Here is a 72089-nt window from a genome sequence, read left to right on the forward strand (position 1 = left end):
TTCATTCAGTTCAGATAGTGGCACATTAGAGACAGTAGCATGTCTTGTCCTGCCAAGACACCAAGACGCATGCCTGTCCAATGGAGCATCCTATCTGTGTCCTCGCTGTCCTCGCATTGCAACAAAAATACATACGGACGGTAGCAACAAAACTGAAACTGGGAAACTTGGACCGGTGCGTGGATACCCATTTTCTTGCTGCCGATATGCATGCAAGCCAGCCATGGAGGAGTGGAGTTTGCACCACGTACATAATCATGAGGAATATGTTCTCTTGGATGATAGTATCTCCTGACAGATTTGCGCATGTGCATCCGGTTCAGAGCCATGGTCAGTAATTTAACGCAGCAACGCAAGCAGCTCGTGGGCTGTTCCATTATTTAACTGCAAGGCTGGAGGGAGGACACAAGGAGATGAATTCCAGGGCCCCAAACGTACGGATTCAGTAAAAAAACTTTCAAGCCCCAAAAACTTGCTTTAGTTTGTTTCCATAACATGATTATGACACAGTGTTAACTGCCAAGCCACTGCTAATCCACGCATGTACTCCCTCCGTTTCTAAATGTAAGTCTTTGTAGAGATTTCACTATAAACCGCATACGAATGTATATAGATGCATTTTAAGTTTAGATTCATTCATTTTGCTCCGTATGTAGTCCACCTAGTGGAATCTCTACAAAGATTTATATTTAGGAACGGAGGAAGTAAGAAAGAGTAGTTAGGAGGTTAGCTCATTAAGTTGGTGGGTTAATTGGCTCACCGTGCATGATCATGATCCAGCAGTCCCGGACCACCAGCACATGGAGATCATGCAGCATGGATGGTGATGGACGTGGCACTCTCACTGGTCACTGGATATTCTAGCTATACATGTCATGGTCAGAGTTAAGGAGTGTTCGGTTCCTCTCCGCTCCTCTAACTCCGCTCCCCGAGCATACCAGACTTCAGCTCACTTTGACAGAGCTGCCAGATCCGAGCTCCACAACTCCGCAGAGTGGATAGATTCCGAACAGGGCCTTAATCAAGCGTAGGATTATTTGCGGAGAAGTGCCACTTTTAGTGTTATGACGCCGTGCAGTGTGGGCAGCTGGCGCCCGGATCAACAACTTGTTATGGGAGTCAGCAACGGCCAGAACATCGTACATGGTTTGAACTTGAACAAAGTAAGGAGGAAGCTGTGTGCAGTGTGGTGTAAAAGTTTATGCTTCACTCGATGTGTAGTGTACCAAGGGTTTCGGTTCCTGCTCGAGAAATTCGGTCATCGGGCGATAACAGCAGACCTCGGTGCCCCACTAGAAATCATCTTACCAAGCAAAATATCCTGGATTTTTGAATTAAAATGAATGTTACTGAATTTTTGACGAATTTTATCTGGACTAAAAATTCATTCAAAAATATAGTTCGATAACCGATCGGTATTTGTAGGTTACAGTGGTAACTTATCAGTGCCCCATGATTTTTTTCCTCACTTCTCCGACCCAAAACCTTGAGATTACCAGAAGTAGTGGTACAATGCATATAGTATTGTTGGGCTTACTGTATTTTGCGTAATCGATGGAGTGATGCTTTGTTCCTTTTGAGATGGAATGGACGGCATGAATGCATGCATACCACGTGCTCCTGTATCCTTTTGTAAATGTTGCACGCACTGAAATCCACAGCAAAGAAATACTACAAGTAAATTGCAAGTTTCATATACTACTACATATGTAGCTAGTCTACTTGCTCCAATCCATCGAACCAAAGCGCATGCATAATGCATAGGAAGGAGGAAAAGGGAAAGGTAAAGCCGTCCACAGTAGCAGGAAACTTCACTAGTTGCCCTGGCCATGAAGAAGAAGAAAGGTAAAGAATCACAAAAGCCCATGGAACACAAGTCATCACTGATGAGTGCGTGCATTTCTGCTGCAGGGTTCACCACTCAAAAGTAAGTAATCTTGGTCCCTGTAAGCTGCTGAATGCAAAAGGCATATGGCGTGGATTCAGATCAAGGTTCCCTTCCAACTCTCACAAGTCCCGCTGCTGCTGCTGGGCTACCACCGAGAAGCCAAGGTTTTTTTTCTCTCTGCACGGTGAAGCCACGCGGCTGTTTGGTTTCTAACCACACTTTGCCACGTGATGCGACACCTAAAGTTATTCCATTTTTCTTCCCATGTTCATTTGTTTTTCTTTCCCGTATAGTCTCTTCCTTATCCCTTTCACCCCGCAACGTCTCTCTCATGCATCTCTCTCCTGGCACATCTCCTACCTTCAAATCGCCACCGTTCCCACCTCCTTCGTCGCCATTTTCTTCTCATACCCCGCCTTGAAGAAGAAGAAAGGTCACCATTGAAAGCCCATGAAACACAACTCATCACTGATGAGTGCGTGCATTTCTCTGCTGCAGAGGTCACCACTGAAAAGTAAGTCATCTTCGCCCCTGTAAGATGCTGATGCAGATTAAGAATGCAAAAGGCATATGCCGTGGATTCAGATCAAAGTTCCCTGCCAACTCTCTCAAGTCCTGCTGCTGGGCTACCACCGAGAAGCCGAGGGGCTTTTATTTTTCTTTGCGGACTAAAGCCACAGGGATGTTTGGTTCCTAGCCACACTTCGCCACGTAATGCGACACCTAAAGTTATTCCCCTTTTCTTCCCCTATCAATTTGTTTTTCTTTCTCGAATAGTCTCTTCCTTATCCCTTCAACCCTGCAATGTCTCTCTCATGCATCTCTCTCCCAGTTTCCCAGCACACCTCCTACCTTCAAATCGCCACCGTTCCCACCTCCCTCGTCGCCATTTTCTTCTCACCGGGGAGGGGCGGGGGGGGGGGGGGGGGGGGGGGGGGGGGGCTTGTGCTCCGAGCAGCTGGCTACCGGTGCCTTGAGCTGGCGTTGCTAGAGGAAGCATTGCAGAGGGGAAGACGGGGGCATGACAATGAGCTGCAACTGGCAATGCGGTGAGCTATGGTGGCAGAATGGCGAGATGCAACTGACATGATGAGAAAGCTGCAATCGGCAATGGGGCAAGCTGCGGTGGCTCAACGGCGGGATGCAACTGACATGATGAGAAAGCTGCAACTGACAGCGCGGTGAGCTGTGATGACTCAACGGAAGATGCAAACTGGAATCATTGGAAAGCTATAACTGGCAGCGCAGCGATCTACGATGGCTCAATGGCGAGATGCAGCGAACATGCTGGGAAAGCTGCAACTGGCATCAAGGCTAGCTGCAGCTGGCACTTTTCACATGTTTGGATGGGCACGCTAGCGAGTCGCAACCAGCACCGGGGTGAGCAGCAAACGGCAACGAGGTTGTTGCGATGGGCCGACGACGAGCTGCAACCAGTATGAGGAGAGCTGCAATCGGCACTGGCGAGTGTTGGGATTGCGGTGAGCTGGGATGGCACGTGTGAGCTGCAACGGGCCGCGCAAATAACTATAATAGGTGGCTGTTTTGGTTCCAAGTGATTATCTGACCAGCACGGCGGGAGCGGCAATGACTTTACCTTCAGCGAGATGCAACGGCGGTGAGGGCGAGCTGCAGCAATGACGGCGATCTGCAACGGTAGGCAAGGGTGGTAAGAGCAGAGGAGGACTGAGACTACATGAATGGGGCACGGCGTACGAAGGCGATGGACTCGTGCACATGGGAACTGATTTGGGGAAGAAATGAATTGTGGAAATTTTTTATCAAATGTTTCAGGCTGACTCAATTTGACGGTGCGGGAGGCCACGTATCCGAATCTCGCACCTACCACCAGGCATTTTTGCGAAAAGGACCAGATCTATTATAAAAATTCACTGAAATACAAAGCATCACGAGCGTAATAAAACTACATCGAGATTCCAAGACCACCGAACGATCACTTCTACCACCAGTCGAGCCGCCGCTGACCGTCGGGAAGTCTTTGTGCACGTGCCCCTAAGGACCAGCGTCGTGGTGCTGTAGTCATCGCAATTGAATCCTTGCATAGATCTGAAGCACCTGACACCAAAGCTCACCACATGACCAGAAACCTTAACCTCAACACCCCAAGGATACGGCAGGAATCCATGTCAGAGCTTCGTTGGCTACGTCCAAACAGACGAACTCATGGAGGATTGGAGCCCGAAAGACAAACCCAAAGAAAAAGTGTCGTCCTCCACGGTGGCAGCGACGGGAGGACCAGCAAGGCCCTGACCCCCTAACATCATCCATTTGCTACTAATTTGATATGAACAATGTCACTATTTGCTACTAAAATCCATTTTTCAACAGCTTGGCCCTCCCAGTCTGTTTTAGCAACACATGGCCCTCCTCATACATGCTCCGCCACTGGTCCTCGCCCGAGTGCCACACCTGCGAGGACTAATAATCCCTAACCTAAACTACTAACTGGAGCGGAGGCACCAGGATTCCCCTCCCCACCATCGAGCGCCGGAGCGGCATGTAGAGGGGAGACGTATTCACGGGCTCATCGGTGAAGCCTAGGGGGAGAGCTCAGGCGAGTGCCCAACATGTTCTGAGATAAAGGAGAACCGACTAGGTAACCGGCGATGGCCTTCCTGGGACCCAAGTGGCGGCGGCCTCCTGTGTTCTACTTCTGCTCAATGATGGCGGTGGGCACAGATATGCGGGCCACCACCTCGTCCACATCCATGCAGCTGGATTCTTTCTCTGCGTGCATGGCGTGGCTACGCACGCATCGACGACGGATGGCGCAGCCACACGCACTGGGTGCGGTGATGCTCGTGCCACGCGTGCCGATGTGGGGCAACTCTTCCCTCCTCATCGAGTTGGCCTGGAGCGGCGAGTTGCTGAACCACGCGGCTGCTTGGCGCGACAACTTGTTTTGTCGGGTTAGGCACGAGAGGTGGACCAGCGAGCTGGCTCGCTCGTATCCGGCAGGCTCGACTGGCCACCCAGGCGGCTTGTATGCCGAAGAACTACTCTTCGGAAGCCATCGGAAGAGTAGATAAAATGATGGAGGAGGAGATGGGGGAGAGGCGGAGGGCTGTGGTTCTTGCCCGGCGTCTGGTCTCGTTTAATTAGTGGACGGACGAGAGGAGCTCGACTGGCGTTGCATTTAATGCCGGCCCGCTCATGAGCGAACGTGTGGCCAGAGTAGGTTTCTTGGCTTTCACGCGGGTTTAAGGAAGGCATATAAATGCGGCGAGGAGGCGTGTTCAGCCGAGCGTGCAGCGGGCGGCACACTCGGCCGGCGTGTAGCTCCAATGGCTAGGGCAGTGAGAGGTCGCGTCCGCCCTAAGCCGCCTTTAATGTTGAGCGGCGCGCTCTATAGCAGCATGAACGTGGGCAGCTGTCGCCGGGCGGGAAGCGCGCGCGGGAGGGGGGGAGGGATTTTTGATGGGTCAGGACGGTCACAAGCAAGCTTGGGATCGGTCCGGACTCCCGCCAAGCTCCCCCACTTTTGTCTCCGGTTTATGGAAGAAAACACGTACGAACAGCGCCGCGGACCGATACAGGCCCACATTAGACGGCTTCCGCGGTCAGGATGTGGGTGGTTTGTGGGTCCGCCTCGAAGATTTCCTAATTCCATTCCAAGGAGAAGCACGCCCCCATTCTCTCACTGTCCTCTTAGGGCATCTCCAGCCGTTGGCCCCCCCAGGACGCATACAAATCGCCCCCTGTGGGCGAGCCGGCGATACACTCGGCGCTGGGGGGCGGTTTTGCGCCCAGTCGTCGCCCCCAGCTCGCCACCAGGCGCCGAAATTGGCCCACTTTGCAGCCCAATTTCGGCGAATAAACGGCCATATGGGCGAGAATAGGCCCATATTCAGCGTGGTTTCGCCGTGTCTCGGCGTTCAATTATCAACACAATTATTCCTTATCACATATTTCATCACAGAAAAATCAAATACTTCAACAAAATACTACAACAACAAATAGTTCAATACAAATTATACAGTTCAACAAATAAAAACTCGTATTTCATCACGCGGCGTCCCCCTTGAGCCTCCATAGGTGCTCAATTAGATCTTTCTGCAGTTGATGATGCACCTGTGGGTCTCGGATCTCCTAACGCATACTGAGATAGGCAGTCCAAGTTGCCGGTAGCTGGTGATCAACTTCGGCTAGAGGACCCTGCCTGTAGTATGGTTTAGTGTCAAACATTGGGTCTTCTTGCTCGCTCTCGATGATCATGTTGTGCAAGATGACACAGCAAGTCATGATCTCCCACATTTGATCTTTCGACCAGGTCTGAGCGGGGTACCGAACAACAGCGAATCGAGATTGGAGCACACCAAATGCCCGCTCGACATCCTTCCTGCAAGCCTCCTGAAGCTTCGCAAACCAGGCGTTCTTGCCTCCTGCCACAGGGTTTGAGATCGTCTTCACAAATGTCGACCATCTCGGATAGATGCCATCAGCTAGATAGTACCCCTTGTTGTATTGGTGCCCATTGATCTCGAAATTCACCGGAGGAGAATGGCCCTCAACGAGCTTGGCAAAAACAGGAGAGCACTGCAGCACGTTGATGTCATTGTGTGTTCCTGGCATACCAAAGAAGGAGTGCCAAATCCAGAGGTCCTGTGTGGCTACCGCCTCAAGCACCACACTTCAACCGCCTTTGGCGCCTTTGTACATCCCCTGCCAACCAAATGGGCAGTTCTTCCATTTCCAATGCATGCAGTCGATGCTTTCAAGCATCCCAGGAAATCCTCTTGCTGCATTCTGGGCTAGGATCCGAGCAGTGTCTTCCGCATTGGGTGTTCTCAAGTATTGTGGCCCAAACACTGCCACCACTGCCCGACAAAACTTGTAGAAACACTCTATGCTGGTGGACTCGGCCATGCGCCCATAGTCGTCGAGTGAATCACTGGGAGCTCCATATGCAAGCATCCTCATCGTTGTCGTGCACTTCTGGATGAAGGTGAATTCAAGAGCGCCAGTGCAATCCATCTTGCACTTGAAGTAGTTGTCGAACTCCCGGATGGAATTCACAATCCTGAGGAAGAGCTTTCGGCTCATCCGATAACGGCGCGAAATGTTCTCTCGCCATGAAGTGGAGCATCGGCGAAGTAGTCGGAGTAGAGCTTGCAGTAGCCTTGAAGACGATGTCGGTTCTTTGCTTTCACCCGCCCCGGCGCCGAGCCACCTCGACGCAGCTTTTCATTGCTCGCCAGCAGCTGGGCGAGGGCGGCGAGCACCATCAGATGCTCTTCTTCCTGGACGTCGGCCGCGGCTTCCTCCTCGAGCAGCGCGGCGAGCTCTTCCTCCTCATCCGATTCCATCGCCGAGACAGTCAAAATGCCGAACACCTTGCGCTCGGTGGGCGTGTACCCGCCGTTAAACCGCGCCTCCGCGGCCGGAAACGGCGGTCGGAAACGCCCAGCTGCTGCGGGAGGGGCTGCCGCGGCGAAGCGCTGCTATTTTCCGGCGGGGAATGGCTATCTAGCGGAGTAGGCCGGCGGCCGTCGCCGGGATATAGCTAGTGGTGGCCGAGGGCGCGGGGGGTGCGAGGCGAGTCGGGGGAAGAAAACCTTGATTTTTCTCCTGTCGGTGTGGGCCAGGCGTGCTTTTCCCTAGCGCCGGTGCCCCCAACGGCTCCCCAGCGCGTCGGGTTCAGCCTGTGACCGCCGGGCGGAAAAAAAGGTCCGAACCGGCGATTTTCGGCGTCCGGGGGGCGCGACTGGGCCTTTTTTTTAGCGCGTGCGCCGAAAAAGTGGCCTGGGGGGGCCTGTTGGGGACGCGGCTGGAGATGCCCTTATTATCTCAAAACCCCACCTGCACTGCATCAAGCAAGACTTACAAGAGCAACACAATGCAATGGCGCCCACACCACACACACACTGACCCACCTCGTAACGTACATGCAAGCCCATAACCCGCAGGCCACACTCACACACAGCCATAGAAACGCTCTCTGTCTGTTATCCATTTATCCTTTGCAGATTCATGGACATGCACGCATGATGCAGGCCGGCTAGCTCTGCAACAAACTGCCATGGCCACTACCCTCTCCTCGATCTCGTCCTGCCCTGCTCCTCGCTAGTGCACCACCTCCAGCACTGCCACTAGATGCACAATCTATCAACCAGTCAGCCAATATGCTACTAGTACATTCAGACAGTACACAGTAGCATGTAGTATGTCAGTATGTCGACCTACGTGTTGCCTAACAAGAAAATACATACGGAAGGTAGTACCAAGACTGCTAGTAGTAGTCCCTAAGCCATGAGAAGTTGGAATCTGGAGTCGTCACCACCCATGGAGGAGTTGTAGCACTTAGCACCACGTACATACATAATCATGAGGAATATATATGTTCTCTGCTTGGATGATGATACTAGTATCTTGTGCAGATTGGCACATGTGCATCCGGTTCAGAGCCATGGCCAGTAATCTAAACCAGAAACACCAGGCAGCAGCACGCTCGTGGGCTGTTCCATTCTTTAACTGCAAGGCTCGAGGGAGGAGATGAATTCCAGGTCCCAAACGTACGGATCCAGTAAACAAATTCCCAAGCCCCAAGCCCGCTTTAATTCATATTCCTAAACACGATTATGACGCAATGCCATGCTACAGACCAGATAAGCCTTCTAACTGGGTTTAAGCATGATTATGTAATACTACTGTATGATACAGTGCCATGACATTGGTAATCTACACATGTAAGAAAGAGTAATTAAAAAGTTAAGTTATAATTGGCTCACCGTCCGGCCCCTAGCTGGCCCCTGCTCCTTTCTTCCTCCTCCCTCCCTCCCCCACAAAGCATAAAGCACGAGCAGCAGCCGGCCACTTAGGCCAGCCATCAGAGCTACTACTGAGCTAGCTAGCACTAGCAGCCATCATCCATCCCATCCCAGCACCATCATATCACTCTGCTCACACTCACACTCACGTTCACACCTGAATCTGATCTGCCTACACAACGAATCCAAGCTAGCAACAAGATTACCAGCTTCTGTCTCAAAGAGCTCACTTCATTCAGAGGGCGGCAAGGAAATGGTGGAACCGAACAGATCGGCCGGTTCCAAGAGCTCCACCACCACCACCACCGTGAGGAAGAAGAAGCTGGCGGCGACATCACCGGCCACCCCCAAGCCGGACAAGGAGAAGCTTCCAGATGGCGGCAAGAAGCACCAGAGCAGCCATGGCAGCTCTGCAACTGCTGCTGCTGCCGACAGCCCGTCCTACAGGCTGGCTCTCAGGAGCCTCTTCTCCTGCCGGAACAGCCACGCGGCACAGCACCAGCACAACCAGCGCGCCGCCCCGCCGCAGCCGGCACCGGCGCCGGCAGACGACGCCTCCAGCAGGAGGTGCAAGAAGAAGTCCAAGAAGCAGACGCAGCTCGGCTGCTCCGCCTCCATCTGCAAGCTCCGGGACGCCAGCCCGCGCAGGGTCACGCTGCACCGCCCGCCCGCCGAGGAGGAGCCGCCCTCCGGCGCCGCAACGGGAGCTGGCGAGCCGTGCAAGCGCCGGGCGTCGGTGAGCGGGGGCGGCGAGCGGCGGGTGAAGAAGCCCCTGCAGCAGCCGCAGCATGGGCAGGGGAACGAGGCGGCAGCGGCGGGCGCCGTGGTGGTGGGCTCGTCGTCCAGGCACTGGGGTTCGTCCACGGCGTCCTCGTCCTCCTCGACGGCGGGCGGCGGCGGCGGGTCGTCGTTCAGGCTGCGCAGGCTGTCCGGGTGCTACGAGTGCCACATGGTGGTGGACCCCGCCGGCGGCGGCTCGTCCATGCGCGCCGCCATCTTCCCCTGCCCCGACTGCGGCGACGTCTTCGTCCGCGCCGAGAGCCTCCACCTCCACCAGTCCACACGCCACGCAGGTACACATCACTCGCTCTCACTCACGGCATGCCGCCGCCATTGCAGTACGCTTGAGCCTTCCTTCTGCCCCCTTATCCAGATTCTTCAGCTACACTACTGTCAGAAGGAACACTGTATCTCCATACTGTCATTTTAGAAACAAAATTAGTGCATTTCTAATGGCACAAAGATTAGTTACATCCAATCAAATGCTAGTGGCACTGCTGTGCTTAGCTGAAACTTTATTTTTCTAGATTTGCCTAGCTGAAACCTTAGGAGTGATGAGACTGGTGAAAGTGAGCCTGGCTCTGGCATGCATGATGCATGATGAATGATGTGTGCTTTAATTATTCCTGCTGCTTTTCATGATGGTGGTCTGGTCTCTAATCACTGTGCACAGTGTCCCTGCAACAGTCATCTAGGATTATCTTATGCACTAACCCACTGTAGAGTGTTGACACACTACTCGCATGAGAAGATTGATTGTTCCTGTCACCATGACATGACCAGTGCACAACATTTTTTTTCTCTTTTCCAAGTACAATTTGACCAGCCAGAGGACCAGATCATTAGTCCACTGTAGACACACATATAAGATTGTTCCTGCCATCATCACATCACATGAATGACATGACCAGTGCTTAACAGTTTATTTCCCAAGTACAATTTGACCAGATTATATAATGTAATTATGTTTTTTACACTTCACTGTAATAATGTTTTACACAACTGATTGGTTTAGCGGAGCTGACATAGGTGAAAAAAATGGTTCTTTTTTCTAACAGTGTCGGAGCTGGGGCCGGAGGACACGAGCCGGAACATCATCGAGATAATCTTCCAGTCGAGCTGGCTCAAGAAGCAGACCCCGGTGTGCGCCGTGGACCGCATCCTCAAGGTGCACAACGCGCCCGCCACCCTCGCCCGCTTCGAGGCCTACCGCGACGCCGTCAAGGCCAGGGCGCGCGGGGGACGGCCGGGCGCGGGGCGATGCACCGCCGACGGCAACGAGCTGCTCCGCTTCCACTGCGCCGCGCTCGCATGCTCCCTGGGCGCCGGCGGCGCCACCCATCTCTGCGACGCGGCCGGCTCGTCCTGTGCGGCGTGTGGGATTGTTCGGGATGGGTTCAAGTTCAGGGCGCCCGGGGTCCGGACCATGGCCACCAGCGGCCGCGCGCACGATGATGCGGTGGGTGGGGAGGAGGGGGAGGGTGGTGGTGAGCGGCGCAGGGCCATGCTCGTTTGCCGGGTCATCGCCGGCCGGGTGAAGCGCCGCTGCGAGGGCACGGCGGACAAGGAGGAGGCGGAAGCGTCGCCGTCGGCAGAGGAGGAAGCGGAGGAGGAGTACGACTCGGTTGCGGGGACGGCGGGGGTGTACTCGAGCCTGGACGAGCTGGAGGTGTTCAACCCCACCGCCATTCTACCCTGCTTCGTCGTCGTCTACAAGGCTTGACTCATAACTGACGATTATTTCCTAGCTACTCCTGTGCCTAGGGAATTAACTAATCAATTCCTTTCACGTCGACCTAATTACTTTGTTGCCTTTTCAGTTTAGTGGTAGTCATGTTGCATAGTATCTTAATTAGTTTGTATGATCAGCAGCACTAGTGTCAATTCATCTTTGTATGATCAATGGCAATGATCAGATGCTACTTCAGCCTGAATTATATTTTCCGACATTTGCCGATATTGAGAATGCTCCAACGAATAGACTTCAGTTTAGCCAACAATCTCCACTTCAACTTGAGTATACGTATACAAGAAAAGTCTCTAGAATTGCTTGAAACTTTTCGGATCTCTTTCCGAAGTAACCGGAGAGACTGAGACTGGGACATGAAGAACTTTGTGAGTGCAGCTTAAGGCCCCGCTTGGATGGCCGTTTTTGCTTTCCGCGTGTTTTAGGATACAGCTGTATCTTACCGGTCACCAACGAAATCTCCTTGAAAAAAATACGGACCTCTAGAGACGCTAATCTCTGACGGGTGTATTATGGGTGTAAACGATGAAACGATCGTTTCAGGTTGTGCCTAAACGACCAACCAAGTGCGCTTTTTCAGCCGGAGGGGAAAAATGACTCGGAGCCGTATTTTACGCCGGTTTTGCCCTCAAACACGGCCATCCAAGCGGGGCCTAAGGGGTTCCATGCAGTCAAGTGACAATGTTTCTGACAGCACCATGTTCTTCAGCTTAATTCATGCTAAGGGTTCACGGCGCATTTCCTCCCCTGCATATCATCATCATACACAAGGTTAGACATCAGTTTTGTGCTAATCTCATGTCAATCTCATATCATCATCAGTGCTCTGATTCTCTTAACTCACATGTAAAAAGAGGGGTAAAAGGAAGCATGTAAAATTTGCCACTGTCTAGGAGTAGCACACAACAACAGTGCATCCACGGGATATCCCGTGGATGGTAGATAATGCATTACAGCAATCCAGTCATCAAGTCTGCGACTTGTCTTTAATTTGCATATGACTACACTTACATACAATGGATTAGCCCCTAAGTAACCTGCGGAACCAACCCTTCTTCTCCTCCTCCTTAGGATGGAATGGTTGCCTCGAGAACTCCCGCACGCCCCTCTTAAACCAGGTGTCGTTGCAGTACCGGAGATTGAACATGGCAGTGGACAGAAGCCAGACGACGGTAATGAACTCGCCGCCACTGTTGAGCTGCCTGGCGTGGGAATCCCTACTGCAGTGGTGGGCCGCATAGCACAGCATCTCCACCCACACCCCAAGTAGCACCTGCCGCACCTCTGCCTCGCCCTGCGCCTCCGCCTCTAGCAGCCAAACAGCAAGCGCCGCTCCACGGAATAAGGAAGGTGGAGGTATGGAATGCAGCTCCTCCAGCTTTTTCATCTCCTCAAACCTCGTTCTGTTCAGCTCCTGATTCAGCTCCTCCCTTCTTCTGTCTAGCACCTCCAGCTTCACCCTTCTACTGCCCACCTTTAACCTTACAATGTCCAGCTCGTCCCAACTTCCGTCCAGCTCCTCCCTTTTTCTGTCCAGATCCTCCCTTATTACGTCCAGATCCTCCCTTATTATGTCCAGCCTATCCCTTACTCTGTACAACTCGTCCCCGTCCGTTCTTGTGTCCAGATCCCAAATTCTTCTTCTTCTGTCCAGCTCCCCCCTTGTGCTGATGTGTTTCATGTCAAAAAAGTCAAGCTCCGCACATGCTGCTTCAGTATTGGCATACAATCCGGGGCGAACAGGGCTAGGCAACATGTAGGGGCGTTCAGCAAGGAGGAATATCATATAGTTAGATACTGCCCTGATTGCCTCCACAACATAATCTCGCTCTTCCGCATGAGACGACCGTGAGAAGAACATTTTGGTGGCAAAGTACCAGGAAACGATTTTGTCATCAAAATTAATGCCAACGTGCGAGGTGGGATCCTTGAAGAATCCGCTCCATGGATTCAGTGCGCACTGACCACTGTAACTCCTCATCATATCTTCTTTGCCTTCGCATGCCTCCACCATTCTTCGTACCTCTTCCAACACCAACTTCTTAGTACCATCTGAAACGACAGGTAAGGAGTTGTGCAGTTTCTTCCACAAATCTTTGCATCCCATGCACTCCACGCAACCTCCAGTGCCCTGGGCCGAGTTAAGCAATTCAGGCTGTCCAATGGAACCTGACCATCTTCTATTTCTCTCCGCGGCCTTGACACGCCGCCGGAAAGATACAACTATGTTGTGAAGCCGATGCCATCCTCTAGCATGCAACGATGCGCATGTCCATGTTGACCCCATTGCCTTCAACAATGTTGTAATCTCTAGGAGGACAGCCCCAGCTATTAAGATGTATGTGACAATTGCATCGACTCTGTTGAAGTCATTTTTGCCAATGCTTGATTGAAATAGGAACAAAGTGGTGATGCTGGCAACTGATGAAATGACACGGATGAAGCATCCATGCCATGTGAAGGCCACCGCGGCCTTGGTATATAGGAAATCATACATCAAGGAGAGCTGCATCTCAACCAACTCAAACATTTGCCCCCCTCTATCAAATAGCTTGACGGCTTTACTCTGGAATGGGGATGGCCAAAACTTATAGTCCACAAACTGAGCCATGCAAATGGGGGGCAGGTCATGAGCTCCCTGAAGAACCTCTTCATGATGCAACGTCTCCCCTTGGCCCCACTGTGCACGCTGTTCTCGTTTAGCCTCAGCCAACTTCCTGCTGTCGAGGAACTTACTCATGTTGTCCAGGCTGGAGGACTTGAGCGCCCATACTCTCTCCCCATACTTGAGAAAACCGCTGCAAAATATCAGCGCCGCGGCTGTGACCAAGGTCCAGCTACCAGCGACATACTTGTAGAAGACATATGCCACTCCCACCGTCTGCACGACAAAAGAGAGCAGGTGACGTGGCCAGAGCTGGCTGTCTTCTATGGAGTAGGCAGTGATGTTGTCCTGGCCACCGAGATGCACCAGCAAGAATGGCGCCCAGAATGCCATGAGCTGTTGGCGCCCGTGGGGCTTGCCACAGAAAGACATGTGGCCGAGGATGTATATCGCTATGGAGTCTGCCAGCAAGTATGCTAGCCAGAGGAGGGTTCTTGGGACGATGGAGATGTTCCTCCGTCGCATCCTGGCGAACATGAGCAGGAAAACTTGCAGCATGAAGCTAACAAGCACTAGGATTTGGACCTCCCAATCATTCCATAGGTGCACCACTCTAGCCATCAGTGACCACTGAATGCACACAAGAATCATCATATTACAAACAAATTAGAGCACAAACGTATATTTCGTTCAAAAGAAGTACACACGCAACCATGAAGACAATATTACAGCCAACATGACAGTCGAATTGAACTAGTAAATTGCCCATATACTTAACCAACCTAATGACACATTCAACATAATCTGCACTATTTCAATCTCGACCTGCAAAACAAACCGTCTAGACAATTTCTTATTGATATTTTAAATCTCTATTTAAGGCAGGTGCAAATGACGACACATCAGAGAGCTCCATATAACCTACTACATATTTCTTAGGAACAATAGAACTAATCATGTGAATCACTTGTGCTCGACTGATGTGCTAAGCTAGTAATTCTCCTACAATGCTTCAACCGAATATTTCGGCCCTGTTCAGCAATCCACCGACTCCCGGAATCTGCGGAGCAAGGAAACTGCAGCTCCGCCCGCTCCGGGAGTGGAGTTGTGGAGCGGCGCGATTCCGAACAGGGCGTTCATGTTGATAAGGGCCCTACTTATAATACATCTTCTCAAGAAGATATGGGGCATTTCCCTTATGCTGTACAATTCTGTATTATTTGAAGATGCAGAAAATACTCTACTACTGTAATTCAGCATATTTTTGATCCAAAACAAAGGGAACATGTACAGTTTGCTGTTTTGTGGAGCACCTAATTTGCAATTAATGTAGATCTTGAATAAACATGTAAGAGAGATTCACCTCAATGACAGAAGAAGACACAAGGGAGGCTTATTGCAGAAGAGCAGCAGGACTCCCAATCGTAATTAGCTCGCTAAGTATCCATCAGACAAATTGATCACCTGTGGTTGTGGTTGATCAGTAAATTGATCACTTGTGCCCCTGGTACCATTATATCAGAGGCTGTTGAAGAGTCGTCCTTCTGGCCGAGCGCATTAGCCTCTTGTAAGCTCTTCCTCTCGGAAGGAAAAGGCACTGGCCGGCCTTGCTTTACCGGTGATTAGTTAATTAATCGCTAGATTATCTGCCAAGCAAAGTACTAAAGCTCAGCGAGAAGAAAAACTAGTCCTTTGCTTCTGCAGAATTCAGAATCTTGGGAAGACAACCCATTCTGTTCGAAGCAAGGCATAATTTTTAGTTTGGAGCACGAAAGGTATATCATTAATTCCCCTATAATAACAAAAAAAAGCAGGGTATAATTAGCAGATGGCATTACAACCGAGTTGGCAGGACCCAGCTTATACCTTGCGGACTCGTCTCCTCCGGCCACTGGTGGAAACGTGGACGCCGTGAGCTCCATCGGCTGACAACGCTTGGCCCCCTCCGATTCGCCGGTAAAGGAGGATCCGGCCGTGCGCCGTTTGGGGCCCGGCGCGATAAGGGGGAGAGACGGGCGAGCGGGGGCGGTGGAGACCACATGGGGGACGGCGCACGGCGTTGGTAGAAGCGGCGGCGGCACTGCGGTGCGCTGCGGGAGGGGAAAGGCGGAAACCGTGCTCTGTTTGGGGAAGACAGAGGCAAGAGCCACTGGCCGCTGAATGGCACCTGTAGGATCTGCATATATTTTGTCGTTTAGAACTTAAATCCTGTATATTTTGGAACTTAACAGAAATTTCTTTCATATGTAACGAGACATTCTGCTTCATACAATTTTTTTTACCATGAAATTTAATTTTGTAAAATTACTTATCAAAATCTAGAATACGAATCAATGCCATCAAATTCATCGTGGCATATATTTTTGCACGATGCATATTTGGTGAGGTAGATATACATAATTTTATTTATAAACTTGTTCAAAGTTTGTCAAGTTGAATGCATACTGCTAGATACTGCCAAGGCAGTCTTCGGTTTTGTTTCGCCAACGAAATTAAGCCGAAGTCATATCACTATAATTTTAAAAAAAGTTTATTGCATATCACAGTGATTGCCTGCGTGGACGCCCGACGCAACGATTCTTCTTTGAGCGGCAATGGTTGATGCAGCCAGGTTTTATGGAGACGGTTCGCCAAATTTTGGCAGTCGGGCAGAGGGCGTCTGCCACATCATACGGTCCGCTTTGTGATGGAATGGATGTGTGGTAGCATTGCATTAGGTGGCTTCACCATCGCCTTAGGGATGGGGAGCAAACGTTCCCAGCAAGGTTATCAAAATCGTGATTTTGTTATATGATTCTACGATCTTATGATCCAAAATGACCCCTCTGATTCTGCAAGTATAGTTCATGGAATCTACATTTCTACGATCTTGATAGCTAAGATTCTTTTATCTGCGATCGTACCATCGAAGCTCCAATCCGATTCGAAATAATGGTTCTGGCAACCTTGGTTGGCAGTGACCTGAAAGTGAGAAAGGAAAAACTTTCAACAGAGGTGGGGACGCTAGAATACTTATATAAAAAAAATCAATTTCAGTCATTTCAAAAAACGAATTCCCCTCATTTCAAAAAACTCGAGTCACTCATCTAAAAAAAACTGATTTTACTGCATTCAGAAAACTGATCTCACTCATTCAAAAATTTTGAGTTCAGACATCTAAAAATCCGATTTCACTTCAATAAAAAAACTAATCCACTCATTTAAAAAACCAAGTTCATTCATATAAAAAAATGATTTCACTTCATTCAAAAATAATAATTCCAGACATTTATAAAAAAAATCACTCATTTCAATTAATTGAAAATAGGAGTGCTACATAGGCATATGCTAAAGAGGGAGTAATCCATTTATTATTTATTTCTTAGCCTGGGCCCAACTATGTATAGAAATCTATCTATTATTGCCTGCATCGACAACAAAGTAAACTAATGATTGAAATACTGAAATTTAGACTGATTTGAAATGTATCCGAGATTCATCTTGTTCTAAAGGTCTCGTCGCCAGGAATTCAAATATATAAGACATTTCAAAAACATAATTTCAGTTTCAAAGATATGAATGTTCTAAAATATCAATAGGAAATTAAAGTGTATGGACTTGGCGTGGGGATAGATCACATGCACACGTACTATTATTTCATTGCATGGGGACAAAAAGTAGTGTTGTGAGGCTGCCGACAAGATAAGCCGAATTGACATACGGGAGGAAAAAAATACGGACACATCTCGAAGCATTCTTTTTGGGTCAGTCGTTTTGTGGCTGTCCGATTCTGCTTTGAGATGTGTGTTGTTTTCCTTTTTCTGTGTCATTTTGGTGGTGAGTTGGGCTGCGTGGAACCGATTGAGCCCTTTTTTGGGTCGGTCGAATTGCTACTTAGGCTCGTTTTTGCTCTTCTGTGTTGCGATTTTCATTTTTCAAGACTTGACCAACATCTGAGTGTGTTCGTGGCCCAGGGCCGTAATGCTTGTTGATGTGGGGCCCTATGTAAGGTCCAAGATATATGTCTCATGACCCTATCCGTTGTAGGCGACCCAGACAGTTGTCCACGGTGTAATTGTCGCATAGGTATGATGTATTCCGATAGAACCTACATAGAAATGGACAGTTCTCGGTGGAGTTTATGTATAGAGCGTTAATCTAGTCTGATGTGCCAGTTAATAATAAGAAGATATGGAAGATGAAAGTACCTCTTAAAAATAAATATTGCATGGTAGTTTCGTTGATGAGTCATTCTTACTAAAGATAACCTCATTAAAAGGAATTGTCATGAAAGTACGCAATGTGTCTTTTGTCAACATGATGATACTCTAAAACATTTATTCTTCCAATGCAAATTGGCTCATTCTATATGGCCAGTCATCCAAATAGCTTCTGGCTTGTATCCTCCTTGTAGTCTTGCTAATGTATTTGGCAACTGGCTACATGGGATTGATCACTGGTTTAGAATTCTTCTCAGGATGGGAGCGCTTGCCGTTATTTGGTCGCTTTGTCTATGTAGAAATGATAAGATTTTTGACGATGTATCGGGATTCTTCGTTTATGGTCCTCTCTACAACGCATACAGAATCGAGACCTGTTTATCGAGGTGTGTACACGATTGTAGGTTGCGGTGAGGGATACGTTTACCCAACATGGCAACATGATCTTAGGATTGACCCCCCTCCGATTTAGGCTTTATACGGACTCTGCATGTTTCTTTCTATTTCGCATTTTTATTTTTTGTTTAAGTGAGAGGACATTGTTTGGTTGTGTACATCTTAATTATGTAAAGGCTGGGTATAATGCTTAAATCTTTTAAGTATTCAATCGGCCATTTTTGAAAAAAAAATCTCACAACAAAGAATTACAATAAAATCTCTTGAATACATTTTCTTCACGGTATCAATTATGAAATTCCACCAAGACTTCATAAAAAGACTACAATTTGACTCGAACGGTGACCATCCAATTTGGGCTTACTAGCACACATGCCTGTGCATTGCAACGGGAGAAATAATTAACGTTTCCGCTGATCCGCCAACATGGCCCAACAACATCTGAATTGTGCCCAGCCATGACAGAGAGGCGCACACTAAGGTTTAGCAGAAATTATGCGTGCTCCTCCCACGTCTCCCGGTATTAATTCCTTTTTATTATTGCATTGCATGTATGCCACATCCTTGGTATTAATACCAACTCCTTTGTGTTATTTTCTCCTTCATTTTTCTGAATCTCCCATTCTGTTTTTGGTAGATTTAATTAGGCCTCTATCTTCTAATGGCCGGGAACTAATTAAGGAGAGCAACCAATCAGCAAGGGCTCCTTCGGTTCACTTTTCGTGGGCTGGGAGCACGTCACTTGGCGCGCTCTCAGCTGTCGCCAGGTGTCGCGCTTTGGACGCTCCCTCCAATTTTTTTTACCCATTTGCAGCTTTTAGATAAAAAATGGTTTTTTCTACTTTCGTAGTTTCCTCCGGGTTTTCTTAGGTTTTGGAACTTTTTTTGTGAAAAGACTTTTTTTCCTTCCGCGAGAGGCACGAATTTATTTTTCGTGGAGGCGCGAGAAGCATAGTTGTGTCTCTCCAAAATTGAAAAAAAATTGTTTTTGTTTTTTTATTCTATGTGAGGCACAGACTTACTTCTCGTTGATGCATAGATTGGCTTCCGCGAGAGCCACACTCCAAAAAGGGAAAATGTTGGGGAACGTAGTAATTTAAAAAAAAAATCCTACGCACACGCAAGATTATGGTGATGCATAGCAACGAGAGGGGTGAGTGTTGTCTACGTACCCTCGTACACCGTAAGCGGAAGCGTTATGACAACGCGGTTGATCTAGTCGTACGTCTTCACGATCGACCGATCCTAGCACCGAAGGTACGACACCTCCGCGGACTGCACACGTTTAGCTCGGCGACGTCCCACGAACTCACGATCCAGTAGAGCTTCGCGGGAGAGTTCCGTCAGCACGACGGCGTGATGACGGTGATGATGATGCTACCGATGCAGGGCTTCGCCTAAGCACCACTACGATATTACCAAGGTGGATTATGGTGGAAGGGGGCACCGGACACGGCTAAAAGATCAACTGATCAACTTGTGTGTCTATGGGGTGCCCCCTCCCCCGTATATAAAGGAGTGGAGGAGGGGGAGGGCCGGCCCTCTCTATGGCGCGCCCTAGGGGAGTCCTACTCCCACCGGGAGTAGGATTCCCCCCCCCCCCCCTTCCAAGTTGGAGTAGGAGAGGGAAGGAAAGGGAAGGAGGGAGGAAGGAAAGGGGGGCCGACCCCCCTCCCAATTCGGATTGGGCTTGGTGGGGCGCCCCCTCCTTTGCTCCTTTCCCCTCGTTTCCACTAAGGCCCAATAAGGCCCATATATCCCCCGGGGGGTTCCGATAACCTCCCGGTGCTTCGATATATTCCAGATCTCACCCGAAACCATTCTGATGTCCAAATATAGTCGTCCAATATATAGATCTTTATATCTCGACCATTTCGAGACTCCTCGTCATGCCTGTGATCATATCCGGGACTCCGAACTACCTTCGGTACATCAAAACACATAAAGTCATAATACCGAACGTTAAGCGTGCGGACCCTACGGGTTCGAGAACTATGTAGACATGACCGAGACACGTCTCCGGTCAATAACCAATAACGGAACCTAGATGCTCATATTGGTTCCTACATATTCTACGAAGATCTTTATCGGTCAAACCGCATAACAACATACGTTGTTCCCTTTGTCATCGGTATGTTACTTACCCGAGATTCGATCGTCGGTATCTCAATACCTAGCTCAATCTCGTTACCGGCAAGTCTCTTTACTCGTTCTATAATGCATCATCCCGCAACTAACTCATTAGTAACATTGCTTGCAAGGCTTATAGTGATGTGCATTACCGAGAGGGCCCAGAGATACCTCTCCGACAATCGGAGTGACAAATCCTAATCTCGATCTATGCCAACTCAACAAGTACCATCGGAGACACCTGTAGAGCACCTTTATAATCACCCAGTTATGTTGTGACGTTTGGTAGCACACAAAGTGTTCCTCCGGTAATCGGGAGTTTAATAATCTCATAGTCATAGGAACATGTATAAGTCATGAAAAAAGCAATAGCAGTAAACTAAAACGATCAAGTGCTAAGCTAACGGAATGGGTCAAGTCAATCACATCATTCTCCTAATGATGTGATCCCTTTCATCAAATGACAACTCATGTCTACGGCTAGGAAACTTAACCATCTTTGATCAACGATCTAGTCAAATAGAGGCATACTAGTGACATTCTGTTTTGTCTATGTATTCTCACATGTATTATGTTTCCGGTTAATACAATTCTAGCATGAATAATAAATATTTATCATGAAATAAGAAAATAAATAATAACTTTATTATTGCCTCTAGGGCATATTTCCTTCAGAAAAGCCTGTTTCTTTTACCTTCGCGAGAGGCATGAATTTACTTCTCGTGGAGTCACAGATTTGCGTTCATAAGAGGCACGACCATTCCTCTAAAAAAACATGTTTTTTTCTTCCACGAGGCACAATTTATTTTGCGTGGATGCGCAGGTTTGCTTTCGCGAGAGGCACAGTCGTGTCTCTCCAAAAAGGGAAAAACACATTTTGTTTCCTTCCACGAGAGGTACAGATTTATTTTTGATGGAGGCACGTATTTGCTTCCACGAGAGGCACATGTGTGCCTCTTCGAAAAGGAAAACTCAGGCTCCCGGTCTATGCTTTTCCCATCCGTTTTTTTGTTGAAAAAGAAGTTCATCAAAACCTATCAACATAGGATCTAATTTTGAAGATCTCAACGCGAGAAATGTAACGGTGAAAATGGTTCGAGATTTGAACCCACGGTTCAAGTTTAAGGGATAAAACGTTTTGAAGCTAATTATGGTTAAACAAATTACTAGTATCAATTTTTTTAGGGTTATTTTTTTGGGAGAAACACCTGTAACTTTATTCATGCTCATAACAATTACAGGTATAGTGATTTGGACCTAAGATCCAAGAAAATACAAAGTAACTCCTATGACTAAGAATTACAACCAAATCTCTTAAAAACACCCTTCTTCACGGCATCAATCTCTACTTGAAAAACTATTCCAAATACTTCGGTAAAAAGGCTGCAATTGGACTGAAGCAACGATGTCTTCGCTCTTTCACCCGCACGAACATTACCAATAATGATTTTTGAAAGCGCCCTGAGTCGCCCATCCAAAGAGATGGGAAGCCTTGATCGATGCACGTGATTGGGCCGGGTTTGATCCCCTAGAAGTGCATGCCATCGAATCACTATATCTTCACCATGTTGTCGATGAAAGATTTCACCTCCACAAAGAATCAAACCAAAAAAAAGGCTTGACACAGCAACACAAACTCATCAGATCTGAATAATCGGATCTAAGAGGACAGAAAACTCTCTAATCCCATAGCATCGCCAAAAGAACGAGAGAAAAAATTATTCTCACAAATTATGATGATCTTAGACGATGGCGAAGAACATAGAAGTCTTGAAGATCCAAGGTCCCCCATCTCTCAGCACCAAGATGGCAGCTGGAGGCGAGGGCCTAAATTTCTCAGTGGACGGCGCGCGAGAAACTCTACCTCCGCTCTGCATGATGTATCTGTGCTAGCTAGTCATGGCTAGCATATTATTGGGGGAGACCCGTCGAGGGCTGGCCTCTGCTCCGTCTGGATTATTGGTGGAGGCCCATCGAGGGAGGGGATATGCCTCTGCTCGCTCCCTCCGTGTTCGTTCCCTCCGTCTCTGCATGTATACGAGAAGCAATAGTACGAAGCCGAGCATGGCAAGGCAATCAACTCCGTCCCTCCTCTCTCTCGAGATGGAATGTGACCGGAAGAATTCCCGCACGCCCTTCTTAAACCAATCCTCATCACAATACCGGCGATTGAACATGGCAGTGGACAGAAGCCAGACAACGGTAATGAATTCACCGCCACCGTTAAGCTGCCTTGCGTGGGAATCCCTAGTGCAGTGGTGGGAAGCATAGCACAACATCTCCACCCACACCCCAAGTAGCACCCGCCACACCTCGTGCGTGCACTGCATCTCTGCCTCTAGTAGCCAAACAGCCAGCTCCGCTCCACGGACCAAGGAAGGTGGAGATCTGAAATGCAGCTCCTCACTTCTTCTGTCTAGCTCCTCCAGTTTTTTCATTGTTCTATTCAGCTCCTCCGTGTCCACGTCCAGGTTCTCCTCCCTTCTACCGTCAACCTCAGACCTTCTTCTGTCTAGCTGCTCTAGATCTTTTATTGTTCTGTTCAGCTCCTCCAGCCTTCTCCATGGGGGGAGGCCTAAGGAAGGTGGAGATCCCAAATACAGCTCCTCGCTTCCTCTGTCCAGCTTCTCCCTTTTTTTGTCCAGCTCCTCCCTTCTTTTGTCCAACACCACAAGCTTGTCCCTTTTATGGCCGACCACTAATCTTAAATCATCCAACTCCTCCCATATCCTCTTCAGCTCCTCCCAACTTATGTCCAACTCCTCTGACCTTTCGTGCCGAGCCTTCCTTCCATCTAGATTCTCCCTTATTATGTCCAGATCCTCCCTTATTATGTCAAGCTTCCCCCTTGCTTTGTGCAGCTTGTCCACATCCATTCTTGTGTCCAGATCCGACATTCTTCTTCTTTTATTTAGCCCCAACTTTCTACTGATCTGCTCCCTCTCAGAAAAATCAAGCCCCACATATGCTTCTTTATTCCTGGCATACAATCCGGGCCGAACAGGGCTAGGCAGCATGTAGGGATGTTCAGTAAGGAGAAATATCATGTAGTTAGACACTGTCGTGGTTGCCTCAACATAACCATGCTCTTCCACACGAGACGACCATGAGAAGAATATTTTGGTGGCAAAGTACCAGGAAATGATTTTGTCATCAAAATCAATGCCAGTGTGCGAGGTAGGATCTTTGAAGAGCCCGTGCCATGGATTCAGCGCGCACTGACCAGTATAACTCCTCATCATATCCTCTTTTCCTTCGCATGCCTCCACCATTCTCCGTACCTCTTCCAACACCAATTTTTTAGTAGCATCTGAAATGACAGGTAGGGAGTGGTGTAGCTTCTTCCACAAATCTTTGCATCGCAGGCTCTGTGCGCAGCATCCACTGCCATGAGACAAGTTCAGCAACTCAGGGTGTCCAATGGAACCTGACCATCTTCTATTTCTTTCTGCAGCCTTGACACCCCGCCGGATAGATAAGACTATGTTGTGAAGCCGATGCCATCCTCTCGCATGCAACAATGTGCATGTCCATGTTGATCCCACTGCCTTCAACAATGCTGTCATCTCTAGGAGGACAGCGCCAGATATTAAGATGTATGTGACAATGGCATCAACTCTATTGAAGTCATTTTGCCCAATGCTTGATTGAAATAGGAAGAAAGTGGTGATGCTGGCAATTGATGAAATGGCACGGATGAAGCATCCATGCCATGTGAAGACCACTGCTGCCTTGGTATATAGGAAATCATACATCAATGATAGCTGCATCTCAACCAACTCAAATATTTGGCCCTTGTTATCGAATAGCGCTATTGCTTTACTCTGGAATTCGGATGGCCAGAACTTATAGTCCACAAACTGAGCCATGCAAATTGGTAGCAGGTCATGAGCCCCCTGGAGGTCCCTTTCAGGATCAAAATTCCCCCCTTGGTCCAACTGTGCATATTGTCCTTGTTTAGCCTCAGTCAACTTCCTGCTATCAAGGAATTTACTCATATTCTCTAGGCTGGAGGACTTAAGCGCCCATACTCTCTCCCCATACTTGAAAACACCACTGACAAATATCAGCAGTGCTGCTATGACCAAGGGCCAGCTGCCAGCGATATAATTGTAGAGGACATAAGCCACTCCCACCGTCTGCACAATAAAAGAGAGCAGGTGGCGTGGCCAGAGCTGGTTGTCTTCTATGGAGTAGGCGGTGATGTTGTCCTGGCCACCAAGATGCACTAGCAAGAACGGCGCCCAGAATGCCATGAGTTGTTGGTGCCCGTGGGACTTGCCATAGAAGGACATGTGGCCAAGGATGTATATCGCTATGGCGTCCGCCAGCAGGTATGCAAGCCAGAGGAGGGTCCTTGGAACGATGGATATGTTCCGACGTCGCATCCTGGCAAACATGAGCAGGAACACTTGCAGCATGAAGCTAATAAGCACTAGGATTTGGACCTCCCAATCACTCCATAGACTCACCATCCCAGCCATCAGTGACCACTGAATGTACACGAAAATCATCATATTAAAAACAAATTAGTTGAAGTGCATACATGTATTTACTTCGTAAGAAGTACACAAGCAACCATGGAGAAAGTATTACAGCCAGCATAACAGTTGAATTAAACTAGTAAATTGATGATATGCTATGGGAATCTACATACATATAGGAGTTGTTACCGTGATTGTCGCTAGGAAACCTATTTAGAAATAAGAACCAACTAGTAGGGAAAAATTGTTCCAGACTTCCAGTTAATTAGTTACTGGTGTACATTCTTCCCGGTTCATAAGTTTTCCTATATCTACATTGTTCATATAAAGCCAACTTGTTTATAATAAGAAAAAAAATACATTTTACCTATACAGAATTAAAAGTTTTTTTAAAAAAATCATACATTAAAATATGTTAGAATATGTATGCTTGTGCTCATAATTTATGTAAATATTTGTAGCAAAACCAAAGATGGCACTCTCTCTTCCGCTTAAAGTGTACATATCACTAGATTTTTTGTGGAAATGCTTGCAGATGTACATAATCTGACATGTCCTATCAGGATAAAGTTTTGAGAATTCTACAGGATCGGATCTAAAGGCTTAAACATCAATTATATCGCTTAAATCCTCTCCTACTGTTTTGGGGTCAAAAAACTATATCGCTCATATAGAAGTGTAACATTTATTTATCACATGCATTACACTTGATAGTAGTTTCTAAAGATGGAGTCCTTTTTTTCGTATATCCTACTCCATGCATAAGATGACTACATACACAAACCATTTACTGCAATACCTTTTCATGATGTTCTCCTTGGGAGTATCTTACAATAACTACTAAGGCATATATGAAGTGATAAAACTAGCATGTCACCTACTTTTGATGAGATCGTTCTAATTTCTAGTCAGCTTCCTAAAGATTTGGCACTGGATATTATCATTATGAGTTGCTGGAGTATTTGGTCAGTAAGAAATGACAAGATCTTTCGGTCTGCACCACCGGCTATTGATTCATGGAAATTTCACCTGTCGGAAGGGCTTTGGGCTGTGCAACTCCGAGCCAAAGAGGATAAAGCTATCAGGGTCAAGGAATGGACAGATTTAAATCTTTAATGGGTTTACCTATGATTCCTAGAGCAGGGATTGGCTGAGGTCATTTGTTCCCTGCTACTTATTTGTATTATAACTTGTACCATTTTTGTAACTTGATTTTATTAATGAAAATACCGTCGAACGATTGTTCTACAGTCAAGGCTCAAAAAAAAATTCTAGGAGTAATGCTGGGTGCAGGTACACCCTGTGTTGTATCTCATATCATAGGTAGCATAGTGTGCAAAGGAGGGCATGCACATAATCCGTAAGTATAAAGGATCACCCAAGCGGCATATGTACTATCTTAAATTTGGTATGTGCAGTTGTTTAGATATACTCCTTTCTAAGTGGTGCAAGCATGAGGACATAAACAGACCATGCAAAAAACTATGGGCTTGCTTGCAACTTCTTTATGTAGCCCACAATGTAGCATATTTTAATTAGTAGAGAGTATACTCTCAGTTTATGAAATCCATCTCCAAAAATATAATGTATTTCTTATATAATTGCAATGGTTCTATGGTAATCTAGTGTTCTACACCAACCTAGTGACACATTCAAGATAACTAGCTCATTGCATGTGCCCGTTCGTTGCAACGAGGGCATACATATTCTAGTGGTTCAAACATGGGAAACGTTTATGATCGGTGTGCCGGCGGAACTTTCGGCCGGTCTGCTTCACGCTCGCCCACGCGTCCCGGTCCCACGTCTACCGCTCGTCCTTATCCGCAGGCAACAACACTACTCGTCCACACAATCTCCATCTCCATAGCTTTTTCTTCATCTCCCTTCTCTTTTCCCCTCCAGAGCTCGTCTGCCTGCCCTCGTCTATCACCCGCACCACCGCATCTTTAGCTCCGGCGAGCCTCGCCACCATCGGACTCCCCTAAACTACTTTTTTCTCCCTCCCCTTCCTACTCCCCAACACCTCTCTCATCAATGGAGCTACTACCAGCCATCACCGGGTGTTACCATGATGACTAGATACAACGCACTTACGGCGGACCTGCAACCGGCGCCCTGTTTTACTGGGAGCATGCTGCAACCAGCGCTCGCCGCCATGGCCGCCCGCAGCTGGTTGCGCTCCTCTCCATGACCGCCGCAACAAGATTTTTGCTACAACCATGTTTTTTTGCTGGAACCAACCCAATTTTTTGCTACCACCCACTCACCTCAAATCTGCTACCATGGTGATTTTTTGCTGGAACCAGTGAACCATTTTGCTACAACCGTTTTGGGTTTTGTTACTACTGGTGTTTTGTGAATTTTTGCTACATTCATCTTCATGACATCGCCTGTTTTTTCTAGTCGACTTTGCTACAACCATGCTTTGATTTTGCTGGAAATAAAGACAATTTTTGCTACAATCATATTTTGATTTTGCTGGAACCGAAGATAATTTTTGCTACATCCACCAACAGCAGTGTTGGTCGACGGCGGCGATGGCTTTCTTTTTTGCTGCAACGGTCTCGGATTTTTGCTACTACAGGAGTTGCCATTTTGCTACTACCAGAGTCTTGCTCGAAGCATCAGGAGTTTTTGCTACTACCCCTTTGTTTTTGTTTTGATTTTGCTGGAACCAGCCTAAAAATTGCTTCAACCGTCTTTCGATTTCGCTGGAACCGGCATTTTTTGCTTCGCTGGTGGCGGTGAAGGCGGGTGGTGTTTTGCTTCGCCAGTGGCGGCTAGGCTGCGAGCGCCGGCGGCAAGCAGAAGCAGCGAGGGTCCAAAGGAGGGCAGCGGGGGCTAGCGTGCGGGATCCCGCGAGCGGCGGCGGCGCTCGCTTTTTTCTCCCCCTTTTTCCCTGTGCGGAGGATGACGAAAGGGGATGCGGGACAGATCTGACGGTCCCACGCGTCCAGATCGAGCGGCTCGGGTTGGACCGGCCGAAACTCACGCCGGTGCGCCGGCGCAGAGTACTGGCCTTCAAACATATAGGATGCAATATTCCAGAGTTTAATAGGATGCAATTTGATTTGAGTATGAGTAGGGGAAGGCAAGGAATGATTTGAATTAGTTGAGGTTTTGGTAGATTGGATTTCATTTGGGGTTTGAGGAAGGAAGGCAATGAAAGTTCTGATTTTGTTGAGATTTTGGTATGATTTGATTTGATTGAGTTAATGCAGGATGTGGTTTTGGGGAAGTACTGATTTAGTTTAGATTATTCTTATTAATTACTCTATTTACATTGGTTTTATATTTTGTGCAACATTGATTGAGATTACCAAGAAAATCAACAGTCCACAAAAAGGAGGAGGGAGAGTGGGGAGGAAAAAAACTAGGGGAGGGGCCGACCAACTCCCATTTAATACTATAGATATGCACTATTTCAATCTCGACCTGCCAAACAAATGACCTGGACAATTTGTTATTGATATTTAAATCTTTGTTTAAGGTAAGTGCAAATGACGTGACACATGAGAGAGCGTCATATCAGCTACTCCCTCGGATCCATAATAAGCATCTTAGTTTTAGTTCAAATTTGAAATAAAACCACGACATTTATTATGGATCGGAGGGAGTAATACATATTTCTTAGGAGCAACAGAACTAATCATCTGAGTCACTTGTGCTCGACTGATGTGCTAAGCTAGTAATTCTCCTGCAATGCGTCAACCAAATATTTCCTATGGATAAGGGCCCCACTTATAATAAAAAGACGAAATTTCAGGAAGATATGAAACATTTCCCTTATGTTTTAAATTCTACATTATAGGCAGATGCACAAAATACTCTACTACTATATTCCAGCGTAGTTTTTAATCCAAGACAAAGGGAACACAGTTTGCTGTTCTGTAGAGCACGTAATTTGCAGCTAATGTAGATCTTAAACATGTAAGAGAGACTCACCTCAATGGCAGAATACACGAGGGAGGTTTTATTGCAGAACAGCGGCAGGACTCCCAAGAAGATAAACTAATCAGGCAAAATGGAATGGCACCAGATTGAATGGTGGCCCGAAGTACTGGAAGTCACGCTTTGTATGATTTCTTATTTTGCTTTTGCTGCTCCAGAATCTTGGAAAGACAAGACCCATTCTGCTCCAAGCAAGGCATAATTTTTAGTTTTCAAAGAAAGGTATATGTTCCCCTAAAACAGAAGAAGCAGGGTATAATTCGTAGATGGCATCACAATCAAGTTCGCAGGACCCAGCTTATACCCTACGGACCCAGCTTCGGCTTTTATGAGATGCATTTTTTGAATGGTAACATATTTTTTTCTTGTGCCTCAGAAGCATTCTCCCTTCGTTAGAAGCAACGTTTTTACAGTTATGGCATCATTTATTCTGTTGTGGTAGAAGCATTTGGTTTCGGAGACACTGATTGACAAATATTTTTTTCACAATGATAATTTATCAGATATCTGGACGAGACAGCCATGTTTCGTTTTGTTCAAAGCACAAGCATGGGTATCTGAAGAACCTCAGCAGCAGATAATAGATGCTGGCCATGGCAAATTGATGCAGCTGGCTTTCCTTTATCCTTGAACCCCTTCGACAAGCAAAGTACTTCATCATTACGGAAAAGGGTCCCTCCCCTCCCGCTTTGTATTACAGAGTAACCACCGATACATCCAACGATAGATGCTGGGGCCGCAGCACAAACAAGCCCAATGAAAAGCAGAGAAAAAAGTAAGAGAAACAAATGCAACAACGGCAGATCAACGAAACGAAGATGACCGGCGACTGCTGCACCCTCCGGAGAAGTACCAGCACGTTCCCGGCACTCCGAAGCGCCGCGTACCAAGCAAAACCTTCAAGAAGGAGCAATGAAAAAAATAGCGTGCTACATAAAATAGCATGGCCCCTGAAAATATGCTATTAGCGTGCTATTAGCGAGGCATTGTACATTAATTTACTTAGCGAGACAATTCTCTATAAGCTATAGCGTGCTACTAGTGGCGCTATAGCGCGCTATTTTTTTCAGTGAGAAGGAGGCGACGACGACGCCGCTGTTGCCCGGACTAGTCCTAGGGTTTCCCCCGGTACGCGGGGGGCAGTGGGGGGAGGGGTGTACCCGACGCCCTTCAGGAAGGTCCGGCGGCACCCACAGGCGTCGCCGTGTCGGGGCCGGACGAGCCGCCAGAGATTTCTCCCAACCCAAACCCCCACCACCACCCCAGACGAATCATAGTGCACCGCCCATCACGCCGCCCACCAACATGTGCCACCACGGTCACCGAATCAACTTCGCCGTCTCCCTGAGGTCACCGACACGAGGCCTGGAGGACGGGAGAAGAGATAGTGGCCTCGAGGGCATCCACAACATCGCCGACGTGAGGGGACAACCACCACCGCCACCGCGGTGCCGACCGGACGCACGGACAAGGGGCCTACCAGGCACCGAGGCCCGGCCGGACCCTCACGCTGCAGCTCGCCGGCCGACGAAACTACCACCGCCCGCAGACCACTGCCTCTTCGCCACCAACCAGGGAGCAGTGTCGCCGCGCACCGAGTCGTCGGCCCGCCCTAGCCCAGATGGAGCCCGAAAGGGCCCAGATCTAGGCCGCGCGGGCGCCGCCGGCCACCAGCACCGCCACACCGCCCCGCGGCCAACGACCGCGCCGCCGCACCAAGGACCACGAAGCTCGCCGGAATCCCGTCGCCGAGCCACACCGCAGCTGGCGGAGCTGCACGGCCGCCACCGGGAGGCCCCCGAACCCCCCCCCCCCCCCCCCCATGAGCGTGCTGGGAAGGGACGGCTCGCCGCCGCCAGCGCCGCGCGAGCAAGGCCCGGCGGACCCAGCCGGCGGCGGCGGGGAGGGAGATGGACGGGGAAGGGGGTCGGAGGAGAGCTAGCGGTAGGGGGCCTCCCGTCGCCCGCGGGGGAGGGGGGGGGGGCGCGAGCGGGCGGACGGGAACGCTGGGGAGGGGAAGGAGGAGGGGGAGAGGGAGGCGGCGGCGGCGGGGACCCTAGTCGCGGGAGCTCCGCCTCGTCGCTCGCGTTCGCTCCACTCCCCAGTACTTCATCATTGAGGGCAAGGTACGCATTCACACTGTATACCGTGTTCAACGAGGCGTAAGTTTCAACCCAGAAAAGGCAAAGTAATTTCGTATCTTCATTTGTGCAGCTGATAGAAGAGCAGGTCCAGCTCCTTCCTTTGGCTTTGGGCCATCTTGTAGCTTTTCCTGCGAGCAAAGCAAGAAGGCAGAGCCGCCTTCTGCTCTACTGCACTGGCAATCTGGCATCCTTCAAAGCGCCACGGAATATAAGCTCTGTCAATGTTATTTCATCATCTGAGGTCTGAGCTAGAGCTAACCTCAGATGCCTCTTTGGCCTTCCCTTCAACTGCATCCTCACTTTGTGATGTACGTACCATCTGAAAGAACAAGATAGGCCGTAAGATTTTATACTCCCTCCATTTCTAAATATAAGTCTTTTTAGAGATTTCAATACACTATATACGGATGTATATAGACATATTTTGCTCTGTATGTAGTTCCTTATAGCAATCTCTAAAAAGACTTATACTATAGAACACAAGAAGATGGAGATTGACGTGCCAGTGAATTCATGAAATTCGCAACAGAGACATTGAACATGCCTTCCCTAGAATCAATCAGCATACAACTAAATTCCAATTTACAATCAGTATGTACCCATATACAGTAGTACTTGGTATTCATCCAAAGAAAGTCTGGATGAGAGTGATCAGCCAATGTTTGTCTGACTGAGGTGACTTTTCAAGATATTCATCCAAAGAAAGTCTGGATAAGAGTGGGGAAAAGGAATAAAGACGCAGGGAAACGCTTACAAATCGGTGGAAAATGGTGTAAATCGGCGATGCGGGCCTAGAAGAGCTTCAGTAGCATCGATCTCGCCCCCAACTGAAGCAGCCGGCGTCTGTTTCCGCTCCGCCGCGCGTCCGGCTTCCGCGCGTCTGTATTCGCCGGCGTGGGGAACGACCGGGACGCGCAGGCTCATCCTCCTCCCACGGTGGCCGGCGGCGGGCGCCTGCTTCCCTGCTCGCCGGCCTCGGACCGATCCCACAACCGCGTGGGATGGCGCAACCTAAATCCATCCATCGCGAGGAAGGGGCAAAGAAGCGCTGCGTTTTGGTGGAAGGGCACGGCGGCGGAGGACACAGTTGCAGAGATCGGCCCTCTCAGATGCCGGCTCAGGTTATGCGCAGAGCGGCAATGGAAAGCGGAAAACGTAGCCTCTCTCTTCTCCAACGGTCTAAAGCGGAACACGGCGGCCGCCGGCGCCGAGCACCAGCCTCGCCTCGGTGGCGGGGACGGAGCTGGAGGTGTTCATTCAACCCCACCGCCATCCTCCCCTGCTTCGTCGTCGTCTACAAGGATTGACTCATGACTGACTAATCACCTCGGCGATCCTTCTTCCCGCTTATTATTTCCTAGCTACTCCTGTGCTTTGCCTTTTCAGTCTAGTGGTAGTCATGTTGCATGGTATCTTAATTAGTTTGTATGATGAGCAGCACCAGTGCCAATTCATCTTTGTATGATCAGTGGTATGACTAACCGATCAGAAAGATGATACTTGGGCATGCATCCATTACTCCAACATTCCAGGATGCTCCCAGGAAACTTCGGTCCTGCCAAAATCTTCAGTTCAATTGGAGTACATATATGTCATGTAAGCATATAACCAAAGCCACCACAACTAATTGCCCGCTTCTGAGGCCTACCGCGACGCCGTCTAAGGCCAGGGCGCGCGGCCCGGGCACCGGCCGCTGCACCGCCGACGGCAACGAGCTGCTCCACTTCCACTGCGCCGCTTCCTCCGCGACGCGGCCGGCTCCTCCTGCGCCGCGTGCGGCATCGTCCGGGACGGCTTCAAGTTCAGGGCGCCCGGGGTCCGCACCATGGCCACCAGCGGCCGCGCGCACGATGATGCCGTGGGTGGGGAGGAGGGGGAGGGTAGTGGTGAGCGGCGCAGGGCCATGCTCGTTTGCGGTCATCGCCGGCCGGGTGAAGCGCCGCTACGAGGGCACGGCGGGCAAGGAGGAGGAGGTGGGAGCGTCGCCGTCGGCGGAGGAGGAAGCGGAAGCAGAGGAGGAGTACGACTCGGTGGCGGGGATGGCGGGGGTGTACTCGAGCCTGGACGAGCTGGAGGTGTTCAACCCCACCGCCATTCTTCCCTGCTTCGTCGTCGTCTACAAGGCTTGACTCATGACCCATCAGTGATCACCTCGGTGATCCTTCTTCACGTTGATTAATTCCTAGCTGGATTGTAAGAGGAATTGGTTTGCGGTAAGCGTATGCATCGTTGCAGGGACGCGTGCGTGTTTATATAGAACAAGGAGTACATGCGCGGCGGGTTGTTGGAGTCTTGACCCATCCTCCAAGCTATACAAGAGATAGGATCAAATCTACCTAACAACCTGCCTTGGTTACAAGATTACAAGATACACACGCACATAACATCGTGACATATGTGTCACGTCTAACTAGCAAGCCTATCATTTAACATCCTCCCTCAATCTCAACATATGAAGGTTTAGATTGTTCTTGAAGGCTTGAAGTTGTCGAGCTTGCAAGGGTTTTGTAAAACCATCAGCAACTTGATCACCTGTTGGAATGAACCTACTTCCAAAAACTTCTGAGCAACTCTTTCTCGAACAAAGTGATAATCAATTTCTATATGCTTTGTTCTTGCATGAAACACAGGATTCGCAGAAAGATATGTTGCTCCAAGATTATCACACCACAACTGTGAGACATGTGATCTCCCAATACCTAATTCATTAAGTAAAGTTTCTATCCACATTACCTCAGCAGTTGCATTTGCCAGAGATTTATACTCTGCTTCTGTGCTTGACCGAGACACAGTTGCTTGTTTCTTTGCATTCCAGGATATGAGGTTTGAACCAAGAAAGATAGCAAAACCACCAGTGGACCTCCTATCATCAGGACATCCAGCCCAATCTGCATCTGAAAAGGCACTCACTGCTGTTGAAGAAGACTTACATAATTTCAGCCCTGTTTCAACACTTCCTTGTAGATACCTCAAAATCCTTTTTACAGTTGTCCAATGTACTGTGGTAGGAGCATGTAAGAACTGACAAACCTTGTTAACAGAGAAGGAAATATCTGGCCTTGTTAAGGTTAAATATTGAAGTGCACCAACTATGCTTCGATACTTTGTTCCTTCCTCTGGACTCAACAACACTCCTTCATGCAATGACAATTTTTCAGTTGTAGACATGGGTGTGTTGGAGGGTTTGCAGTCTTTCATACCTACCCGCTTGATTACATCTCTGGCATATTTTTCTTGAGTTAGTACTATACCATCATGCACCTTTTTAACTTCAATTCCTAGGAAATAATGAAGCTCTCCTAGATCCTTAAGAGCAAACTCATTTTTCAACTGTTTTAACAATGCTGAGGTGGCTTCTGTAGACGAACTAGCAACAATTATGTCATCAACATAGATTAACATGTATATTATCACCTTTCCTTTCTTAAAGAAGAACAGCGAAGTATCTCCCTTGGAAGCTCGAAACCCAAGTTGTTGTAGTTTAGTGCTTAGCCTCGAGTACCAAGCCCTAGGGGCTTGTTTGAGTCCATATAATGCCTTGTCCAGCTTGCACACATGATTAGGTTTAGAAGCATTTTCAAACCCAGGTGGTTGTCTCATATAGACTTCCTCTTCGAGAACGCCGTGTAAGAATGCATTCTGCACATCCAATTGGCGAAGATTCCATCCCCTGGAGATAGCAACAGACAAAACAAGTCCGATAGTAGCAGCTTTAACAACTGGACTAAAGGTGTCCTCATAATCAATACCGTATTGTTGTTTAAAGCCTTTAGCTACTAACCTAGCCTTGTATCTATCTATTGTGCCATCAGGTCTTTTCTTGATTTTATATACCCATTTACAATCTATAACATTCCTCCCTTGCTTATAAGGAACTAGGTGCCATGTTTGGTTTTTCATGAGTGCATCATACTCAACATTCATAGCATTTTTTCCAACTTGCATTGTTTAGTGCTTCGGTCAAATTCTGTGGTTCTCCAGTGGAGGCAAAATGTGCAAACTTGAATTTTTTTTCATACCTGACCGTTCCATCCTTGTATGTTGAGGGCTTTAAAATACCTTTTTGTGACCTTGTTGTTACACGTTGTGGCGCAGAGTCAACAGCCGCAGAAGATCCCAATCCGCTACCTCGTACCGGAGCAGATCGAGCCGACGTAGACGAATCCTCCTCGATTGCTGCGCGCCTGGGCTGGCTCAGATCCCTCGCCTGTGGGCCTGGGGAAAGCGACCCGCCACCAGCCGAGAGCACGCGGTCCGCCGACCGACCGCTATCATTGCCTCGGGCGACAGGCCCCCCGCCCCCACTCGATCTGCGACAGCTGTCACGTGAGGGAGAGGAGTCCACTGCGGCACCCGACCAGGGATCGGGCCCAGACGCCGTGTCGCTCGCTGAGTGGGACGGCGCGAAATCTGGAGGGGGCGGTGTCTGTGGCGTCACCAGATCCTCCTCGGGATCATTTTCCGCGCCAAATCCGTCGGGATCAGCGTCAGTAGGCAGATCCTCCTCGTGTCCTGCGCCTGGCTGTATATGAACCTGTTGCTGCTGCATAAAATCACAGTTTGGGGCTGCAATTTTTTTACCGCTGCCACCATTGTTAGTAAGGCTATCACACAAATGATCATCAGTACTATTTTCACTCCCCTGATCAGTTGGATTCAAGAGTTCTGGAGGCAACAAGAGGATTTCAGAACGTAGTCTGGCTTCGGCATTGGGATGAAGAGTGGAGAAGGGGAATATATTTTCGTCAAAGACTACATCCCTGAAAATATACACACGTCCTGTAGAGATATCAAGACATTTGAAACCCTTATGAAGATTGCTATATCCGAGAAAAGCACATTGCTTGGATCTAAATTGAAGCTTGTGTTTGTTATATGGCCGAAGATTAGGCCAACAAGCGCAACCAAAGATTCTAAGAGCTGAATAGTTGGGTTTTTCATGATACAATCTTTCAAGAGGGGTTTCGAAGTTGATAACTTTACTAGGTAGACGATTGATCAAGTATGTAGCAGCGATGAAAGCTTCATCCCAAAACTTTAGGGGCATGCAAGCTTGAGCAAGAAGAGATAGGCCAACCTCAACTATATGCCGGTGTTTACGTTCTGCCGAGCCATTCTGTTGATGAGCATAGGGGCAAGAAACATGATGAGATATGCCAATTTTTGTGAAGGAGTTGAGTTTTTCGTACTCACCACCCCAGTCTGTTTGGAGAGCAAGAATTTTGCGATTGAATTGCCTTTCAATAATGTTTTGAAAGTCATGAAATTTTTGAAAAACTTCAGACTTATGTTTAATGAGATAAATCCATGTGAACTTGCTAAAATCATCTATGAAACTTACATAGAATTTCTTCCTCCCTACTGTTTCAACAGCAGGTCCCCAAACATCAGAGAAAACAAGTTCTAAGGGAAACTTTGATTCACTTATTGACTTTGGATAGGGTAGCTGGTGACTTTTCCCTTTTTGGCAAGCATCACATACAAACTCATTATTGAACAAACTATCACATGGGAGGTTATTGTTGCTAACAATTTTTCTAACGATAACTGAAGAAGGATGACCTAAACGCCGGTGCCACCTATCTGAAGACAGTTTGATGACACTTAGCACTTGCTTCTTGGCGTTCCCCCCCACCTGTTTGACAGGATAGAGACCTCGTCTACCCCTGCCTCGAAGTAGAACCTTCCTCGTTCCCTGTTCCTTGACAAGAAAAAAATCAAGGATGAATTTCAACGAAGGTATTGTTGTTGGTGGCAAGCCGACTGGCTGAAATTAGGCTTTTATCAGCTTCTGGAACATGAAGGATTTTGTTTAAACGGAGATCTCGATCGGGAGTGTGAATAGCTGAATAACCAATGTGTTGGATAGCCATACCTGAACCGCTCGCAGTGTGGATCTGTTCGCCGCCGGTGTACCTATCCCGCACCGTCAGCTTCTCCAGATCACTAGTGATGTGGTCGGTTGCGCCGCTATCCAGGTACCAGTTGGAGTCTACCCCGTACTGTGGGGTCACCATGTTGGCGGACTTCTCTTCTTCTCCCTGGTACGACTCATCGTAACGCTTCCAGCACTTCCAGGCTGGGTGGCCTGTCTTGCCACAGATCTGGCACACCACTTTGGGGGCGGAGCAGAGTTGTTGTAGTTGCCCCTGCCACCTCCACCGCGGACGTTTTGCTTGGTGTAGGGACGGCCGCGGTCACCACCAGAGTTGCCGCCGCCTTGTCTGCCGCGGCCGCGGTCACCACCGCCGCGTCCACGCCCACGTGTCGCCGCGTTCGCCGAGGATTGCGATCCTCCGTGGCGAAGGTTCATCTGTGTCTCGAAGCTAACAAGCTGTGAGTACAGCTCTGGCACGGTGACTGGCTCCACACGGGAGCACATGGCCGAAACCACCGGGTCGAAGTCTTCGTCAAGCCTGGCAAGGATGTGTGAAACGACATCCTCCTCGTCCACCCTTTTACCTGCTGCGACAAGTTTGTCACAGAGGGTTCGGATCTTGCCGACGTAGTCGGTGATGGAGCTGTTTCCCTTCTGAAGATTTGCGAGGGCGATCCGCACGTTCACGGTCGCGGCACGGGTCTGTGAGGACAGCATCCCCTGGACCGTGTTCCACAGCTCGACCGAGGTGTGGCAGGTGGCGACCTGAATTGCCATCTCACGGGGCAGCGTTGTCAGAAGATATGAGAAAACTTGCTGATCTTGTGCATACCATGTCTGGAACTCCGGGTTGGAGATCTTCTTCTTGGTTTTCCCATCGGAGTCCGTGACCTCCAGCTGCATGGGCGGCACCGGAAGATCGACGTCGAGGTACTTCTGCATCTGAGCACCGCGGATGGCGGACAACACCGTCGCCCGCCATAGCGCCTGGTTGCCCTTGGTGAGTTTCTCCGAGACGACGTGAGTGAATGGAGAGGATGGGAAGGTACTTGAAGATGTTGCCATGGATGAGCTCGAGAGGGGCTCTGATTACCATGTAAGAGGAACTGGTTTGCGGTAAGCGTATGCATCGTTGCAGGGACGCGTGCGTGTTTATATAGAACAAGGAGTACATGCGCGGCAGGTTGTTGGAGTCTTGACTCATCCTCCAAACTATCCAAGAGATAGGATCAAATCTACCTAACAACCTGCCTTGGTTACAAGATTACAACATACACACGCACACATTACACGCACATAACATCGTGACATATGTGTCACGTCTAACTAGCAAGCCTATCATTTAACATGGATAGCTTCCTGGGCTCAGGGAATCTACTATAATCAGACCCTTGCATGTCAACTTAATTAGATTGTATGATCAGCTGCACTAGTACCAACTCCATCTATGTATGATCACTTGATCAGTGGCAATGATGACGATTGATCAGATGATACTTGAGCATGAATTACTCCAACATTTGCCAACATTCCAGGATGCTCCCGACAACAGACTTGAGTTTTGCCAACAATCTCCAGTTCAACTGGAGCATACATGCATACACAACAAAAGTCGCTACCCGGGTCGAAACAGTTTTCGACGCGCCGACAGGCAATTCATGGAGTATTTAACCAAAAACTACCACATTTCATGGAAACGTGTCAAAAAACTACCACTTTATGATTTTGTGCGAACTACCACTTTTTTCCTAATCCGTGGCAAAAAACTACCAAGTCGCGAAATCGCTCGCTTCACCCGCGCTAAGCACAAATCTGACCGCTTGGGCCCACGAACCTGGTGCCACCGTGGCCATCCTTCGCGCCGGAGTTCACGGAAGCTTCCCCGCTCTCCGGCCGCCGCCAGCACGCCATGCTCCCGCTCGCCGCCGCAAGGGCCTGCCTTTCCTCCCTGACGCCGCCCCGAGACCCCAAACCCGAGCGGCGCCTCTCTCCCCCTTCACCGTCGCCGCTCCACCGCCACGCTGCCCAGACCCGCCAGGAGCCCCCCCCTCCGCCCGCTTGGGGCGGCCGCGGGCGCAAGCTCCACGCACATCCTCGCGGCCCGTGAGGGACCGCGTGATCGACTTCGGCAAGCACAAGGGCCAGATGCTGGGCACGCTGCCACCGTCCTACCTGCGCTGGGTGGTCGCAGACCTCGACTACGGGGACACGCTGGTCTGCGCGCGCTTGGCGTGCGAGGTGCTCGACGACCCCGTCTACGTCGATCGCGTCGAGTGGGAGCACGCGCACCACTTCCTCCGCGGCGACTCCAAGTTCGACTACGTCTACGACGACGACGACGGCGACGAGCCCCTCCAGGAGATGGCCGAGCACTTTGGCTGGGATCTCTCCGACGAGGACGGCTGGGGCCGCCTCGACTTCTGCCTCCTCGGCACCTCCTACAACGGCCGCAACCCGAGGAAGGCCGACCGGCGCCAGAGCACCGGCAGCGACAGCAACAGACCCCCCCTCCCCCCGGCGGCGGCGCCCTGTTCGACACCGGGGCGGCCGACCCGGACGGGCCGAGGGGGAAGGGGGACGAGAGGAGGGAGCGGCTGCGGACGAGGAGGGAGGAGCAGGTGAGGACGGCGAAACTGGATGTGCTCGACGTGAACTCTGGCGCGAAGGATGGCCACGGTGGCACCTGGTTCGTGGGTCCAACCAGTCAGATTTGTGCTTAGCACGGGCAAAACGAGCGATTTTGCGACTTGGTAGTTTTTTGCCATGGATTAGGGAAAAAGTGGTAGTTTTTCGCACAAAATTGTAAAGTGGTAGTTTTTCGACACGTTTCCATGAAATGTGGTAGTTTTTGGTTAAATACTCGCAATTCATGAATAGCTTGAAACTTGTCGGATTTCTTTCCGCAACAACTTTGCTGTCTCCGCAGGCATGACAAGCGACCCAAGATTACTGACATGATGAACAGCAATGAATGGTGTCATTTATCTTCAGAAAGACAGGCATTTATCATGAATTTGGTGCCATTTATCTTGGTCACTATAGAACTGGAGGACCGTGCCTTAGCATAAAGGGGTTCTTCAGCTTAATTCATGACAGAGTATGCAGCCCATTTCATCCCCTGCATATCATCATCATACACAAGGTTAGGCATCAGTTTTGAGCTAATCTCATGTCAATGAACAACACAGGCCATCTGCAATGTTATTTTCTCTAGAGAACATCTACATCGCTAATTTACCAGGTATCTGGACTCGAGACAGCAATTGTTTTGGTTTGAAGCAGAACATGTTATATACACAAGGTTAGGGTATCAGGTTAGGAGGTTAGGTGTTAGGAGTAAGTAGGATGAGTAAAACTCATGCATACACTCTTTCTGATTCGCCAGCCTGTCCAAACCCAAAATGACGAATCTTTCAAGTGAAAACCCTGATGCTCACCCAAGATGGTTTCAAAAATGTTTTCACGATTCATGCAATGGGCCTCATAGAGAAGGTTCAGAACTTCGCCGTCTTTTTTCTCCGGAAAAGGAACACACTTGTCTAAGTCTCATTTCACTACGATGTGATGAATACCGACATTTAGCAGCACGCTCATTCTGCCACATAATGCAATCAGACCTAACCATTCTGCACTGACAAGAAAAGCAAAATATGCGGTCTATTTTTCTAAGAGAGAACCATATATACTTTCCTTGATGCTGCAATCCCTATCGGAACTTTGAAGAACTGTGGCCCTGAGGTCTTTTTCTGAAGGTTTTGAATCGCAGAATATCATACGAAATTAGCAATGCTGCGCATACTTTCACCCTGGAGGGAACACAAGTGTATTACCGAAGTTCAGATACCATGGCAACAATAAGTGGAGTCGTAAACTAGAACATTTACTATACTAGTCAAGGAATGATAAGAAAGTTCAAATGACATCTGAAATACAAACTTTACCTTTATATGAGCTGTTGACTTTGCATACAGAAGGTGATCTTTCAGGGCCTTCTTTCCCTCTGTGCATTTTCGACCAACAACAAATCTCTCATATGTCAGCATGCATTACTGCATTTGCCAACGGTTCTAGCGACGCTGCCAGGCTTCAGTTTTGCCATGACCAGAGCAACTAGCCCAACCAGTCGAACTAAAATTTTAAGCAAAATAGGAGAGGCCTCAGTTTGGTTTTAACCAACTGACTGGTAAAATTTTGAATATTCGGATTGGCTAGTACCTCTGTGATAAGCTAATAGGAAACCAGGGACAAATATGAAAAAATTCATTCATTCATTCATTTGGGAATAACAAATTTTCACATTTTTATCATTGCAGTAGCCTCAGATATACTCCCTCCGTTCCTAAATATATGTATTTTTAGAGAGTTTAATATAGACTACATATGGATGTATGTAGACATATTTTAGAGTATGTACACTAAATTTGCTCCTCCTTTGCGTATAAAATCACTAAACAATACTCCAATCTGTCCCACTGGCGGCTGGTGGGGATACCGCACCAATAAAGTATAGTGGAATCATTTGTCCTCCTCATGTCCTCCTCAAGTGCAACCATTCTGTCCATGTCCTCCTCCTCCTCCTCCTCCGGAACCAACTGGCGATGTCATCCTCCTCGAGATGGAATGGTCGCCAGAAGAACCTCCGCACGCCTGTCTTAAACCAATCTTCGTCACAGTAGCGGCGGTTGAACATGGCAGTGGACAGAAGCCAGACGATGGTAATGAATTCCCCGCCGCTGTTGAGCTGCCTGGCATGGGAATCCCTATTGCAGTGGTGGGCCGCATAGCACAGCATCTCCACCCACACCCCAAGTAGCACCTGCCGCACCTCTGCCTCGCCCTGCGCCTCCGCCTCTAGCAGCCAAACAGCAAGCGCCGCTCCACGGAATAAGGAAGGTGGAGGTATGGAACCAACCCTTCTTCTCCTCCTCCTTAGGATGGAATGGTTGCCTCGAGAACTCCCGCACGCCCCTCTTAAACCAGGTGTCGTTGCAGTACCGGAGATTGAACATGGCAGTGGACAGAAGCCAGACGACGGTAATGAACTCGCCGCCACTGTTGAGCTGCCTGGCGTGGGAATCCCTACTGCAGTGGTGGGCCGCATAGCACAGCATCTCCACCCACACCCCAAGTAGCACCTGCCGCACCTCTGCCTCGCCCTGCGCCTCCGCCTCTAGCAGCCAAACAGCAAGCGCCGCTCCACGGAATAAGGAAGGTGGAGGTATGGAACCAACCCTTCTTCTCCTCCTCCTTAGGATGGAATGGTTGCCTCGAGAACTCCCGCACGCCCCTCTTAAACCAGGTGTCGTTGCAGTACCGGAGATTGAACATGGCAGTGGACAGAAGCCAGACGACGGTAATGAACTCGCCGCCACTGTTGAGCTGCCTGGCGTGGGAATCCCTACTGCAGTGGTGGGCCGCATAGCACAGCATCTCCACCCACACCCCAAGTAGCACCTGCCGCACCTCTGCCTCGCCCCGCACCTCCGCCTCTAGCAGCCAAACAGCAAGTTTAGTTCCACGGACTAAGGAAGGTGGTGGAGGTGAAGGTCCGAAATGCAGCTCCTTGTTTCTTGTCTCTAGCTCCTCCAGTTTTTCCATTATTTTGTTCCACTCCTCTGGGTCCAGGTCCAGATTCTCCTCCCTTCTTCCATCAACTTCAGACCTTCTGTCCGGCTCCTCTAGCTTCTCCCTTCTACCACCCACCTGTAACATTAAATCGTCAAGCTCCTGCCCTCTTTTGTCCAACTCCTTCCTCATTATCTTCAGCTCCAGACTCTTGTCCAAATCCCACCTTCTGCCCAGATCATCCTCCTCCCTGTCCAGACCCTTCCTTATTACGATCAGATCCTCCATTATTATGTCCAGCCTCCTCCTTACTCTATGCAGCTTTTCCCCGTCCGTTCTTGTGTCCAGATTCCACATTATTTTTCTTTTGCCCAGCCCCAACTTTTTGCAGATGCGTTCCCTATCAGAAAAATCAAGCCCCACATATGCTACTTCAGTACTGGCATACAATCCGGGGCAAACAGGGCTAGGCAGCATGTAAGGATGTTCAACAAGGAGAAATATCATGTAATTTGACACTGCTGTGATTGCCTCAACATAACCCTGCTCTTCCACACAAGAAGACCATCCGAAGAATATTTTGGTCGCAAAGTACCAGGAAAGGATTTTATCATCAAAATCGATGCCCGCGTGTGAGGTGGGATCCTTGAAGAATCCGCTCCATGTATTCAGTGCGCACTGACCACTATAACTCCTCATGATATCCTCTCTGCCTTCACATTTCCCCACCATTCTTCGTACCTCCTGCAACACCAACTTCTTAGTACCATCTGAAATGATAGGTAGGGAGTGGTGCAGCTTCTTCCACAAATCTTTGCATCCCAAGCTCTGCACCCAGCCTCCACTGCGATGGGACGAGTTCAGCAACATGGGGTGTCCAATGGAACCTGACCATCTTCTATTTCTTTCCGCAGCCCTGACATGCCGCCGAACAGCTATGACTATGCTGTGAAGCCGATGCCATCTTCTAGCATGCAACAATGCACATGTCCATGTTGATCCCATTGCCTTCAACAATGTTGCCATCTCTAGGAGGACAGCCCCAGCTATCAAGATGTATGTGACAATGGCATCAACTCTGTTGAAGTCATTTTTGCGAACGCTTGCTTGAAATAAGAAGAAAGTGGTGATGCTGGCAACTGCTGAAATGGCACGGATGAGGCATCCATACCATGTGAAGACCACCGCTGCCTTGGTATATAGGAAATCATACATCAAGGAGAGCTGCATCTCAACCAACTCAAACATTTGGCCCTTGTTATCGAATAGCTTTATGGCTTTACTCTGGGATGCAGATGGCCAGAACTTATAGTCCACAAACTGAGCCATGCAAATGGGAAGCAGGTCATGAGCTCCCTGCAGAACCTCTTCAGGCTCCAAGTTCTCCCCCCGGCCCCACTGCACAGATATGTTCCATTCGCCAACCAGTGCATGCCGATCTCTTTTAGCCTCACTCAACTTCTCGCCGTCAAGGAACTTACTCATGTTCTCCAGGCTGGACAACTTGAGCGCCCATACTCTCTCCCCATACTTGAGAATACCGCTGACAAATATCAATGCTGAGGCTGTGACCAAGGTCCAGCTGCCAGCAACATACTTGTAGAGGACATAAGCCACTCCCACTGTCTGCACGACAAAAGAGAGCAGGTGGCGCGGCCAGAGCTTGCTGTCTTCCATGGAGTAGGCGGTGATGTTGTCCTGGCCACCGAGATGCACTAGCAAGAATGGCGCCCAGAAAGCCATGAGCTGTTGGTGCCCGTGAGACTTGCCATAGAAAGACATGTGGCCGAGGATGTATATCGCTATGGAGTCAGCCAGTAGGTATGCTAGCCAGAGGAGGGTCCTTGGGACGATGGAGATGTTCCGCCGCCGCATCCTGGCGAACATGAGCAGGAACACTTGCAGCATGAAGCTAACAAGCACTAGGATTTGGACCTCCCAATCGTTCCATAGGCGCACCACTCCAGCCATCAGTGGCCACTGAATGCACATGAGGATCGCCATATTACAAACAAATTAGTTGAAATACATACATATATTTACTTCAAAAGAAGTACACACGCAACCACAGAGATAATATTACAACCAACATGACAGTCAAATTAAACTAGTAAATTGACCCTATGCTAATGGAATTTACATGCATATACGATTTGCTACCATGAAAGTCGTTAGGCAATCTATTTAGAACTAGTGGAAAAAATATGGTTCCAAAACTTCCAGTTAATTAATGACTAGTGTACATACTTCCTGGTTTATAACTTTTAAGAATTCTACAAGATCTAGAGGCTCAAGAATAAATTATACTATTGCTTAAATCCTCTCCTACCGTTTCAGGGTCAAAAAATTATACTGCTAAATAGAAGTGTTACATTTATTTATCGCATGCATTACACTTGATAGTAATTCAAAGATGGAGCCCCTTTTTCCATATATCCTACTCCATGCTTAAGATGAGTATATACACAAACCATTTATTTCAATCATTTTTCATGTAGTTCTCCTCTGGGTATCTTACAATAATCTTACAATAACTACTAAGGATATGAAGTGATAAAACCAGCATGAGACATACATTTATGCGGTATATAAGGAGTGGAGGTGTATGCATTTCTAGGAATAATGCTGAGTGTAGTTACGCCCTGCGTTGTATCTCATATCATAGGTAGCATAGTGTGCAGTCGAGGGTATGCGCATAATCCATAAGTATAAAAAACCACCTAGGTGGTATTATGTACTATCTCAAATTTCGTATGTGTAGTTGTTTAGATATACTCCTTTCTAAGTGGTGCAAGCATGAGGACATAACCAGAACATGCTAAAAACTATGGGCCCGCTTACAACTTTATGTAGCCCACAATGGAGCATCCTTTAATTAGTAGAGTCTAGAGAGTATGCTCAAAAGTTATGAAGGAGTTTATGAAATTCATTTCCAAATATATACTGTATTTCTTAAATGTCGTAATAATGCTATGGTAATCTAGAGTTCTAGACCAACCTAGTGAGACATGTTGGAATTCCGCCCACCGATTGATCACCTCAAAGTAGACAAAGAACACACACACGCAAAACTGATAGCCAAGGCCCTTGTCATGCCCGTTGTTTTCCTTTATTTCTATTTTCTCAACTCACGATTTTTCCACTCTGCGGCGTTACAAATCCATGGCCGGCGTACCTGTGTATATATACACAGCGGGCCAAGACGCAACACATATTATGACTCGGACCTACACCTCCACGTCCTAGATATCCTAGCCGGAAACTTATAGCCTAATCAAACACAAACTCCTAGTACAGACCATAGACTCAACCTGACCTAAACTAGCTCGGCCTGCCAAACAAATGGTCTAGAAAATTTCTTATTGACATTTCAAATCTTTATTAAAGGTATGTGCAAATGAGGAACACATTGAAGAGCGTCATATCACCTACAGTACTACTCCCTCCATCCCGTTTTTCTTGTCGCGGAGGGAGAACTATGGTAGTGCAAATCGGGTATACAAATGGCGACAGCGGAAACGGAACAGAGGGAGTACATATTTCTTAGGAACAATAGAACTAATCATGTGTGTCATTTGTGCTCGACCGATGTGCTAGGCTAGTAATTCTCGTACAATGCTTCAAACAAACATTTTGTATTGACAAGAGCTCCACTTGTAACTGATTTTCTCAAGACAAAATTTCATGATGACATGAGGCATTTCCCTTATGTTCTAGGAGTACAATTCTATATTATTTGCAGATGCAGAAAATACCCTGCTACCATAGTTCTACCAGTTTGCCGTTTTGTAGAGCACCTAATTTGGAGGTAATGCAGTGGGATCTTAAATAAACATGTAAGAGAGATTCACCTCAATGGCAGAAGACACGACGGAGGTTTATTTCAGAAGAGCAGGAGGACTCCCGATCCTAACTAATTAGCTCGCTAAGTATCCATCAGACAAAGATGCAGCACCAGTTGATTTGGGTATTGTGGTTGATGAGCAAACTGATTACTTGAGCCCCGGGACCATTATATCAGAGACTGCTGAAGAATCATCCTTCTTGCCGAGCCCATTAGCCTCTTGTAAGCTTTTCCTCTTTGCTTTGCCGGTGATTAGTTGATTAATCGCTAGATTACCTGCCAAGCAAAGTACTAAAGCTCAGCGAGAAGATAAACTAGTAGTCGTTTGCTTCTGCATGCCGCTGCAGAACCAGATCCTTGGGAAGACAAGAACCCGTCCGTCCTGCTCGAAGCAAGGCATAATTTTTAGTTTGGAACAAGGAAGGTATATCATTAATTCCCCTATAATAACAAAAAAAAAGCAGGGTATAATTAGCAGATGGCATCACAATCAAGTTAGCGGCACCCAGCTTATACCTTGCGGACCCGTCTCCTCCGGCCGCCGGTGGAGATGTGGACGCCGTGAGCTCCATCGGCTGACAACGCTGGATCCAGAGCTTGGTCCCCTCCGATTCGCCGGTAAAGGAGGATCCGGCCGTGCGCCATTTGGGGCCCGGCGCGATAACGGGGGGAGGCGGGCGAGCGGGGGCGGTGGAGACCACATGGGGGACGGCGCACGGCGTTGGCAGAAGGGGCGACGGAGGCGTTCACTGCGGTGAGCTGGTGGAGGGGAAAGGCGGAAGCGGTGCTCTGTTTGGGCAAGACAGGGGATCGTCGGACTAGCCAGAGCCAATGGCCGCTGAGTGGCATCTGTAGGATCTGCATACATTTTGTCGTTTAGAACTCATATCCTGTATATTTTTATTCCTCCTCCCGAGTCGCCCCCGTGCGGCGGCTGGGAGGACCCCAGATCCCGTCGTCCCGACTCCCCCTCTCCTCCTCCTCCCTCGCCACCGCCTGAGGGCGCGGCCAGGCAAAGCCTTGCCGTCGCCGGCGGCGGCGAGGACTCGGTGCCCTCCTGCTTGTGAGGGGCTGGCGTGGACCGGCGCCTCCGGGCCGGAGCGTGGCGTGCGGCCGGACGTCACGGCGGGGGTGGCAGCGCTCCAGCGATCCCATACCTCCATGGCAGGTGACTTCAATATCTGGGGCGTCGCGGTCGCCACGGACGGCGGCGGCGTGACCTGATTGGTAGCGGCGTGACCAGATCGGCGGCGGCGCGGCCGGATCTGGCCCCAGGCGTGGACTTGGTCTCTGGGTCTCGGTCGGCACGATGGCGAGTGTGACACGTCAGCAACTGGACAGATCTGTGGGATTACATCCTTGTCTGGTCCTTGACAGCGCGGCCAACTCCGGGGAAAACTCTAGATCTCCTTGGGATCGAGCGATGGCGGTGCTTTTGCGTCGTAGTCCCTCTTCAGGGTATTGTTTTGGAGTTTGCTATGGTTAAAGGGACCAGCGAGGCCGGCGGCGCACGCCCGGTGGCGCAACTACCGATGAAAATCGCGCCGACTACGGTCATGGCGAACGATGGCGGCGTCTTTGATGTCGTTTCCTTGTCGAGGCATCGTCGTTGCAGTTTGTGTCATCAGGCTCGGGATGCTCCGGGGGAAACCCTACATCTGGGTCTCCCGGATCGGACGATGATGGCATTCTTAGTATCGCTTTCCCTCATGGGGGTCTCCCGGATCGGACGATGATGGCATTCTTAGTATCGTTTTGGAGCAAGTGATGGCTGGAGGTGACAAGAGGAGGAGCGGTGTTACATCTATCGCAAGGTCGACGGCGAATCACGGCGGCATGGCGCCGCGGAGTTTCGGCGATGGGCACGTGTGAATGGATACGCGCAGGATGGTGGCGTTGTCTGACGCCATGGTGGCGTCGACGGCATGCCTAGCAAGATTCTTGCGTCAGTAGCTGCTCTACAGATGGGTCTGTGGTTGATGGTGGCGGCGGCCTCTGAGAGTGCGCCAGACTGTGTGTGACCCAGTTCCGGCATTGCGGCTTGGTTGGGGCATCCGGCTTTAGATGTTAGGATTTGGTGAGATGTCTGTTTGGTATATATTATGCTTGGAGATTTGGCACCCCTTCATCAAAGGAATAGGAGTAGCGACAGGTGTGTTGCCGAGATGGTGGCTTCAGGCATACCGATGTATTACTTTGTATGGTCTTTGTGAATAGTCAATAAAATGGCTGCATGCATCATCCAGATGCAGAGGCCGGCGGTATATCCTCCTTTTTCCAAAAAAATATTTTGGAACTTACAGAAATTTCTTTCACATATAACGAGATATTCCGCTTCATGTAAAAATATTTACCATGACATTAAATTTTATGAAATTATTCACCGAAATCTAGAATATGAATCAATGCCATCAAATTCATCATGGCATATATTTTTTTGTACGATGCATATTTTGTGATGTAGATATACATAATTTTATTTATAAATTTGGTCGAAGTTTGTGAAGTTGAATGCATACTGCCAGTTACTGCCAAGGCAATCTTCGGTTTTGTTTTGCCAAACATATTAAGCCGAAGTCATATCACTATGATTTTTTTAGAAAAAGTTTACTACTCCTACATATCACAGTGATTGCCTGCGCTTTGAGCGGCAATGGTTGTTGCAGCCAGGTTCTTTGGAGACGGTTCGCCACATTTTGGGAGTCGGGCAGAGGGCGTCTGCCACATCGTACGGTCCACTTTCTGATGTAATGGATGTTTGGCAGCATTGCATTAAGCGGCTTCACCATCGCCTTAGGGATGGGAAGCAAACGTTTCCATCGAGGTTGTCAAAATCGTGATTTTGTCATATAATTCTATGATTTTATGATCCAAACTAACCTTTATGAATCTGCGAGTTTAATTCATGAAATCTACATTTCTACAATCCTGATAGCTAAGATTTTTTTATCTACGACACTACCATCGAAGCTCCAATCCAATCCTGAATAATGATTCTGACAACCTTGATTAGCAGTGACCTGAAAGTGGGAAAGCAAAAGCTTTCAACAGAGATGGGGACACTAAAACACTTATATTAAAAATTGATTTCAGTCATTTCAAAAAACGAATTCCCCTCATTTAAGAAAACTCGAGTCACTCATCTACAAAAAAGCTGATTTTACTGCATTCAGAAAACTGATCTCACTCATTAAAATTTTTTGTGTTCACTCATCTAAAAAACCTGATTTCACTTCAATAAAAATAATAATAATCCAGTCATTTAAAAAACCAAGTTCATTCATATAAAAAAACTGATTTCACTTCATTCAAAATTAATAATTCCAGTCATTTATAAGAAAATGATTTCACTCAGTTCAATTAATTGAAAAATGATTGAAATACTGAAATTTAGACTAATTAGAAATGTATCCAAGATTCATCTTGTTCTAAAGACCTCGTTGCCAGGAATTCAAATATATAAGACATTTCAAAAACAACATTTCAGTTTCAAAGATATGAATGTTCTAAAATATCAATAGTAAATTAAAGTGTATGGACTTGGCGTGGGGATAGATCACATGCACGCCTACTATTCTCTCTTTGCGTGGGGACAAAAAGTAGTATTGTGAGGCTGACGCCAAGATAAGCTAAATTGACATATGGAAGGAAAAAACACGGACACATCTCGAAGCATATTTTTGGGCCAGTCAATTTTGTGGCCGTACGATTCTGCTTTAAGATGTGTGTTGTTTTCCTTTTTCTGTGTCATTTTGGTGACGAGTTGGGCTGCATGGAACTGATTGACCCCTATTTTGGGTCAGTCGAATTGCTACTTAGGCTTGTGTATGCTCCTCTGGGTTGCGTATTTCTGCTTCCTTTTTTCTTTCTTGATTATTGTTTGTTTTTGTGGGTTTTTGCCTAAGTGTAATTATACACATAAAAATACTATATAATATGTGCCAAAATATCGTGATTATATGATTATTTCGCATATTATAGTAAAGTGCAATTTCGGTGCAACATTGTGATAAATTTTTTGTTATAAAATTTATTTGTTCTCAAAGGAAATACCAACGGTGCTAATTTTCATTCTTTTTTTAAAAAAATATCATTATTTTGATATTGTTTTAGTCTTAACTTCATTTTCATTCTACTTTAAGGTTAATACCAATGCCACTATTCGTTTGTTCTTAGATTTTGTTTTTGCAAAAGATCCACTTTTTTATGCTTATTCTTGCGTATTTTTAAAAAGCACAATTTAAATGTATATTTTCATGCAAAATTTGTCAGTGTTTATTTTAGATTGTTTTTCCCTCTTTTTTGTTCTTAAATGGTAATACCAATGCCACTAATTCATTCTTCCTAGGAAATTTCATTCTTTCTTTTGGGGGTATTTTGCTTCATTTTTTATTTATGTTCTCTCTTTCTATCGTTTTCCTTTTTCCTTTTATTCTTTCCTTTGTTTTTGTTTTTTGCGGGTTTTGGCTAAGTGTAATTATATACTCAAAATTACTCTATAATATGAGCAATTCTGTGATTATATGATTATTTTTGCATATTACCATAAAGTGCGATTTCAGTGTAAAGTTGTGCGTAAGTTTTTTTTTCTTTCTTCTTAAAGGAAATATATTATTTTAGTTACTATGTGTAAATTACAGTAGAATGCGAATATGCACTATTATATGTTTATTCTTTGCATAATTCAAAAGGTGCAATTTTAGTGCAAATCGTGTGCAAGTTTTGCTCGTTCATTTCCTTTCTTCTTAAATGGTTTTCATTCTTTCTTAGAAAACTTCATTATTTTGATTTCGTTTTTTTTCTGAATGGGTAATACCAATGCCACGAATTCATTCTTTCAAAGAAAAATCCATATGTTTTTTAGTTCTTATTTTATTCTTTATTTAGTTTTAGTTTTCATTTCTTTTCTTTTTTAAGGGTAATATCGATGTCACTAATCCATTAATTTTGAGAAAATACTTTTTTTTGTGGAAATATCACTATAGTATATGCTCAATTTTGCATAGTAAGTATACATTTTCCAAATATATGTATGTGTAAACTTTGTGCAAATTTTGTTATTTTTTCATTTTCTTTCTTCTTAAAGGGTAGAATCAATGCTACTAATTCATTCATTCTTACCAGGCTTCATTATTTTCATATTGTTTTAATTTTTATTTCATTTTCTTTCTTCTTGAAGGGTAATACTGGTGCCACTAATTTCATTCTTTTTTAGAGAACTTCATTATTTTGATCTTATATGCTTATTCTTGCATATTATAAAAAGCACAATTTATGTGTAAATTATATGCAAACTTTTTATTATTTATTTTATTTTATATTTAATTATGCTTTGCACAAGTGATGTCTTTGATCATCGTTAAAGGGTAATATTAAATACGTAAAATTAAGAAAACGGAAGTCAATTTTGTTTGTTTTTCTTTTTTTGATTTGTGGCGTCTATTCTTTAAAAAATGTGAAATAATGCATGTCAGCGTAACAAAAAAAAGCTGAAAGCTGTGTTTCTTACTTCAAACACAACCAGCACTAGCTTGCATGCATGAGTTTAGTAGTGGCCTCGCTTGAGTGGCAGCTGGCATTTTAATTCCGGACTGTGCAACTAGACTACTTAGCCGACTGTAAAGAAAAAGTGACTGACCCAAATTAGAAATTCAGTCAGCTGGTCCGTAGCCGGTCCTGCGAGGAAGAACAGCCCTTGTGTATATGTGCTGGGTGTGCACTCATGCGCGCCCTCATCTCATGTACCCAACGCGCATACACACACGTACATACTTTGAATCTATGCGATTGCTTGATCCAATGCATCGCTTGATGAGTTGCAGTCATGTTCCTTTTCCAGGAAAAACACTGGTGTCCATTGGACAAACGTTGTGTTCAAAGTTGAAACACATCCAAAAACTGACAAATTCATGGAAACCACAATGGAAACATAGGAAATACCTTATATGAAACAAAAACAAAAAGAATCTCAGGCATACATACAAATTCAACTAACTTGATAGCAAATGAAAGGGACGATATTTTTATCTTCTTCGAAAAGGGGGTATCCCCATCGATCCTTTGCATCAATTGTTTCGTTGCACATAACCATATATACTTGCTGCAAATAAATGATTTACCATTCATAGTCTCTGCACAAATCAAGTGCACAAATGGATACAGATTTGTCATCCAGGAAGATAATATTACGCCAGACGCAACGAACGAGCACTAGCGGAATCCATTACACATACTGTCAAAGATCTTGTTGACAGTTGGAAGGGTGTAAAGGGAAGATAGATTATAACCCGAGGCCGAGGGGGCTGGATAAGCATGGTAGGGAGACGGAGCCGGAGTCCAGTGAACATTGACGGGTGCGTGCTGAGGCGGTGGGGGGTAGCCAACACAGGCGCTGCTGGAGGCGCCTCCTCCTCCTTGTGCCTGATAGTAGGAGCCGTGGTCATAAGTTTGAGCTGGGAGTGGGGCGAAGGTAGATGCTGCTATGTGACTTGTGCGAACTTGTCTGATGAAATTGAGGTCCGTGATGCAGTCGTTGATCTTTCTATTAACCCCATCTAATTCGCCGGCCTTCCGGCTACGGGAGAATACAGTTACAGTCTGGCAGGACTGGATGAGCGTCAACGCTTCGTCGAGGGTCTCCTTGAGCCTCCTCATCACAATCTCCGTCTCCTGGTCGTTCGCCGCCGGGTATGTGTAGTTGGGCAGTACGTTGGCCAGAGTGCACACGCGTTGGGCGAGCTCCCAGCACTTCTTCTTGTTCTGCTGTGCCGTATCCGCGGCCTTTGCGATCAGTTGCACCATCGTTAGGATCAGGCCCACGTCCATCTCGAGGCGATCAAGCTAGCACAATTTTAGGTTAGCAAGACCCCGAGGAAGAGGTATAAAACCACGAGAAAGGTGTAACAGCTCCCGGATGCCTCTGCACCCTCATAAACAGTAAATTCGTGAAAAACAAAAAAAAATCTAAAACTTTCAGAGATCAAAGATTTGATGTCCTTGCAAAGTTTAAGCAACAAATAACCTTCGTGGAGCCCTCACAAACAAAAACAAAATAACAGCTCAAAATTGTATATAAACTTTGAACAGTTATTTTGTTTTTCAGGTGAGGACTCCTCGAATGTTATTTTTAACTAAGACTATCAAGATCATCAAAAAATTGATCATGTTTGATGTCTCAAAGTTTTAGATTTTAAAAAAATTTGTTTTGAATTGAATGTTCATAAAGGGTGTATGCCATAGGGGCATCCAGGTGCTGAAAATCTGTCTCATAGAACCACCAATGGAAAGGACGATAAGGAGAGAGACACATACCTCGCTTTGCTCCGCGACGGTCGGTGTGGGCGGTCGCCTACCTCGCCGCCGAGGGGTAGTAATCAGCACTCTGAACACATAAAAATATATATACTCAAACTCAGTAAGACTTTGACGCGAGAGATGAGAAGGGATGAAGAGGGCTAGATCGAGGAGGAACACTGGCCTGCTGGTGACTACTGCTTTGCTTGAATCCCCCTACAGTTCATAGGGTGCAAGTTGGGCATCATGTCACGTCAAGGGGCGTACGCGTACGCGTACGCGTAATTGCCGTGTGTCTACGACAGAGCAAGTCAGTCGTCTCTCTGCCTGTTTCTAAAATCAACGTTATTCTGAAAAATTGATCACTCCTTGTCATTGTCTATGTAGTTATCCGTCCGACTACTTAGTGGCCAGTGATCCGAAAAAAAGCAAGCCAACTCCCTAGAGCAGCCCATAAATCACGTACGAGAACCCAAACCTTACCAATTCATGCGCTCCTTTCACCCCAATCCAGACGGACACTTATATATCCTACTGGGAACAAGAGTTACATCAGGTGTTGCCTTGCCACAACAGTGACCTAATGTTAGGTCTCGAGTAATTCACTAATTCACTAAGGCACAATAGTAACCTTAGTTTTGAACTAAGGTTACTTCAAAACCCCGACACTTATTATGGATCCGAGGGAGTAATATTTTTTTTGTATATAACATTGGTCAAACCTAGATGTCATTGACATCTGATTAAATTTATGCCACCTCCGTACGGAATTACTTGTCATATAAATATATTTATGTTGACCTAAAATATACTCCCTCCGTCTCATAATGTAAGACGTTTTTTGACACTAGTGTAGTGTCAAAAAACGTCTTACATTAGTGAGACGTTAGGAGTATTTAGCTACATGCATTGCTCCAACAAGTAATTCTTAACTGAGGGAGTATGACTTATTCATTGGAACAGAGAGAGTAATTGAATAAATAGTAGTACGGTTCCTGGAATATAAGTACCTGATAACCTCTCATCTGTTTTTATTAGCCGTAGCTGACTACCATTTGTGTGAAGGAGCTAATCAAGCAATAGTGCACAAATTAATAATATGTTGCATTTAAATTTATTAATTTATATATTAATAAATAAATAAAAATTAATGTGCTAAGTAGTCAGACAATGCGAGCATCGGGGATGCCCCTACCTACAGGGTAATGTAGCTTGGCTCGGTATACAAGAACATCGATTGTCAAATCTTAAACCTCTTCACAGTAGTTGAGCTTCATTCAGATCAATGTTGTTAGACTGACCACGACCATAAGGCCTGGCATTATTGTTACGGGGCTGATTGTTTCCACGGGAAGTAGAAGGCAGAGCCAGCTGATTCTGATTCTGAGGGCAGTTCCTAGAACGGTGACCTGGAAGGCCACACTTGAAGCACAGACCATCATTGGGATTGGAAGCAGGAGCTCGGGGTGGTGCAGTCCGAAGAGGCTGCCTCGGCGGTGAAGGAGAGAGACAAGGTGCAGTATAGGACTGTCTTGCTGCAGGTGCAGTTGGACGATACATGTTGTGGGGAATCCATATCCGACGCTTCTGCGCTGACGGGTCCGAAGATGAGCCAGCGTCACGGCTGCGCCCGAGGGATCCCTGGTGTTCCTGAAGACCAGTCTCAACCTGAATAGCCTTGTTCACCAAGGTGGCGAAGTCGGCAAAGTCATGAACGAGCAGTGCTAGCTTGATATCAGGGTGAAGCCCATCATAGAACTTTTCTTGCCTACGAGCATCAGTTGCAACGTCTTCTTCAGCATAACGTGACAAGTCCAGAAATTCCTGCTGATAAGCATCTACAGTCTTGTTGCCTTGGGTGAGGTTGCAGAACTCTCGCTTCTTCCTATCCATGATTCCTTGAGGAATGAAGCGGGCACGGAAAGCGGCTTGGAAATCCGGCCAAGTGATGACCGTTCCAATAGGTAGGGTACATCTGTGGTTGTCCCACCATTGAGTAGCGGGACCCTTCAGAAAGAATGATGCAAAGGTGACATAGCTAGCAAGGGCCACACTAGCAGACTCCATTTCATACGTGATGTCATGGAACCAGTCATCAGCATCAAGGGCCTGAGTTGAGTTGCAGTAAATAGTTGGGTTGAGGCGCACGAAGCCCTGCAGAGTTACTGGGGTTGGCTGTTGATTCATGTTCGGATGAGGAAACTGATCCATCATTCCTTCCATGAACTGGCGGTTCAGCTCAAATTGTTGCATCATTCCGGCAAAGAATTCGGGCGGTGGTGGATCATTGGCACCACGGCCACGACCAGCGGGTCTAACCATCCTGCTAACATGTAACAGAGGTAATTCAGCATCGAGCATTTGTAAAGGCAAAGGATCATTGATGATGAAACATGCATAATGGAAGAGGTACGATGGATACCACATAGTAGTCAACACGAGGTGTGTGTACTATTCAAAAATAGTATTCTAAGATAACTATGGCTTATCCAACTTTGGGGTGGTTAATGTGGTCACGGGATCCTAATGTTATAGTTAGTAAATTCGTTTAACCCGAATGGAAGAGAGATCAGAGTTCCAGAATATAGACGAGGAGTAAAAGATCCTAATACGACCCAATGACGACGTGGGCCCGTAAGACACATAGCCATGTTAGTAAAAGTGATACGGTCCCTATCATGATACCATGAACTACACGGTAATTACAAGCAGACGTAGTCTCCCTTTTATTTGCGTTGCTCACTTCACTTGAAATATGCATACGGGTGTATTCTTTTTGTCATCGGATGGCGTATTTCCAGTGTGATCTAACTTTTTAATTCATCTGTGACGGTGAGACTGAAATGGCCTCCTCTGGAAATAAAAGAGAGGTGGGGCTTTTTTTTGCGGGTGAGAGAGAGGTGAGGCTGACATGGCGTAATGCAAACTTGCAATTAGAAAAGGTTCCCAGGTCTGTTCTGTATATTTAACAATGGACTGTTTGGATGTTCAATCTTTGTCCCTTCAGCACATATCCAATGGACCACATCTTTCAGGACCACAGTATCATGCCAGTTGCAGTATCACTGGATATGCACTCATATGTGGAAAATATCCTGTGATACGGTCCCTATCATGATACCATGAACTACACGGTAACTACAAGCAGACGTAATCTACGGGCGTTTTCCCCTGCCCTAGCCGCCGCCACGACCAGGCGACTAGGGAGGCGGATCTTCTTCCACCGATCTCCACCGGCCAGGACGTTGGTCCCCTCTCCCTCCGGCTGCTGCTCCGGCAGCAGGAGGGAGGGGGGACCCCGTTCCTCCGCTCTGTAGTTAGGATTTGGATTTGTAGGTCGTGGTGCGTCGTTGGGGTGGTGGGAACGACGCTCGGGCGATATATCTGCGTCAACATCACTCCCACACTGGCGGTGCTCATCATGGTAGCGTCTCGGAGTTGATGGCATTGTGTGTTTGCCGATCCTTCAGATCGGCGGTGTTAGGGTTCATGGATGGTGTAGGCGAGGCGGCGGCGGCGACTCCATCAGGTGTGTCTCTCCTTCTGCTCTGTCCCCGTTGCTGCGGCGTTGTCTCCGACGTCATGGTGGAGCAGGGAGGTTTTGTCGTCCAGGAGTACGCGCAAACGGTTGTCTACGCAAGTGACAGCTGGAAGATGGTGCATCTTGTGCTGAGTCTGCGGTTGAAGGCTGACAGTTCTGGTTTCCTCCTCCGGTGTCATAGTCATGTGGGGGTGTCAGTTTTAGAGTTCGATGGCGTGTCCAGGGACATTGTTGCCCTAGTCTGATTCTTTCAACGGCAATGGTTTTGCTTCAAGCAAGCTACTTTGGAGGTCCGTAAAGTTGCTGATCAGCGATGGAGCCGCGTCGAGCTCGGGTGAAGAGGTGATCTGTCTCCTTTTCCTTAGTGAAGAGGGACAGACGCTGGTATTTTGCATAGGATTATCCTATCTTTGCAGTCCTGTAATGTCGATGTTTACGTGGCTTGTAACTGAATCTTTATTTTATTAATGAAACACATATTATCATGCAAAAGAAAAGCAGACGTAATCTCCCTTTTGTTTGCGTTGCTCACTTCACTTGAAATATGCATACGGGTGTATTCTTTTTGTCATCGGATGGCGTATTTCCAGTGTGATCTAAATTTTTAATTCATCTGTGACGGTGAGACTGAAATGGCCTCCTCTGGAAATAAAAGAGAGGTGGGGCTTTTTTTTGCGGGTGAGAGAGAGGTGAGGCTGACATGGCGTAATGCAAACTTGCAATTAGAAAAGGTTCCCAAGTCTGTTCTGTATATTTAACAATGGACTGTTTGGATGTTCAATCTTTGTCCCTTCAGCACATATCCAATGGACCACATCTTTCAGGACCACAGTATCATGCCAGTTGCAGTATCACTGGATATGCACTCATATGTGGAAAATATCCTGTGATACGGTCCCTATCATGATACCATGAACTACACGGTAACTACAAGCAGACGTAATCTACGGGCGTTTTCCCCTGCCCTAGCCGCCGCCACGACCAGGCGACTAGGGAGGCGGATCTTCTTCCACCGATCTCCACCGGCCAGGACGTTGGTCCCCTCTCCCTCCGGCTGCTGCTCCGGCAGCAGGAGGGAGGGGGGACCCCGTTCCTCCGCTCCGTAGTTAGGATTTGGATTTGTAAGTCGTGGTGCGTCGTTGGGGTGGTGGGAACGACGCTCGGGCGATATATCTGCGTCAACATCACTCCCACACTGGCGGTGCTCATCATCGTAGCGTCTCGGAGTTGATGGCATTGTGTGTTTGCCGATCCTTCAGATCGGCGGTGTTAGGGTTCATGGATGGTGTAGGCGAGGCGGCGGCGGCGACTCCATCAGGTGTGTCTCTCCTTCTGCTCTGTCCCCGTTGCTGCGGCGTTGTCTCCGACGTCATGGTGGAGCAGGGAGGTTTTGTCGTCCAGGAGTACGCGCAAACGGTTGTCTACGCAAGTGACAGCTGGAAGATGGTGCATCTTGTGCTGAGTCTGCGGTTGAAGGCTGACAGTTCTGGTTTCCTCCTCCGGTGTCATAGTCATGTGGGGGTGTCAGTTTTAGAGTTCGATGGCGTGTCCAGGGACATTGTTGCCCTAGTCTGATTCTTTCAACGGCAATGGTTTTGCTTCAAGCAAGCTACTTTGGAGGTCCGTAAAGTTCCTGATCAGCGATGGAGCCGCGTCGAGCTCGGGTGAAGAGGTGATCTGTCTCCTTTTCCTTAGTGAAGAGGGACAGACGCTGGTATTTTGCATAGGATTATCCTATCTTTGCAGTCCTGTAATGTCGATGTTTACGTGGCTTGTAACTGAATCTTTATTTTATTAATGAAACACATATTATCATGCAAAAGAAAAGCAGACGTAATCTCCCTTTTGTTTGCGTTGCTCACTTCACTTGAAATATGCATACGGGTGTATTCTTTTTGTCATCAGATGGCGTATTTCCAGTGTGATCTAACTTTTTAATTCATCTGTGACGGTGAGACTGAAATGGCCTCCTCTGGAAATAAAAGAGAGGTGGGGCTTTTTTTTGCGGGTGAGAGAGAGGTGAGGCTGACATGGCGTAATGCAAACTTGCAATTAGAAAAGGTTCCCAGGTCTGTTCTGTATATTTAACAATGGACTGTTTGGATGTTCAATCTTTGTCCCTTCAGTACATATCCAATGGACCACATCTTTCAGGACCACAGTATCATGCCAGTTGCAGTATCACTGGATATGCACTCATATGTGGAAAATATCCTGTGATACGGTCCCTATCATGATACCATGAACTACACGGTAACTACAAGCAGACGTAATCTACGGGCGTTTTCCCCTGCCCTAGCCGCCGCCACGACCAGGCGACTAGGGAGGCGGATCTTCTTCCACCGATCTCCACCGGCCAGGACGTTGGTCCCCTCTCCCTCCGGCTGCTGCTCCGGCAGCAGGAGGGAGGGGGGACCCCGTTCCTCCGCTCTGTAGTTAGGATTTGGATTTGTAGGTCGTGGTGCGTCGTTGGGGTGGTGGGAACGACGCTCGGGCGATATATCTGCGTCAACATCACTCCCACACTGGCGGTGCTCATCATAGTAGCGTCTCGGAGTTGATGGCATTGTGTGTTTGCCGATCCTTCAGATCGGCGGTGTTAGGGTTCATGGATGGTGTAGGCGAGGCGGCGGCGGCGACTCCATCAGGTGTGTCTCTCCTTCTGCTCTGTCCCCGTTGCTGCGGCGTTGTCTCCGACGTCATGGTGGAGCAGGGAGGTTTTGTCGTCCAGGAGTACGCGCAAACGGTTGTCTACGCAAGTGACAGCTGGAAGATGGTGCATCTTGTGCTGAGTCTGCGGTTGAAGGCTGACAGTTCTGGTTTCCTCCTCCGGTGTCATAGTCATGTGGGGGTGTCAGTTTTAGAGTTCGATGGCGTGTCCAGGGACATTGTTGCCCTAGTCTGATTCTTTCAACGGCAATGGTTTTGCTTCAAGCAAGCTACTTTGGAGGTCCGTAAAGTTGCTGATCAGCGATGGAGCCGCGTCGAGCTCGGGTGAAGAGGTGATCTGTCTCCTTTTCCTTAGTGAAGAGGGACAGACGCTGGTATTTTGCATAGGATTATCCTATCTTTGCAGTCCTGTAATGTCGATGTTTACATGGCTTGTAACTGAATCTTTATTTTATTAATGAAACACATATTATCATGCAAAAGAAAAGCAGACGTAATCTCCCTTTTGTTTGCGTTGCTCACTTCACTTGAAATATGCATACGGGTGTATTCTTTTTGTCATCGGATGGCGTCTTTCCAGTGTGATCGAACTTTTTAATTCATCTGTGACGGTGAGACTGAAATGGCCTCCTCTGAAAATAAAAGAGAGGTGAGGCTTTTTTTTTGCGGGTGAGAGAGAGGTGAGGCTGACATGGCGTAATGCAAACTTGCAATTAGAAAAGGTTCCCAGGTCTGTTCTGTATATTTAACAATGGACTGTTTGGATGTTCAATCTTGTCCCTTCAGCACATATCCAATGGACCACATCTTTCAGGACCACCGTATCATGCCAGTTGCAGTATCACTGGATATGCACTCTGGTGACTACTGCTTTGCTTGAATCCCCGTACAGTTCGTTCATAGGGAGTGAGTATCACATATATATAGGGCCGGGTCCTCTGGAGTGCAAGTTGGGCATCATGTCACTTCAAGGGGCGTACGCGTACGGGTACGCGTAATTGCCGTGTCTATGACAGAAGTCAGTCGTCTCTCCTTATCTACGACATTGCCGTGTCCTACTGGGAACAAGGCTTACATCAGGCGTTGCCTTGCCACAACAGTGACCTAATGTTAGGTCTCGAGTAATTCACTAAGAGCAAATCCAATGCGCGGATCCAAACGGACGGCAATTTTGTCCCTTTTTTTCCGTTTGGGTCGGCCCAATGGACATCAACGTCCGCTTCCGCATTTGGGTCAGCGCGTGCGCTCAATGCTGGGCCGATCCATTTTGACGGCGCAAAAAAAATATACAAGCATTTGGAAAATAAAAACAACATTAATTAAACATTAAAGCCGGTCACGAAGGCCAGCGAGAGTCCACACGTCCACATTAGCATTAACTAGCAAAAGAGCCCGTGCGTTGCAACGGGAGGAAAAAGTAACAGACACTCTTAACCCAATAACCATAATATGCTCATGCCCTTTATTTTAGCGAGGCATCATTTTTGTGTTGCCGCTTATCCTCCTTCTCACCTTCAGTGGCCTCAGTGTTCACGCAAACCAAAGTGTGTTTGAATGTTGTTTTTCCCCTGCCAGTTTGTTCAGAGGTGCTCATGTGTGGTTATCGGTGTTTTCTTTCGTCTCTTTATGATTTTAGTGGTTGTTTATTTGCAATCCAGATCGTCGCGGTATGAAAGAAAAACGGACGTGCCCTATAGGTTACAAGTTTGCTTTTAAAATATTTAATAGGTAAAAATAACATCGTATTCAAATTCTACATATTTTTCTATTCAAATTTCATATATAACATGTTAAAATCAGAGTTACGGTTTAATAGATATGGATAATTAAGAAAAATATTTGTTTGACTTAAATATCTTCCAAAATAATATTTTAAAAATATTTAACAAACAAAATAACGTCATATTCAGATTCTACACATTTTTCTAATCTTTTTTCATATATAACATGTTAAAATCGGAGTTACGGTTTAAAAGATATGGATAATTTAGAAAAAACATGTGTTTGACTTATATATAATTGGCGGGTGAATTATCTAATACGTCAGGGGGGGTTTCGTAAAAATGTAAAATAACGATTCGGTTTGACTTAAGTGTGTACTGCGGGTTAATTCAAAGAAAACGCAGGGGGTTTTCTACAAAAGTGTGTGACGGACCGCCGAAACCCAATTTGCTTTTAGGTAGAGATGAACATAAAAGGAAGGTAAACTAGGAGGCGGCGCGCTGCCCTAGGCGTCGTCGTCCTTGGTATCCGTGAGGTCGATGAGCATCGGCCGGGGGGGGGGGGAGGGGAACGCTTTGTTCCAGGTGGCGGCAATGTCGGCCGCATGTTGTGCCGCCTCCTCCTCTATCTCGCGTTGGTTGGCCTCGGCGTCACGCTCGAGCATTTCGAGGTATTCGCCGTGGCGGCGCTCCTCGTCCAGCGTCGCTGGCGCCACTGCTCGAGGTACGCCGCCTCCTGCGCCGGTGTCGCCCTCATCCAGATCGGCGGAAGATGATCCACTCGCGCACTCGCGCGGTCCATGAGTAGCACTCGAGGGGCTCCGGCTCTGCCTTGACTGGGGAAGGTGGGGCCACCGGCGGCAGGACGCAGTCGCCCGTCGCGGAGAGGGCCATAGCCTCCGCCATGACCGCCTTGTACACCGCCTCCTCTTCCTCCTGCTCCGCCACCCTGTGCCGCTCGTCCTCCTCGCTCTCATGGAAGACAGCGGCAATGGACGCCTGGTCCTCCTCGCGAAAGACGAGCCGAGGCGGCGGCACGCTATGGTCGACTTCATGGACACCGCGTAGCCTCGCCTTCCCATGCTCGAAGGCGAACCAATGAGCCCAGTTGGGCGAGTCAACGGCGTACAAGGCGTGGCACTGGGATCGTCTCTGGATCCAGGTGCCAGTCGTGCGGCAGGGTAGCGTCGGGGTATGGGAGAGGCACGCGGCGCTGCCAATGCCACTCCACCTGGTGCATTGGTACATTGACGCGCTACCTCGGCCGGCGAGCTGGCGCCGGCGGAGGCGGGAGGAACTCAGAGGGAAAAGGAATGGCGGGGCCTTGCCCTTAGACTTGCTGCTGGCGCCGGAGAAGAACCCCATCTGGCTTCACTGGGGTGGCTAGGGTTTGCCGCCGACGGGGGAGCATAGTGTGGTGAGATGGAGACGGGGGCTGGCTGGAAGCGCATGAGGACGACCCCGCCGCGCGGTCGGCTTAGAAAAGGACGACCGCCATCGCTGACGCGTGGGCCCGAGGTCATAAATTAAGCTGACCAGGATGACCGCGGGCAGTTGGACGGCCGCCAGGTCGGGACGCGGCGGACACCAAGAAGGCGCGCGTGGCGTCCGTTTCGCGTCTGCGCCGATGCATTTCGGGCTCAAATTTGGGCCGCAAATGCGTCGGGGGGACGTGAAGCAGACTCGATTTGGGTTTGGGTCGACACGTTGGGCCTCCTCTGTCTGCACCGACCCAAACGAACGCAGGCGGATGAAATGGGTTGCCCCATTGGGGTTCCTCTAAGGCGCAATAGAAACCTGATGAACAACCAGCCTCCTCTCGGCACCGTAGTCTCCACCGCCTCCTCCTCAGCCTCCTCATCCTTCTCCTCACTCGCCTCCTCCCCATCCTCTGTGTCCTCCTCTTCTAGCCGTCGTGTATCCTCCTACTGAGGCGGGTGAACTACTCCACCAGAGGGTCCAGGAGAAGAAAGAGGTGCTCTAATTCGGGTTCCTCTATGTAAGAATTCTCCGTGAACTTGCATCGGCGCGCGGCGTTGTGGCTGTCCCGTCGGCGCTCCTCCCGGTCGGCGTACTCATGCACCATCATGGCGCTCCAGGATAACGACGAGGAGCCTCCACTCAAGAGATAGTGCAGAATGCGCCCTCGCGCCTTGGGCGGGGGTGGCGGTGAGTGGCGCTCCTCGTTGACGAGGTGCCAAGGTGGCGGCGAGCGGTGCTCCTCCTTCATGATGCGCCGGGGCGGCGGCGAGAGACACACCTTGACGACCAGTCGTGGCGGCGGCGAGAGCTGCTCCTCCTTAACGCGTCGTGGCGGCACGAGAGCCGCTCTTCCTTGACGCGGTGTACGATTTAGACACCGCGGCTGCGCGGAGACGGAGAGCATGGAGGGGATGCCGGCTCCAGCTTCACGAGGAGGAGCACTGCCGGTGGTGGAGCCTGGCCGTTGGTGTGGACGTCAGAGCGACAGAGCATCAACTCCATCTCCTCCTCGAACTCCACGTCCGTGCTGGGTTAGACCTGGCCCGGCACCGACAGCGCAGACTACGGCGGCAGCGGCTGCTGGTCCTTCTCGTCGAGCCGAGTCGCTGCCACCCGATGAGGACGACGGCCCCAAAGTTCGAGTGCGGCGTCTCCACGAGCAGCCAGACCCCGCCTCGAAATCGTCTGTCGGCGCCGACGCCCAGGACTTGCCCATCGCCGGGGATGTGGAGGGAGATGGGCCAGAAGGAGGAGAAGGATGCGACGTGGACGACGCTGGAGCGCGGCTTACATAGCCGCGCCAGGCCATGCAAAGGGGCCGGTCAGCCACTTCAATGTGGCGCAGCTGCCGAAGTTGGTTCCACGAGAACCTGCGTACGCATTGAAGCGGAGGCTGCTGAGAGGTCGCGTCGTCGGTCAGGGCCACTCTCCGTCCCTTCGGTCACATTGCAGCAGCAATGCCGGCCTCCGCGTGCTCTAGGCCGGCATGAATGCGGCGTGGTACGCGGCACGTGCGTCGGAAGTAAACTGCGGGAGGGGTGGGTAATGGGGTTTTGGTGGGCCAGGGCGGTCAAAAGCGGGCTTGGGACCGGTCCGGATTCCAGTAAACCTCCCCCACTTTTGTCTTTGTTATGCGGGAGAAATCGCGTTCGGACGCTCCGCGGACTGATACAGGTCGGCGTTGAATGACTTCCTCGGTCCTGACAGTGTGGTCCAAACGGTTGTGGGAGGTTTGAGGGTTGGCATTTGAGATGCCCTTAGAACGACTCATCCTGCATATTTTGGAAGTTAACAAAAAATTTCTTTCACAGGTAACGAGATATTCTGCTTCATATAAAAACATTTACCATGATATTATATTTTATAAAATTGTTTATCAAAATGTAGAAGAATCAATGTCATCAAATTCATCATAGCATATACATTTGTATGGTACTCCCTCCGTACCAAAATTCTTGTCTTAGATTTGTTTAAATACGGATGCATCTAATTACGTTTTAGTGTTAGATACATCCGTATCTAGACAAATCTAAGACAAGAATTTTGGGACGGATGGAGTACATATTTGAGGATATAGATATACATAATTTTACCTATAAAATTGGTCGAAGTTTGTGAAGTTGAATGCATACTGCCAGATACTGCCAAGGCAATCTTCAGTTTTGTTTTGCCAAAGAAATTAAGCCGAAGTCACATCACTATGATTTTTGTAAATTTATTACATATCACAGTGATTGCCTGCATGGACGCCCGATGCGGTGATTCTCCTTTGAGCGGCAATGGTTGTTGCAGCCAGGTTTTATGGAGAGTGTTCCCCACTTTAAGTTTACTAGATGATACCCCGCGCGTTGCTGCGGAAATTTTGTATCACCGTAGACGTACCAAAGGTTAATTCATAGTCGCAAACAGTGTAACAAATAAATAAAAAATGGATCAAAGTGATTACCCTATAAACAGGAACAATATGGTAAGGATTTGGTATGGCACAATTGCAAGTAAAAGCTGGCTGAAGAGTACTAAGTACATTTTCTTGATTACAAATCAAGGTGGACGATCTAGTGATAAACTAATTCTAAATTTAGGCAACCTAATTACTAATTTTAGGTAGAATCTGTAGTGTAGTTTGTAAGAAGATGCATGCGTTGTTGATAATGTAGCATGTTAGGTCGTCTAAAAGGAAATTCTCAAAGAAATAACAAATAACACAGCATCTTGTATATGTGAGTTGAATATGAAACAATCAGATGAGTTCATGACAGCAGGCCTCTATAAAAAGAGGAAGGAATGGGGGAAAGTAGGATAGATGAATGTGAACAAAAAAGGATTTTTCTGCTGTCAAAATATATATATAGAGGGTAAATACATATGGTAAGAAGTTAGATGTGCGAACTATTTGACAGTCTCAAGCTAGATAAATATCATAATCATTTCCAACTAATCCTTGCATCTTAAAAATCAAGAACCATTTTTGGAGCTGTAGAAAATAAGGAACAGTGACATAGTACATTCTATTGGCACGCCAAGAGCAGTAAATATACAGGGCATATTCTTTGCCATGCATCTATCTCATTTAATGATGTGATCAGAGAGATTACACCACTACAGTACTATGTGCTTCATAGAATTAGTGCAAATCATGGATTTTAGGATCAGAAGTCCATGGTCTCATGGACATGGTTTTTCCATGTACAATGTTTTTTTTTTTTGCCTCCATGTTGCACCCTGATACAAAACACTTCTACACATATGGGTGTTTCATCTATCTTTTGGAAATAGGTTCAGAATAAATCTGAGGAAATATTATCATTCAGATACTCCCGATCACTCCAGTGGTGCGTTGAGACAAAACTGAAAGCTGCAAGAATTTTTTTTTGTGTATCGGCCTATACAGCAAGAACTGAAATAACCCTGGCACAGTCAATTAAGAACAGCTGTTATGAATGATAACATGCTTCTATTCATCCACACCGGGGTACAGCCTTATATGAGATACATCAGAGGGGAGAGGGGAGATACACACGCACGCTTTAGAAAACGAACTCTGGTGCCTGATCCTATCTTTACATGAGCTGATGCTAGATACGTGGGGCATGATTGCATGCATGGCCGCTTGATCAGAACGGCCCGTGAGACCTGTTCATGTGAGAAACAGCATATTCTAACACAATAGAATCACTTGAGATCGCAAGAACAAAGTTTTGAATTTTTCTAGGGTCACCAATTGCATAATCTAAAAAGCATTCTATTACCTGCCAACCATACGGAGTACTACCCATGGAGGGATGCAGGTTGTGCGTTGGCTTCTGGGTGAATTCAAGAAAAACGGTGATGGGCTGGATTAGCTTGAATGGGTGATGATGACGTCACCGACAGCATGATCAACGCTTCAGCTTCTAGGCTTGAACGACCAGATCGAGACTTGATGTCAGCAAGACCGCTGCGTTGAGTACGACTCTTAGAGGATGTGAAGTTTGGTGTGGAGAAGGCGGGCAGCCGGAAGAGGAGTAGAGCTATGAACGGGCTGTTGATTTCCAAGTGCTTTATAGATCGAAGGGGGAGATAGGTCCAAGGATCTGGATAGTGGAGCAGTGCCTGTTCGGTTGCCCAGATCATAACTTGAATGGAGGAACGGTACCGTCATTTACTTCGCCAGCCCGATGGTCTCCTGCCTCGCATTTTCCTTTTGCGCATACACCGTGCCGAGAGGAGAGGAAGGGACAAAGCTGCATGCTTGAGGGTGGCCCGTTGCCTGCTTAGATCGGTAGCTAAATGGTCGTGTGCCTCGCCGGTTTCGTCTACATGCACCTTGTGCTGTGAGAGACGAAAGGTCAAATCTGCATGCAACTGGTGGCTTGCGGGAATTAGTACGGAAGCTATAGTAGCAGTAACTGCAAGGCTGATGAGGACAACAACGAATGATGTGGCTTCACCCTGTGGGAAAAAAATTCAGTAGTGGGAGGTACATTGCTGATGTGGCAGGAATGATGATGTGGATAACTTGCATGCTTAGAGAAATAAGATAGTGGGGATGACCTATTTAGGTATTATAGATTACTCCCTCCATTTCTAAATATAAGTCTTTGTAGAGATATCACTATGAACCACATACGGATGTATATAGATGCATTTTAAGTGTGGATTCATTCATTTTGCTTCGTATGTGATCCACTTAGTGAAACCTCTACAAAGACTTATATTTAGGAACGGAGGGAGTACATATCATCAGGCTCTATGATTTTAGTTCATAGAATCTACGTTTCTACCATCTTGATAATTAAGATTCTATGATTACGATCCTACCATCGAAGCTCTGATTTGATTTGAAATAACGATTCTGGCAACCTTGGTCGGCAGTGACCTAAAAGTGGGAAAGGAAAAAACCTTTAATAGAGGTGGGGATGGTAGATTACTTATATTAAAAATTAATTTCAATCATTTCAAAAACCGATTCCCCACATTTAAAAAAACCGAGTCACTCATAAAAAAAAACTAATTTTACTGCATTCAAGAAACCGATCTCACTCATTAAAAAAATTTGAGTTCACGCATCTAAAAGAACTGATTTCATTTCAGTCAAAAATAATAATTCACTCATTTAAAAAACCAAGTTCACTCATATATAAAAAACTGATTTCACTTCATTCGAAAATAATAATTTCACTCATTTAGAAAAAAATGATTCCACTCATTTCAATTAATTAAAAAATGATCGAAATACTGAAATTTAGACTAACTTGAAATGTATCCGAGATTCATCTTGTTCTGAAGGTCTCGTCACTAGGAATTCAAATAGATAAAACATTTCAAAAAACAGAATTTCAGTTTCAAATATATGAATGTTCTAAAATATCAATAGGGAAATTAAAGTGTATGGACTTTCCGTGGAGATAGATCACATGCAGGCATACTATTCTCTATTTGCATGGGGGGACAAAATTACTGTTCTGACCCTTAAGGCAAACTAAATCCCGATTTGACCTCGTTTCTAAAAAAATTCGTTTCTGACCTTTTTTTAGTGATATTTTTGTGGACATCACCAATAATTTAGTGTTGATATGATTTGGATATAATAAGATGTATTTGGATAAACACCAATTCTCACTGAAGTCTTAAATGCATTCATGTTATTTTTAGATGGAGAGACTTGTTAATGTTCATTACATTGACAAGGAGGCATTCTTGAGTAACAATGCCGACACGGGTGAGGAACCATTGGTTTTTGATACAAGCCCTAGCTATGAGGATGTTGTTGCAAAAGTGAGACATGTCTTGAAGTGGATGGACACCAATGTTGATGTTAAGTTAATAGGAAGGTATGATGTTGGAGTTGGAGCCAAATCTCGTTTGAAAAGTATGCCTATCACCTCGGATTTGCATTGGGATGTATACAAGGAAAAAGTATCCCAATCGGAAGACAAGTCACTTGAATTGTTTGCCACCAAGGTTGAATCTCCTCGGTTTACCTTTGATTTGAACCGGCATGCCTCTTCCCCAATGGATGACATGAGCGAGAGGACAATGGTGCCACTTGTTGAGCATAGGGTTGTGGTTGATGCCCCCAATGTTTATCCCCCACAACGTCCCCGTGTACCAACTATCAAAGCAAATGAGGTTGAGTTGTATGCCCCCAATGCTTCTAGCCAACCACCAACTAGCCAAGCAAATGAGGTTGAGTTGTATGCCCCCAATGCTTCTAGCCAACCACCAACTAGCCAAGCAAATGAAGTTGAGGTGATTGCTAGTGACGGAGTAATTCAAGAGGATGAAGATGCTTATGATGACGACGAAGAGCAAGAGGAAGGGTTTCATGGCAATGATGTTGGTGACTTGGATGTGTACATAGCGCAAAAGGACATGGATCATGACTTGCCTTTTAGGCGTCAATATGCGTATGACTCGGATGACGAGGGTCCAGTTGAATAGTTGGACGAGGATGGATTCACAAAGGAGGAGAACCAAATCCACTTTGAGCTGACGGGCTTACAAAAAAGAACTCACTTGTTTAAAGATCTCAGCCTTGCCCATAAAGCTGTTGCTGACGGTGGAATGAGAATGACGGCGATTGAGGCAACACCATGCCCGGATCTAGGAGAACCAAGGGTGGAGAATGAGGACGAGAATGCTTATTTGAAGAAAGGATTGAAGTTTCTGAGCTTGCCTATGCTGAAGTTTTGGTTGGCTGACTATGCCATTCGAAACCTTAGGCCAATTTATGTTGAGCACTCCGACATGAAGTTGCGTTACACCGTGGTGTGTGAGCAAAAGGAATGCACATGGAAGGTTCGTGCAAGAAAGCTTAAAGAAACCGAAGAATGGGTGTTAAAAAGTTGTGATACCACTCATAGATGCAAACCGCCATCGAAACGACTTAGAAAGACACACCGTCAACTCACATCTGAGTATCTTGGATACAAATGGATGAAAGACATAGCCTTTGATCCCACTGTGAAAGTGAGGTTTCTCATGCGTACTGCTGCAAACCATGTCATTGGCATCCTGAGGGCACGGGTTGGTGTTTCCTCTGACCATTTTTAGCCAAGAATGCCTCACTTTCGCGGTATCGGCCTTGCCTTCCTGAGGGCCCTCGGGCTGACCGCCAATTAAATCGGCAGTCCGTTCTCGCCAATTACCCACGCTGACACGACCGGAAACAGCTTGTCCGTTGATAGGAAGGCCGCTTATCATAGCCATGTCCTGTAGGGTCATCGTCATCTCCCCACATGGAAGGTGGAAGGAGTGAGTCTCCGGCCTCCAACGATCCACAAGTGCGGTCAGCGCCGCGTGGTTCACCGGCGGAGCGCGTCGCTTAAACTGCAACACGAATGGGAGAAGACCCAATCTCCGAATGTAAGGCTCATACCGCGGGTCGTAATCAAAGTCATCAGCGGAATGACCCCTCATGCGCATAGCAACTACAACCTGCAAATAAAGTGATGTTTTAATCAATACAAGAACACAAATGAGAAACAACGAAAATTGATAAGTCTTGCTTCTTACATGTCCGTTCTCAATGGCACGAGCACGATGCTCCTTATCCCACTCATCGATTAATCCATCATACCAAGGTCCCTCATTATCCGCCATCCTACAAAACAAATCACAAACATCTATTAATACATAAACAATATCAAACAATTTGCTTCTCCAAGTTTATGCCATATGAAAACACCTTTCTTATCAAAAATAACCACATCATTTCTTTCTTCTACATATGCACACATATCATCTAGAGAACCAAATTTCACCATCAAATAAATTTCATAATCATCATCCGCCATTCTATTGAACAAATCATGTCACACACAATAATGAAATTTCATCATCTCTTTTGCAAAAAAAAATTGCCATCTATATATTCAACTATATTTTCATACCACTTCACACATATAATATTTTATCTAAATATATTTGCTTGCCAAAGTTGTCTTCTCAGATTCAAACAAAGATTATGCCATCTATATATTCAACATATAGCTAATTTACTAGCATATGCATACATCATCTATAATTCAAAAAAAATAATTCACAAACTATGTCTATTGATGGACAACTACAAACATCTAGCAACTACACTACATACCAAATCATCTATCAACTACAAACTATTTCCTAAAACAAAGAAACCATCTACTAATCTAACATCACCTAATGTGAAATAATGCATCCAACAAAAGAGGGGAAAAGCAAAACAAATTGGAGGGAATGGGGGAGAATACCTCAAAGAAGCTTGGGGGCCTCAGATCCAAAACTTTGGGTGGAGGATGAAGTAGATCAGGGGGGATTGGTGTGAGGGAGAAGAGGGGCGAAGGAGATAACCTCCTCTGTTCGTGCGCCGCAGGGAGAAAGAGATGGGTGGGTGGGTGGGCTCGGCCCGCGGGGGTTATCCACTTACCGGGGCCAGACGCCAGCGTCTGGCCCCTTTGCCACGTCAGCAGGTCAACGGGCAGGCGGGCAGTGCGGGCCAGGGGCCAGACGCCAGGGACCATGGCGTCTGCTTCGTAACCCAGACGCCAGGGACCTTGGCGTCACCAAAAAAGGTCAGAAACGAATTTTTTTTTCGAAACGAGGTCAAATCGGGATTTAGTTTGCCTTAAGGGTTAGAACAGTAATTTTGTCCTGCATGGGGAAAAAGTAGTGTTGTGAGGCCGCCGACAAAACAAGCCGAATTGATATATGGGAGGGAAAAATACGCACGCATCTCGGAGCGTTTTAAGATGGATGCTTCACCGGTAGGTGCCGGTTTCGTTGGAACACCTTTGTGAGGAAGAAGAAGACCCCTTGGGTATATATGCTGCGTGTGCACTTGTGCGCGCCCTCATCTCATGCACCAAACGCGCATACACATGTGTACGTACAGAAAATCCATGCCATTGTTTGATCCAATGCATTGCTTGATGAGTTGCAGTCCTGTCCCTTTTGTAGGAAAAACACTGGTGTCCATTGGAAAAACCTTGTGTTCAAAGTTGAAACACATCCGAAAACT

General features: G+C 47.5%; 3 protein-coding genes and 1 pseudogene across 4 annotated transcripts; 2 read left to right on the forward strand and 2 right to left on the reverse strand.

The window, feature by feature from the left end:
* Positions 1–8676: 8676 nt before the first annotated feature.
* LOC123047569 (uncharacterized) lies at positions 8677–11417 on the forward strand. The gene is made up of 2 exons (XM_044471153.1): positions 8677–9749; positions 10515–11417. The coding sequence occupies exons 1-2, from the start codon at positions 8930–8932 to the stop codon at positions 11177–11179; spliced, it is 1485 nt and encodes a 494-aa protein (XP_044327088.1). The 5' UTR covers positions 8677–8929; the 3' UTR covers positions 11180–11417.
* A 27482-nt stretch (positions 11418–38899) lies between these two features.
* Positions 38900–39710, forward strand: LOC123039736 (uncharacterized; annotated as a pseudogene).
* Positions 39711–40808: 1098 nt separating this feature from the next.
* On the reverse strand, positions 40809–47191 carry LOC123047571 (uncharacterized). Of its 2 annotated transcripts, none has more exons than XM_044471157.1 (3): positions 46916–47191; positions 46407–46675; positions 40809–44535 (listed from the first exon to the last, which is right to left on the reverse strand). In XM_044471157.1, exon 3 carries the CDS (start codon positions 44524–44526, stop codon positions 42070–42072), a length of 2457 nt encoding a protein of 818 aa, XP_044327092.1. In that variant the 5' UTR covers positions 44527–44535; positions 46407–46675; positions 46916–47191; the 3' UTR covers positions 40809–42069. The 2 variants fall into 2 exon arrangements, with proteins under 2 accessions (XP_044327092.1, XP_044327091.1); XM_044471156.1 differs by having other exon boundaries at positions 46407–46781.
* Positions 47192–52496: 5305 nt separating this feature from the next.
* On the reverse strand, positions 52497–53894 carry LOC123047572 (uncharacterized). The gene is made up of 2 exons (XM_044471158.1): positions 53711–53894; positions 52497–53239 (listed from the first exon to the last, which is right to left on the reverse strand). Exon 2 carries the CDS (start codon positions 53222–53224, stop codon positions 52610–52612), a length of 615 nt encoding a protein of 204 aa, XP_044327093.1. The 5' UTR covers positions 53225–53239; positions 53711–53894; the 3' UTR covers positions 52497–52609.
* Positions 53895–72089: the final 18195 nt, after the last annotated feature.

This window comes from Triticum aestivum, chromosome 2B, assembly GCF_018294505.1.
Source record: "Triticum aestivum cultivar Chinese Spring chromosome 2B, IWGSC CS RefSeq v2.1, whole genome shotgun sequence".
NCBI classification, from domain to species: Eukaryota; Viridiplantae; Streptophyta; class Magnoliopsida; order Poales; family Poaceae; genus Triticum; species Triticum aestivum.

Coding starts and splice junctions, on each gene's coding strand:
- LOC123047569 (XM_044471153.1), top strand. CDS start 8,930: ATGGTGGAACCGAACAGATCGGCCGGTTCCAAGAGCTCCACCACCACC. Junction 9,750..10,514: donor CCAGTCCACACGCCACGCAG/GTACACATCACT, acceptor TTTTTCTAACAG/TGTCGGAGCTGGGGCCGGAG.
- LOC123047571 (XM_044471157.1), bottom strand. CDS start 44,526: ATGGCTGGAGTGGTGCGCCTATGGAACGATTGGGAGGTCCAAATCCTA.
- LOC123047572 (XM_044471158.1), bottom strand. CDS start 53,224: ATGGACGTGGGCCTGATCCTAACGATGGTGCAACTGATCGCAAAGGCC.